At 45.3% G+C, this 72,089-nt stretch overlaps 2 protein-coding genes across 2 annotated transcripts; both read left to right on the top strand.

Annotated features, from left to right (window-relative positions):
* Positions 1 to 16,734: 16,734 nt before the first annotated feature.
* Positions 16,735 to 35,792, top strand: ATP6V0E1 (ATPase H+ transporting V0 subunit e1). Its single transcript, XM_066591279.1, has 4 exons — positions 16,735 to 16,909; positions 22,124 to 22,171; positions 32,784 to 32,896; positions 33,868 to 35,792. The coding sequence occupies exons 1-3, from the start codon at positions 16,806 to 16,808 to the stop codon at positions 32,875 to 32,877; spliced, it is 246 nt and encodes an 81-aa protein (XP_066447376.1). The 5' UTR covers positions 16,735 to 16,805; the 3' UTR covers positions 32,878 to 32,896; positions 33,868 to 35,792.
* Positions 35,793 to 43,000: 7,208 nt separating this feature from the next.
* CREBRF (CREB3 regulatory factor) lies at positions 43,001 to 70,493 on the top strand. Its single transcript, XM_066591278.1, has 10 exons — positions 43,001 to 43,294; positions 54,258 to 54,443; positions 55,386 to 55,511; positions 56,573 to 57,677; positions 59,903 to 60,097; positions 61,348 to 61,537; positions 65,300 to 65,373; positions 65,487 to 65,609; positions 67,936 to 68,045; positions 68,413 to 70,493. The coding sequence occupies exons 2-10, from the start codon at positions 54,336 to 54,338 to the stop codon at positions 68,431 to 68,433; spliced, it is 2,052 nt and encodes a 683-aa protein (XP_066447375.1). The 5' UTR covers positions 43,001 to 43,294; positions 54,258 to 54,335; the 3' UTR covers positions 68,434 to 70,493.
* The last annotated feature ends 1,596 nt before the right edge of the window (positions 70,494 to 72,089 follow it).

Here is a 72,089-nt window from a genome sequence, read left to right as displayed (position 1 = left end):
TAGCAGGTCAGAGTAGCTGGGCTACACAACGGACACTGAAAAGCACCACAAAGTACAGGACCAACGCTCAGCAGGTCAGAGCCACTAGACTACTCAAAGGACACTGCAAACTGAACAACACTGAACAATAATCGGTCACTCCCAGGCAGCATGAGCTGGATCATATAGGGAGGCCGGAGGAGCCGGTAGGTAGATAGACCTGTCAATCACCAGCACACTACTCAGACACATAGCAGGGTAATTAACCTGACTGAAAGGCACAGGAGCCATTATCCCTGGCTCGTCTGGACAGAACAAGGTGTGCTGGCAAAATCAACTATGAGCTGACAGGCGTAACATGCTTTGCCACAAACTGATTTGGCTTACGACTAAATCTGGAGGCTGCACTTAGGATACCCCGGTTTTCACCTCTTGCACCTCAAAGTGGCATTTGGTCTTCGCTGCAGGGTCCCCAAGCCGCTACTCGCAAAAGTAGTCTCAGTTGTGTGGCAGCTGACACTAACATAAGATCAAGGGGTAAAACCTATTAATGCTATACTCACCTCAGATGAAGCCTGTTGCAAAAAAAAGGATTACATTGTGAGCCAGTACTATGCTGCCTAACAGCAACGTGCATTATAATCACGTAAAATTGTAACTTTTATCTACTGGCCAACTATACAAAGTTTCTGACAAGACCTTCAATTATAATTCTCGATCTATACTGCTGATCTGCTCATGAGTCTCCTCACTATCCCACAACCCCAAACGACTTTTTGATACATTCCACTCCCTCCTCAGCCCCAAAGATCAGGCCCCCGTGACGGATCTCAGTGCTGGAGAGCTAGCCGCACATTTCAAAGAAAAAAATCAAAAACATCCGAAAAAAAATCTCTGAAATCTGCACAGCGACTCACGATCCCGGTCTCTCTAGCAATGAATCTATAACTCACTATATATACTAGAAGCTACCACAGAGGAAGAAGTCTCCAGACTGCTTTTACCTACTTGCTCAACCACCTACGCTAGCGATCCTCTTCTTTCACACCTCCTCTTCGAGGAAGCATACCAAATCTCCTAATCCAATCCCCCAGCCCACACACCCCCATAACATGCCCCCATCCCTATGGCTCCCCACACCTTCCACTTTGCCTATCATATACATCTCCTGCCCCTGTACCTCCTGAATCACCCTCACCCCATCTTACTCCAAGTAATTGTATACCACATGTAATTGTCATTTTGTTTTGTGTTCCTCTGTGCTTTAAATGCGCTGCAGAAGAAGGTGGTGCTACACAAATAAAGATTATTATTTTATTATTATGGAAGGATCCCTACGGTCTAAAGTCCGAAGTAAGATGGCATACTTTCCAACCACTACAGTTACTTGGCCCTACACTTTGTAGCTATTGTTCCTAGATTACCAGCAAACAGATGAAAACACACCTAGCAAAAAAATTGAATTAAAACGCATAGGCCTCCTCCATAACCCCTCTAGCCCACCTTTCCATCTCCAAACGTGGTGTGCTTTCTACCATTAAAGGTAGGTAGAAAAAAAAGGTTCACTCAATCTGCTGATTATCTAGGAGAAATAGAAGGACCATCTAGTATAGCTCCTCAATATTGCATACGCAGACCGGCCTAGTTTACTATTTTAGCCAAATCCTAAATGTAATTTTACATTTTGAAAAAAAAACAGCAAATGCTTAACCGTTCAGAAGTAAAGGCTCACATTAATGTGGTCGGTGCCTAAAAACTGCACCAAACCTAGAACTGGGCACCGTTACGTCAGCAAGCGGATGTGGACCCGCTTTGTTACGGTACTAGTAGGGTGCTTAGGTATGCACGGCATGGGGCTCCCTGATCTACACCCACGCCACTGTCCCTTCCTGGAGATAGCCCTGATGGTGGACACATCCAGGCCGCCAACTCTGACCCTACGCTTACTAGGGGGGACAGGCAGGGACCGCTGTACCTATGGAAGAAACTACTACCCACTAGCGACAACAGGAAAGGCAGAACAAGAACCAACATGAAACAATATAAACAGAACAGAGGCAGATGGTAAAGCCTGGCTGACAACAGCGAGGTCTAGCAGACAAGCTGACAGAAACAGGATACAACCAGAGGCAGAATTGAACCCCTGGCTGAAAACAGAAAGGAAAGCAGACAATAACAAGGTCAAACGGACAAGCTGCATGAAGCAGGATACAAACGAGGCATACAGGAAAACCCCGGCTGATAACAGTGAGGGCTAGCGGACAAGCTGACAGAAGCAGGATAAAAACAAAGGCAGACTGGCTAGCACACTGAGGGAAAGGCACAAGGTACCAGGGCCAGACTAACAGCAGGTCAGAGTAGCTGGGCTACACAGCGGACACTGAAAAGCATCACAAAGTACAGGAGCAACGCTCAGCAGGTCAGAGCCACTAGACTACTCAAAGGACACTGCAAACTGAACAACACTGAACAATAATCGGCCACTCCCAGGCAGCATGAGCTGGATCTTACAGGGAGGCAGGAGGAGCCGATAGGTAGATAGACCTGTCAATCACCAGCACACTACTCAGACACATAGCAGGGTAATTAACCTGACTGAAAGGCACAGGAGCTGTTAACCCTGGCTCGTCTGGACAGAACAAGGTGTGCTGGCAAAATTAACTATGAGCTGACAGGCGTAACATGCTTTGCCACAAACTGATTTGGCTTTGGGCTAAATCTGGAGGCTGCACTTAGGATACCCCGGTTTTCACCTCTTGCACCTCAAAGTGGCATTTGGTCTTCGCTGCGGGGTCCCCAAGCCGCTACTCGCAAAAGTAGTCTCAGTTGTGTGGCAGCTGACACTAACATAAGACCAAGGTGCAAAACCTATTAACGCTATACTCACCTCAGATGAAGCCTGTTGCAAAAAAAGGATTACATTGTGAGCCAGTACTATGCTGCCCAACAGCAATGTGCATTACAATTACGTAAAATTGTAACTTTTATCTACTGGCCAACTATACAAAGTTTCTGACTGGGCCTTCAATTATAATTCTCGATCTATACTGCTGATCTGCTCATGAGTCTCCTCACTATCCCACAACCCCAAACGACTTTTTGATACATTCCACTCCCTCCTCAGCCCCAAAGAACAGGCCCCCGTGACGGATCTCAGTGCTGGAGAGCTAGCCGCACATTTCAAAGAAAAAATCAAAAAAATCCGAAAAAAAATCTCTGAAATCTGCACAGCGACTCACGATCCCGGTCTCTCTAGCAATGAATCTATAACTCACTCACTATATATACTAGAAGCTACCACAGAGGAAGAAGTCTCCAGACTGCTTTTACCTACTTGCTCAACCACTTGCGCTAGCGATCCTCTTCTTTCACACCTCCTCTTCGAGGAGGCATACCAAATCTCCTAATCCAATCCCCCAGCCCACACATCCTCATAACATGCTCCCTGCCCCCCTCCCTATGGCTCCCCACACCTTCCACTTTGCCTATCATATACATCTCCTGCCCCTATACCTCCTGATTCACCCCTACCCCATCTCACTCCAAATAATTGTATACCACATGTAATTATCATCTTGTTTTGTGTTCCTCTGCGCTTTGAAAGCGCTGCAGAAGTAGGTGGTGCTACACAAATAAAGATTATTAGTATTTTATTATTATGGAGGGATTCCTATGGTCTAAAAGCCCAAGTAAGATGGCATACTTTCCACCCACTACAGTTACTTGGCCCTACACTTTGTAGCTATTGTTCCTAGATTACCAGCAAACAGATGAAAGCACACCTAGCAAACAAATCATATTTAAAACGCATAGGCCTCCTCCATAACCCCTCTAGCCCACCTTTCCATCTCCAAACGTGGTGTGCTTTCTACCATTAAAGGTAGGTAGAAAAAAATGTTCACTCAATCTGCTGACTATCTAGGAGAAATAGAAGGACCATCTAGTATAGCTCCTCAATATTGATACGCAGACCGGCCTAGTTTACAATTTTTAGCCTAATCCTAAATGTAATTTTACATTTTGAAAAAAAACAGCAAATGCTTAACCGTTCAGAAGTAAAGGCTCACATTAATGTGGTCAGTGCCTAAAAACTGCACCAAACCTAGAACTGGGCACCGTTAGGCCAGCAAGCGGATGTGGACCCGCTTTGTTACGGTACTAGTAGGGTGCTTAGGTATGCACGGCATGGGGCTCCCTGATCTACACCCACGCCACTGTCCCTTCCTGGAGATAGCCCTGATGGTGGACACGTCCAGGCCGCCAACTCTGACCCTACGCTTACTAGGGGGGACAGGCAGGGACCGCTGTACCTATGGAAGAAACTACTACCCACTAGCGCTGACAGGAAAGGCAGAACAAGAACCAACACGAAACAATACAAACAGAACAGAGGCAGATGGTAAAGTCTGGCTGACAAGAGCGAGGTCTAGCAGACAAGCTGACAGAAATAGGATACAACCAAAGGCAGACTTGAACCCCTGGCTGAAAACCCCTGGCAGACTGGCTAGCACACTGAGGGAAAGCCACAAGGTACGAGGGCCAGACTAACAGCAGGTCAGAATAGCTGCACTACACAGCGGACACTGAAAAGCACCACAAAGTACAGGACCGACACTCAGCAAGTCAGCGCCACTAGACTACTCAGAGGACACTGCAAACTGAAGAACACTGAACTATAATCAGCCATTCCCAGGCAGCATGAGCTGGATCTTACAGGGAAGCGGGAGGAGCTGATAGGTAGATAGACCTGTCAATCAGCAGCACACTACTCAGACACATAGCAGGGAAATTAACCTGACTGAAAGGCACAGGAGCTGTTAACCCTGGCTCGTCTGGACAGAACAAGGTGTGCTGGCAAAATTACTTATGAGCTGACAGGCCTAACATGCTTTGCCATAAACTGATTTGGCTTTGGGCTAAATCTGGAGGCTGCACTTAGGATACCCCGGTTTTCACCTCTTGCACCTCAAAGTGGCATTTGGTCTTCGCTGCGGGGTCCCCAAGCCGCTACTCGCAAAAGTAGTCTCAGTTGTGTGGCAGCTGACACTAACATAAGACCGAGGTGCAAGACCTACTAACGCTATACTCACCTCAGATGAAGCCTGTTGCAAAAAAAGATTACATTGTGAGCCAGTACTATGCTGCCTAACAGCAGCGTGTAATATAATTACGTAAGATTGTAACTTTTATCTACTGGCCAACTATACAAAGTTTCTGACAAGACCTTCAATTACAATTCTCGATCTATACTGCTGATCTGCTCATAAGTCTCCTCACTATCCCACAACCCCAAACGACTTTTCGATACATTCCACTCCCTCCTCAGCCCCAAAGATAAGGCCCCCGTGACGGATCTCAGTGCTGGAGAGCTAGCCGCACATTTCAAAGAAAAAAATCAAAAACATCCGAAAAAAACTCTCTGAAATTTGCAAGGCGACTCACGATCCCGGTCTCTTTAGCAATGAATCTATAACTCACTCACTATATATACTAGGAGCTACCACAGAGGAAGAAGTCTCCAGACTGCTTTTTCCAACTCGCTCCACGACCTGCGTTTGCGATCCTCTTCTCTCACACCTCCTCTTCGAGGAGGCATACCAAAGCTCCTAATCCAATCCCCCAGCCCACACACCCCTATAACATGCCCCGTGCCCCTTCCTATGGTTCCCCACACCCTCAACCTTGCCTATCATATACATATTCTGCCCCTGTACCTCCTTATAAACCCCAACCCCGTTCTGTTTTCTTATAATTAAATACCATATGTAATTTTCGCACTGTTTTGTGCTCCTCCGTGCCTCGTCTCCTGCCCCTGTACCTCCTGAATCACCCCCACCCCATCTCCCTCCAAATAATTGTATGCCGCATGTAATTGTCATCTGGTTTTGTGTTCCCCCGTGCTTTGAAAGCGCTGCGAAAGAAGGTGGCGCTACACAAATAAAGATTATTATTATTTTATTATTATTATAGAGGGATCCCTAACGTCTAAAGGCCCAAGTAAGATCCCATACTCTCCCCCCACTACAGTTACACCTTTGGCCCTACACTTTGTAGCTATTTTTCCTAGATTACCAGCAAACAGATGAAAGCACACCTAGCAAAAAATTAGAATTAAAACGCATAGGCCTCCTCCATAACTCCTCTAGCCCACCTGTCCATCACCAAACGTGGTGTGCTTTCTACCATTAAAGGTAGGTAGAAAAAAATGTTCACTCAATCTGCTGACTATCTAGGAGAAATAGAAGGACCATCTAGTATATCTCCTCAATATTGCATACACTGGCCTAGTTTACAATTTTTAGCCTAATCCTAAATGTAATTTTACATTTAGAAAAAAAACAGCAAATGCTTCACCGTTCAGAAGTAAAGGCTCACATTAATGTGGTCGGTGCCTAAAAACTGCACCAAACCTAGAACTGGGCACCATTAGGTCAGCAAGCGGGTGCTTAGGTACGCACGGCGCAGGGCTCCCTGATCTACACCCACGCCGCTGTCCCTTGCTGGAGATAGCCCTGATGGTGGACACGTCCAGGCCGCCACCTCTGACCCTATGCTTACTAGGGGGGACAGGCAGGGACCGCTGTACTTATGCAAGAAACTAATACCCACTAGCGCCGACAGGAAAGGCAGAACAACAACCAACACGAAACAATACAAACAGAACAGAGGCAGATGGTAAAGCCTGGCTGACAACAGCGAGGTCTAGCAGACAAGCTGACAGAAACAGGATACAACCAGAGGCAAACTGGAACCCCTGGCTGAAAACAGAAAGTAAAGCAGATAATCCCAGATAATTCCCTCTATCATCAGAGATTTTCCGCTGGATGTGCGCCGGAGACTCCTAACGAAGCCTCTAATGCAGATGTGAATGGGGCTGTACAGAGGAGCATACAACACTAAAATGATCCTTACGTGCCACACAGGGGGCGCTTTTCCTGCAGAGCCATCCAGGATCAGTGCTTGAAGCTCTTCCATGACGTATACTGAGAAGATGCTGGTCTTGTGGGCTGAGAATTCTCTGATGGAATGTAGACCGCTGTCACAAATGAGCCACCGACTTAAAGCAGACACACTTCACTGTACACCAAATAACACTAGTAGGGCCCACTATATATTAATTATCTAATTAACTAATTAACATAGGACTAAAATATAACCTTCATTGATTTCATATACTTACCGTATATCAGTTGTCGTTTTTGTAACATGTTAGGCCTCATGTCCACTTGAACTCATGAATTTCACTGCTGAATCCCGCAGTAAAATCCATGCGTGCCGCAGCCATGGAGGGGGAAAATACAATATACTTACCTCTCTGGACGCTGCGGGGCTCTCCTCAGTACAGGCTGGATCTTCTTTCTTCCGGTCGGCGGATGTGCTCGGCAAGCTGGCAGCATGCCGCACGCATGCACTGTGCACAGACTTTCTTTTTTTCAAACTCCTGTTCTCCCGCCTTTCTGCGACACAGCACAAAAACAGCTGCGGATACGGATGGCTTCCATAGGCTTCAATGGAAGCCATGGGAGCCGTCCGTATGGGAGACCCGTGCAAAATGCAGCATGCTGCGATTTCTTCCCATGCGTGTGACCCGCATGCCTGGAAGAAATCCCATCCGAATGCTTTTAGCTGCCCTACGGATGCTAATGTATCCCTATCAGCAGCAAGACACACGGGTCCCCCGTGCGGGGGCCATGCGTGACTTTATAAATAAAATCTGCACGTGGACATTGGGCCTTAGTCAGTGATTCATCCGCCAACAGAAGGGAGAAGCCTGAGAGTAGTAGAGCTGAGCAAGAACAGTTCATCACTGAGAGCGCTCTTAAAGCAGGCCATTATATTTCTTAAATGTGAAGAAATGTACATTTTAGGGCAGTTCAATTGATCAAAACAGTCTAAAACAAAAAACTGACCTTCTTGTCCATAGCCACCAATCAGAACTCAGCTTTCATTTTGTAACCTTAGTGCCATCTATATGGTGCTGGAAACTGGTAATTAGCACCTTGCAACATACATTTATGGCACTAGATTACAGGCATGATTGCCAGTTTACTGCCATGTTCTACATAGTAAAGGCGCCCACCCACTGGCGTTTGCGATTTCCATGCGTGAAAAACGCAGCGTTTTCCGCGCGTTTTCCGCACGTTTTTCGCGGCATTTTCACGGCTTTTTCGCGCCTTTTCCGTTAATTTCCATTGACATTCATGGGTGCATTAAGAGAAAAATAAGGACACATATGCAACTGACAGTTCCTATGTTAAAAATTGCAACGGACCGAAAAAAAAACCGCCAGTGGACAGGAGTACATTCAATACTAATTGCTCTTGAGAAAAAACGCAAAGGAAAAAAAATCGCCAGTGGGTGGGCGCCCTTATACAGTAATGCAGCATTGCCTTAGGCCAGACTCACACAGGCATTTGTAAAAATGATTTACAGTGTTTTAGTATGGCGATTGTAAACACATTTAACAACGTTTTTAACGCAACCCATAATGGCAATGGGTGACGTGGTGCGTTAAAAAGCCCCGCAACACACTAAAATAGAACATAAAGCTGAGAAGCCCCATTGAAATCAATGAAGGCTCAGTAGAGCATTTTTAGCGGGCATTTGAAGTACCCGCTAAAACGCTGTAAAAAACTTATAGATAACGTTCATAATCTTCTATATATATAAAAACAGATTTATGTCTGTCTGTCTGTTTGTCTTTTATGCATTACTACACCATTCATCCGATTGCCATGAAACTTTGGGAAGTTGTTGAGTACACTTCTGCAAAGGTTTCTGGCATAGTACATCTATCCTAAGATAGGTGGCGCGCGTGTGTGGTGACTTTCGACAAACTCTGCCAGTTATACCACGTTGAACACCCACTGATGAACTTAAAGGGGTTGTCCCGCGGCAGCAAGTGGGTCTATACACTTCTGTATGGCCATATTAATGCACTTTGTAATGTACATTGTGCATTAATTATGAGCCATACAGAAGTTATAAGAAGTTTTTCACTTACCTGCTCCGTTGCTAGCGTCCTCGTTTCCATGGAGCCGACTAATTTTCGCCGTCTAATGGCCAAATTAGCCGCGCTTGCGCAGTCCGGGTCTTCTTCTTATCTCAATGGGGCTCCGTGTAGCTCCGCCCCGTCACGTGCTGATTCCAGCCAATCAGGAGGCTGGAATCGGCAATGGACCGCACAGAAGCCCTGCGGTCCACCGAGGGAGAAGATGCCGGCGGCCATCTTCAGCCGGTAAGTAAGAAGTCACCGGAGCGCGGGGATTCAGGTAAGCGCTGTGCGGATTTTTCTTTAGGTCCCTGCATCGGGGTTGTCTCGCGCCGAACGGGGGGGGGGGGTTGAAAAAAAAAAACCCGTTTCGGCGCAGGACAACCCCTTTAATGCATGTCTCAAATCATCAGTTCTTTGGCGACATGTAAAGAAATTGACTTTGAAAACCAATAGGCGTGTTCAACTACACAATTGCTGGATATTGGGAATGGGAAGATGGCAATCGACAGATCTACACAATGTATCACATTGCCAACAAACTTTGGTAAGATGACATCAACCAAAGACAAATTGATCCAAAAGGTGTTCCCAAATATTGCGCGGAATTACAAAAATCATCAGTGGCTCAGCGCACGGGCTATATTGGCAGCTACCAACAACGATGTCAATGCCATCAATGTCAGCATTTAAAACGGAATACCAGGCAAAGCGACAACGTATAAGTCCATCGATACTGTGATGAATCAAGATGAAGCTGTCAATTACCCAACGGAATTCTTGAATTCACTCGATTTTCCAGGTATGCTACCGCACATTTTACCGTGAAAATTGGCGTGCCTATCATTCCTCTCCGAAACATCCATCCACCACGACTTTTTAGCGGTACAAGACTTTCAGTGAAAAAGATGATGAACAATGTCATTGAAGCTACAATTTTAAATTGGAAATTCAAGGGGAAGATGTGCTGTTGCCACGGATTCCAATTACCCCAACAGATATGCCATTTGAATTCAAACGTTTACAGTTTCCGGTGCGACTCGCTTTTGGAATAACCATCAACAGAGCACAAGGACAATCACTGCAAGTGTGTGGGCTAGATTTGGAGAATCCGTGCTTCTCACATGGACAACTGTATGTGGTTTATTTCTGTACACACCAGACAGAAAAACAAAAAAATATATCGTCTATCCACAAGCACTCCATAGTAACATAGTATGTAAGGCCGAATCAAGACAATGCCCATCTAGTCCAGTCAGTTTATCCTCCTGTGTTGTTGATCCAGAGGAAGGCAAAAAACCCCAAGAGGCAGGAGCCAATTAGCCCTTTTGGGGGAAAATTCCTTCCCGACTCCGTAATGGCATTCAGAATAATCCCTGATTAAAAACGACACTTTGAAATGTTTTCCATATGAAAATGAATAAGTTTAAAAAGGACACAATGTAAATTCAATGTTATCATAACGAGTTTCCTTGAATTTCCTTTCTTCTGAGATCGCACCAACGCGCGACAGGTAAGCTAGTAAATATATATATATATATATATATATATATATACGCAAATATCCTGTTACGTGCAATGACAAGTATTAGGGGGGTTGTAGTTGTCAGTTTGTGACACCACCATTCCACACATCGGCAATCATACATGGTGGATTAATAACATTGGACGAGTTTATAGAACCTCGGGTCCTCCGGAATGCTGAAGGCCCGGTAAAAACTTTACTAGTGACTCTTCAAACACAATACAACAAACTTCAGCAGGCAGAGTTTACAGTGCAGAAAAAACTTAGTAAATATTCAGCAATACTTGACATGAAAGTCAATGGCCACAGAATGGCAATAATGATCACCCCGCTCTCATAGACTTCAGCACGCGTGGGTGTCAGTTAAAGGTATACCACTATATGGTGATCTATGCTTCAGACGGCCGCATAGGAATCATAAAACATACTTAGAATTATCTTCAACGATTTGGTAGACTTCTGCACTGATCTTATTGTAGGGAAACATATTGTCACTAGACGAGGTAATTACTTACAATGGCTTTCTTGTGATAGGACCTTTGGGACGGGACATTTAGGCTCACTCACTCCCATGCGCTTCACATACGGTTGGTTAGTCTTTCCTTCTCCTCCATCTTCAGCAACAGAAGGGCTGATGGTGCCCTCATGTGCCTCTGTTGTAGAAACCCTGAGATGGTAGATGGGCGCTCCTCAGCAGCAAAGACAGAACTCTTCTCTGGAACTCAATCACTCATACTTATACATTCATTTACACCATGTCGCATGACACCGTAAGACAGATACATCAAACATGCAGCCAAGCTCACAGGTAATGATTTTAAGGTAGTTAACCCTTCAGGATCTGCAACTGTGCAACACACATACAGAAAATAAAGATGACAGCTTTACACAGTGCATCTACATGACAAACATGTATAACAATAATGGAGGGGTCCGGAATGTTGTTCTGGGACACTACACATACAGCACCTCACTATATAGTATCCTAACATCTAGCTGCACAGTATACAGCAACTGCCTACATAATATATAGCACTTATGTATAGGTGCTATATAGTATGTATAGCACTTATACATAGTATATAGCACCTTCCTATACAGTACAGAGCACCAGCCAACTGGGATTGCCAATTGTGCCTTGTTTTTTTAAACAATTTAGGGCTCTTTCATAGGTTTTGCGCACTTAAGACGTGGTAATAAACGTTAATGGATGCTTCTCACACACTGAGTGTGAAATGCACGTGCAAAAAAGAACGCTACATGCCCTATCTTGGCGCTTATTGTGCACGCATACTCGCCAAGATAGTGTATGAGCATTTGTCGGCACGCAGCAGTACACAATGTATTGGAGATATGCCTGCAGAAGATGTTCATATGAGGGAGCCCTTTGTTTACAGGCAAATCTAAAAGTTAACAGAAGTTCAAAAATAATGTAAACTACAGACTAAGGGCTCATGCCCACGCCCGTGACGGACTCCGCCAGTGGAATATCGCAGCGGAGTCCGCCACGGCGCCCCCTAAAACCCCCTTACTTACCACTCCAAATCCACCGTACATGTCCCGCATGGAGGGCCGGCGCACATGCACAGTACAATGCATGCCGTGCCAGCAGTGACAGATGATGCAGCCGGCGGTGGACAGGGCCGCGTATTCACGCAATACTTCTGCTGTGCTACAGCGGAAGTGTAGGGTGAGGGACGGCTTCTATTGGCTACAATGGAAGACGGCCGCGCTTATTCATATGGCATTTAGAACATGCCATGGTTTATTTCACGCTGCGGAAGTTCGGCCATTGGCATTAGCCCTAAAATTCTAATAATCTGGCATCTGAGGGAAATATATAAGCAATGGATGTAATTACCTATTGAGACCTCATACAAGAGCCTATATTAACTACCATAGACATTCCTATGGCTGCTCTATTCTCAGCCACCGATGCTCTCCTGCGGATGCTTATGCTATCCCGGGTCTGATCACACTGCTGTTAGTTGCACACATGCGGACTTCCAGTTCCTAGAGCTCTTTTACGCGGGTGTTTTTGCAAACACAAAATTTGCATGCACAATATAAAGCAGAGAATAGAAGCCATAGATTTCATGTTACATGTGTCTTATGTAGAATGTGTGTGTATGTGTATATATATATATGAGTTGGGGTCCCACAGCACTGTTACAGACACTTTATGATAATTGTGTGTGTATGCCTTTAAGTGGTCAATAATGTGTTAAATGTGTGTGTTCATGCAATTTAATTCTTCATGACTTGGCAAAATACATCCTAACCTGCTCTCACATCGGTCCCATTTACACGCAACAATTATTGCTCAAAATTCACTCAAACGATGTCTTTTGGGCGATAATCATTGCGTGTAAATGCTATCATCATTTACTTTTTGTCCGATGATTTTTAGTCGAGTTTAAAATCCATAGTTCGGCCGGGCAGCAGATAGCAGTGATGCGATTCTCTTAAGGGGAGCGCTGATGATATTGTATTCAGCTGCAGTTTCAGCAGAACAAAGGGGCTGGGTGCAGATAACAGACCACCTGCTGTTCTCTGCATACAGTGCATGGAGGCTCATTAACAGGCAAATAAGGCTAGTAAGCTACTCAATCTATCATTCAAGCTATCTTTGGAACAATGTTTGAGCTATCATCTTTGCATGTAAATGAGCCTTTATTTCCTACGGATGTCACTTTTATTAGACACACTGTATAAAAAAGATAATTTTTCTTATAAAATTAATGTTTGGTGTTTTGGAAAAGTCAGACTCTTCATTTTCTTTACTTGGTTGGACAGAAGAATGTAGTATAAGGCTGCCTGTCCACGGCCGTGACAGAATATCGCTAGCAATATTCCGCCGCGGGGGAGGGGCACTGACAGGTCTCCGAGATGAGCCTATTTAAGAGATAGGCTCACTGCAAAGAATCGCAGCATGCTGCGTTTTTAATCCTGCGAGCGGAGAATCGCTATGATTCTCTGCTTGTGGACGTCGGGTTGCACTTTCCATAGTTAGCCTATGGAAAGATTTTCATAACGTGATCCGTGGGCGATTTATAGCAAGAGGATCATTGTCCGTGGACAGGCAGCCTTAACCCTTTCCAATCCAATTTGTATCCTGGTTTTCCCAGGGGGCTTACTCTCTTTCTGCCGTTATACAACGGCGCTATATGCTGGCTAAAGCCAGTTCTGCATGAGGTGACATGTTGGATAGGCTCCGACAGCAGAGCGGCTGGCAATATACAGTAAGAGAACCCCGACGGATGTCTTCCAACATCGGAGCTGTACAGCCTTAAATCATAATGTCTTCAGAGGTCAGACAGTGGATTGGAAAGGGTCAAGGTCTTCCTCTAAGAACAATCAGTCGGCATATGCAAGTCTTTTCCGGCTGCAGACATTATGAAGAGGATCTGTCAGCTCTCCAGACGTGTGTTTTAATGCTGCGTTCCCCCTGCAATGCTGCAGCAGTTGAGGGGTGAGGGAGTACCCAGCAAAAACTCAAAAAAAACTGAAAATGTGACATAAAATGGATACTATTAATTATCTTGTGTCAATGGCATATGTCAAGGGGAGGAATACACCAGGCAACAACTAAACAGTCAGTTATGATGGTTTAGGGTGCGGGACAATACGGGCAAGTTTGAAGATCGCAGTGACACGGCTCACACTGAGATGGTTAAACAATGGGATCAGGGCTTCTCCAAAACTGGAGCTTTTCTGGGGTGTTTCCAATATAATGAAACAGGAAATGGAAGTTTGCAGTAAACAACTCCCTCCATTATAGATTCACTAATATAAACTGGAATGGATGACAAATATTGGATGGGGGATCCTGCACCGGAATCCCACCCTGTGCCCGGCCGGTGATCCCGCATACCTGTCTTCTTTCTCTGTGCTTCATATGCTCTGGACGACACTGCGTCGGACAAGCAAAGTACCGTTTTCTGTTTTTTTCCTAAACCGCTACTTTTCCCACATTATTGCTAGGCACAGAAGGCCCGCGGGTTGGACACCTTCATTGAGTTCAATAGAAGCCGTCCGTGTGGAATCCGCTCAAAAATAGAGCATTCTGCGATTTTTCCTCCACGAGCTGAAAATTTCTGCTCGTGTGCAGAAAAAAGCGTTTTCCATAGCATGCTATGGGTGGTGTTTGCTGCAGAACCTGGAGGCGGATGCCCTCTCTGGATTATGCAATACAAATCCGGTCGTGTGCAGGCAGCCGAAGATTGTAATAAGCTGCTAATTAACACTAACAACAAAAACCCTGCTGATGTACTGCGCATATCCGACGGCGAGTCGAACGGACCATCCGCATACAGATTAAGTACAGGTACGTGCGGATGCCTGTGGGCACAGGGTGGGATTCCTCTGCTGGCTCCCACATGCGGAATCTGAGCCGTTTGTGTGCAGGCGAACGTAAGGGTTTGCTTTCCACTGCTGGTTTTGTTTTACCTAGGCCAGTACTTTTGGAAGTAGTCTCAGCTGTATGGCAACTGATGCTAACATGGAAGCATAGCATGGGCGTGAAGCCCATCACGAAAAAATCTAATGCGTGCGTACGTACATACGTGGTGAAAACACGGCCATGGGCATGAGCCTTAAAGGGGTTGTCTCGCGGCAGCAAGTGGGGTTATACACTTCTGTATGGCCATATTAATGCACTTTGTAATGTACATCGTGCATTAAATATGAGCCATACAGAAGTTATTCACTTACCTGCTCCGTTGCTGGCGTCCTCGTCTCCATGGTGCCGTCTAACGCTGTCTTCTCCTTCCATTTAGACGCGCTTGCGCTGTGCGGTCTTCTGCTGTTTCAATGGAGCCGCTCCGGCGTGCTCGCACCGCACATGTCTTCTGCGCATGCGCAGACCAGCTCTCCGGCACGAGCACGCCGGAGCGGCTCCATTGAAACAGCAGAAGACCGCACAGCGCAAGCGTGTCTAATGGAAGGAGAAGGCAGCGTTAGACAGCACCATGGAGACGAGGACGCTAGCAACGGAGCAGGTAAGTGAATAACTTCTGTATGGCTCATATTTAATGCACAATGTACATTACAAAGTGCATTAATATGGCCATACAGAAGTGTATAACCCCACTTGCTGCCGCGAGACAACCCCTTTAAAGGGGTTGTCCCGCGCCGAAACGGGTTTTTTCTTTTTTCACCCCCCCCCCCCCCGTTCGGCGCGAGACAACCCCGATGCAGGGACGTAAAGAAAGCTTACCGGAGCGCTTACCTTAATCCCCGCGCTCCGGTGACTTCTATACTTACCGGTGAAGATGGCCGCCGGGATCCTCTTCCTCCGTGGACCGCAGCTCTTCTGTGCGGTCCATTGCCGATTCCAGCCTCCTGATTGGCTGGAATCGGCACGTGACGGGGCGGAGCTACACGGAGTCGGCATCCTGCACGAGAGGCTCCATAGAAGAAAGCAGAAGACCCGGACTGCGCAAGCGCGGCTAATTTGGCCATCAGAGGCCGAAAATTAGTCGGCACCATGGAGACGAGGACGCTAGCAACGGAGCAGGTAAGTATAAAACTTTTTATAACTTCTGTATGGCTCATAATTAATGCACAATGTACATTACAAAGTGCATTAATATGGCCATACAGAAGTGTATAGACCCACTTGCTGCCGCGGGACAACCCCTTTAAGTTCGAGAAACCATACCCTTAAAAACCTGCATCTGATAGAGTCACATGGTTTGCTCTATGATGCCAGGGATTACTCTGGGAGTAATCCAAGAATGTAAAGCCGAATATAAAAGCTGCTGGCAGAGCTTCCTAGGAGGTAATAAATCGTAGTTTCTCCATTACTGAACTGCCAGGACCCTCTCAGCCTCTCTTTAATCCTGCCCACGTATAAGCCCACAGGACAGACTTTGCCAATTAGCTACAGTGTGACTAGTCTGCTTATTAACATTTTCTGCAATACCTCTGCCCTATTCAGCAATTCCACCAACCAGATTGGTTGCTTGGGTTGGCTGATTCAACCTGATTGGTTGTTTGGGTTAGCCGATTCAACCTGATTGGTTGTTTGAGTTGGCTGATTCAACCTGATTGGTTGTTAGGGCAGAGGTGCTGCAGAAATTGTTACTATGCCTATCTGCATCCAGAAGCTTTAGTTATTCTCTACATGATATAATACGTTTAACATTGGTCTCCGGAAAAATGTCTGCCACAGCTACAGTTTGTCCTCTAGGGCCAAGTGTTTCCTCCCACAGGCGTGGCTGGGCCGCCTGTCACATGACGGTGTAGGTGTGGTCACATGACTGGCAGTGCTTCCAGCAGTAGTCGGTGGTGTTGTGAGGTGACGACATGGCGTACCCCGGGCTGCTCATCCCTATCATCGTCATGACCGTATTCTGGGGCGTTGTGGGCGCCGTGCTGCCGTGGTTCGTCCCCAAAGGACCAAATAGAGGGTGAGTGTGACGAGTGCTGAGACGTGTTAGTGCCGTCATAACTGCCGGCCGGCGGAGGCGCCACACGCCGCAGTGGTGTCCGGCATTGCTGCAGAGGGGACGTTTAGGGAGATACTCATTGAAGGTTACATTTATGGCCATAATGTTTAGAGTCTGGGGCAGCTAGAGGGCGCTGGTGAGGCGTGTGCCATGGTGGTGGGGGGCATGTGACATGGGGGGCGCCACTCTGCCTTGGTCAGGGGGTTTAGATATGGGGATTCAGCCCTGTAGTCTGTCTTGGTGAGGTCCCTGCGGCGTCCTATAGGGTGTCGGCGATGGAATATGTGTCCACCACTTCCCCATAGCCCTTTCTTATGAGTCAGGTTTTCTTCCACTGAGGATCCACCACGGACGCCCGCCCGCGTGATACAGGACGCCCGCCCGCGTGATACAGGACGCCCGCCTGTGTTATATAGGATGCTCCCATGCATTATATAGGATGCTCGCACTATATAGGACATCTGCGCACATTTGGATTATCGTTCAAACTAGCGAAAATGAGCGCTAATCGCACAGTGTGAACGCAGCCGGTGATTATTGTTCGCTTCTCATTCGCCGCCCAGTTTCTGCCGGCATGAAGATCATCGGCGGCTCGGTTACTTGTACGGCCCATGTGACCGGCTGACCCGTCCTGGTATTGATCTGTCTGCACTGTTTCCCCAATACACATGTGGTAAAAAAAAACATTTATTTTTTAAACTTTTTTTTATTTCTCCAAACCATAACTATTATTATTTTGGGGGGATGAAGGAGCCATCGATGTATCTGTGGTATACACATGGTTCAATTTGCCGCCCGCGAGTGGAGAATCGCTATGGTTCTCCACTCGTGGACAGGGGGGGGGCTGCGCTTTCCATAGCATCACTATGGCAAGCGTGCACTTTGCTCCCCGCAGCCGGATTATCGCCGCAGGGAACGCAATGAATATTCGCCCGTGGACAGGCAGCCTGCGGCCGCTCCCACAGAGGTGTTTGCAAAACGCTGCGTTGGAAATCATGGCGTTTTACAGCGAATTTTTTTTTTTTTTTTTTTTTTTTTAACGCACCCTATTATTGGGATGAGATATGTTAAAAAGCGCTAAAATGCTTGAGAACAGAGCAGATGGCGCTCAAAAATCATGGCGTTCGAACACCAGTCTGTGAGGCACCATGGAATGCTGTGAAGAGCGCCCCCTATATGTAACCCCGGCCTATTTCTATAGAGTTCTATTTCTACTATTGAAACAATGATTTTTCTTCTTTTTAATGCGTGTGATAATGTCGCGGTGCGGTGACGCCGTATGGTTCTCGCAAAGCCCATCACATTTGCATGAAAAAAATGGCATGTTTACAAGTGCGATATATCAGTCTGAGTTTCTCGGACTGATATCGCACTCTCCCAAGTAAATGCGTCCTAAGGGGTATTTCTGTCTTGGACATTTATGGTATAAATACCTGGTAGATCCATTTCCCACCTCTGGAACTCATAACTATGTCAGAACGGGTCCGTCATCCCTGTCCCACCTGATTAAAGGGCTTCTCCAGGACTCTCATTTCCATGACCGTCTTTTCATTGCTTATTATGCTTGTGATGCACGGTCGCGTGATATGTGGTGAATGGACTGTCATTGATACATGTGTGTGAAGACCCTGCGTATCGATGCACATGAGAAACGGATGGCAGCGTGCTCTACATCTCCTCTGTGTACCGCGCAGCGTGTGATCCGCTGTCCATACACAATACATTGTGGACAGGCAGCCCTTACATCTGTAGCCCAGCTATGAAACAGAGTAGAAAATTAAATGCCCATGTGCGTGTGATATGTGGGCATGCGCCATGCACCTGCAGACATAGGCTCTGCCATAAGAGGTGGCATATGTTTACAAAATGGTAAAACGCTGTGGGAAGATTGGCAGCGTTTAACGTGTACCCCCGGAGACAGAAGCCCTTACCAATGGTGGCCTGTTTTCAGACTAGCTCATCGGTAGTTGACTGGCAGGGGTCAGCTGCTCGGGTCCCCCTCTGATCAGCTATTCGCTGGGCTGTGGTAAGCATGGACATCACTGTCTACATTGTAGCAGCCATGTGTGGTCTTGCAGGCATTGAATCCAGTGGGAGTTGTACCTGTAGTACCAGATGAGCTGTGGGATCAGTAGAGATGTACCAACTCGGACTCAGGGGTTCATGTCACGGGTTTTTGTTTACCGCGTATTAAGTGTGCGTTGCATGGAGGCTTGATAAGCGGTGAATGCAGTCAGTGGGCTTTCATTCTTCCATGACACTGTGTATCCATACACAAGGAAATAAATCGCAGCATGCTCTATTTTTCTGTGTATAATACGCTGCCTGTACAGACAGCATTTCGATACACATCCCTGCTCTGAATTAAAAAAAAGTGTGTGTGTGTGTATATATATATATATATACACACACACACATATATTAAAATCACATCACACTACAGATGTCCGTGACGTCAGATTCTCGGGCATGTGCAGTGCCATACTCGGACTGGGCTCAGGACGCCCTCGACAGACCACCAGTAAGGAGGATTGGTAGTCTGACTGTCCGACAAGCTCCAACCGCATCTTTCCCGCCATCTATAGACAGGTGGCGCCATCGTTACACCCATGTCTGTCGGAACTATTTCCAGGCACTTGGCTGAAGGACATTTGGTCTCACAGCACCCATTACATGTACTGACTGACACCCACTGTCGCCTCCAGTTTCAATGTAGTCCCATGACTTTTACATGTCCCCCATGGGCACCGGGTATACCAGTGTGTATATTTTTGGCTGGGGTCTGGCCATCTTTAGATGGGCTCACAGACCTTGAGCTTTCATGTCTATGGCAGATGGCCCCTGTCAGCAGCTCACTGGATATGTTTCCCATCACAGCAGCTCCTCTGACAATGCTTGTAAGCACAGGAGTCCATCATCACCTCTACACCAGTCTGAGAGCGGTGGTAAGCCTTCCTCTGCCCGCATGTTTGGGCATACAGACACTGGCAACAGGCTGCTTACAACTAGATGCATCAAGATGCTTTCAGGTTAGACCGGTCAGGTCATGTAGACACATAAGAAAGCCAAACACCATTATATAGACTACACAATGGGATGTGAAGCTTTATTTGCTTGTTCAACTTTGATGCATCTAAAGGTACCTTTAAAACAGGACAACTCTGCAAGTAATGGCTCTAACCTTAGTTCTTCAGTGTAAACATGGCCACCTCCAGCGTGCTGAGTGATAAGTCTTTTATTTCAGCTCACCAAAAGACAAGTTGATTAAAAGTCACCTGGAGTCAGTCGTTTGTATTTTAACGACTTGCACAGAGTCCCCCCCCCCCCTTGAAGTATATGTTGGGAAACAAGTAACAAACAATGAGCGCTCTGTGTAAAAGCAAAGGAACTGTTTGTAAACTTCAACAACTTTTTCGGAGCAGCTGTCTGAAGGATCGTAGTTCTCTGTAATGTACCCCATCATGCACTATGCAAACAGATGGCACATGTGTCCTGGACGTACCTGGTAGGGTATCATGGCCTACTGTTTAATACCGCCAAGACTATCTGAGCTGAACAGCTGGGCCTCTTCACACTGGCGATTGTGAGATCACTGCACCAAAATCGTAGCTTAGTTCAGACGATTTTTGAGAGTTAGCGATTCTTTTTCTTATGAAATAATGCATTGCATCGATTAGTGTTTCTAATCAAGGTAAAACGTTTTTCTAATGTTAAAAACACATCGCACGAAAATCCCAAGTTCATGCGTTATGATGCGATAAAAAGGAGGCTCCAGAAGAAAACATAGACTAGAAAAACCCGCAAAACACAGAAAGATAAGACGTGCCACGATTTTTTTTGCCACATCGCACGAGTGAAAACAACTTTGGTTTCATCATGCCGCACTTTCACTCACTCTCGCATCGTGCAAAAATAGCACAATTTTATCGCCAGTGTGAAGGCACCCTAAAACCACCCTCACACTTTGCAAAATTGATGCAGGTGTTCCGCAAGAGAATACGCATAGCATTTAGTTGTGGGAAGGCGCAGAGTAGTTGCGCAACTGAAATGTACGTATTCATTTGTGGTTTTTGGGGGGTTTTATCGCGTACATAAATGCATTATGATCACTGTGTATTTACACACTAAAAGAAAACCGCAAGAAGGTGCAGAAGACTTCTCCTTCCTTCCTGTATATATCTTGCGTATTCACTGCATATCTTTAACGCTTCCATAGACTTCCATGGGCGATTTTTGGTCCATAATACAGACCAAAATGGAAGATGCTGCAATTTCCTCCCCGCGCACGTAAAATCCCCACCTATGGAAACTCCACTGCAAGTCTATGCTAGCCATAAAATGGGCATATAAAATATTTGCGTAATACAGACCACAAATATGCCCACGTGAGCCCATGGCATTTAGGTGCAGATTTAGCCACTAATTGTGGATCTGTTGCAGCATTTAACCCTTCCAGAGCTTGAATTCTGCTGCAGAAATAGAATTTTTAAAAATGCCTTCTATTCATTGCAGAAAAAATCTGCAGCGTGTGAAAGATTTCTGAAGTCTCCTCTACATGGTCTGTTCTGTAAACGGCACAGAACTACAGCAGCTATCCTGCGGCATTTACGGCCCCTGTGAAGCCGGCCTCAGGCTGCAAGTTCTGGCCCCACGTTGCATCTGATAGCTGACAGCATGAGCGATCCCTACGATCCTGACTGTTATGTGACTTAATACCAGCACGCAACTAGGCCCATGTTATATTTGTGTTAGGATGTTCTCCAATCATGACCTGTTGGGGGGCTACTTGAGGACTGGCATTGGGAAGCATTGCATTAGATGGCAGGGCTGTGAAGGTGGTAGAAATATCCTGACTCTGGCTTCACACTAGAAATGTTATATATTAGGCCTGATGTTACCATTTTACTACAGAAAATGTTGCGTTTTATACTTGAGCCATTTACAAAGGCGTTTGGCTCAGGGGCTTATAAACTCCACAGCCTTGGTTTAGGGGTCCGGGGCGATGGGTGATTGGTGTGTATGAGCACTGTCCCGTATTCTGCTGCTCTAGTCTTACTCTCTACAGAAGTGACAAAGTGTCCTCCTTTTAATGGAACTATGTAACTTGTGTTTAATAAGCGTCGTCTGCGAAGCATCAGTTGGTTATATGACCGCTAATTCCTGCTTCTCTTCCAGAGTCATCAATACCATGCTGGTGACGTGCGCCGTCTGCTGCTACCTGTTGTGAGTATAAACAGTGGTGTTTTGTGTCCCTACGCCATGACTTTCATACGTCCTTCTAGCCTCTCCCATGTGCCTGACTGATAACTCTTGTTGGCCAACAAACTAGCTGTACATAGGAGCCATTCTGTCTACTAAACATAGTCCTGGTGAAAGGATCATCCGGGCAGCCGAATATCTGCCTAAGGCCTCATGTCCACGGGCAAAAGAAGAATTAAAATCCGCAGCGGATTTTAACTCTTCTCCTGCCCGCGGATCCGCACCCCATAGGGATGCATTGACCACCCGCGGGTAGATAAATACCCGCGGATCGTCAATAAAAGTGATTAATAAAAAAAATGGAGCATGAAAAAATCTGGACCATGCTCCATTTTCGTTCGGGTCTCCCGCGGGGACGGCTCCCGCAGGCTTCTATTGAAGCCTATGGAAGCTGTCTGGATCCGCGGGAGACAAAATTCGGAATTTACTCATCCGCTCCGGTTCTTCCCTTCGCCGCGGCTCCATCTTTTCTCCGTTGCGTCCGGATCTTTTTTCTTCGGGCCGGCGCATGCGCGGGGCACGTCACCGACGTGCCCTGCGCATCCGCCAGGCCGAAGAAAGAAGATCCGGCTGCGACACAGAGAAGATGACGCCGTGGCGAAGGGAAGATCCGGAGCGGGCGAGAGGTAAGTTTATTCTTATTTTTATGCCTCATGTCAGCGGGGCAGGAGGGACCCGCTACGGATTCTACATGGAGAATCCGTAGCGGGCCTGATTTTTTTTTTCCCCGTGGACATGAGGCCTTATTGACAATAACATAGCAAGTATGTGCAGAATTATATATTGAGCAGTTTGTATAAACCTTAGAGGACCCCATTAATCCATAAGGCGCCTATGTAATATACACATTGTAAATCGCCTTGTTGACCCGTCCCTCAGCTCCCCAACAAGCATTTAGTGCTGTTATAATGTATCGCGCACATTACTAGATCCTCAATACTACTGTATATTATAGTATCACTAGTTAATGCTGGTAGAGTTCTATAACGTTGGCTGGCACAGCTTGACATCTGTGGAAGGGGTGTTCATGCTCACATGGTTTTAAGAGGTCAAAGGCGTCTATTTCATACATTCCTTATATTTTCATCACCTATAGATTTATAAGCATATTAAAGGGATATTATGGTCATAGGTCATTTTTATTTATTTTTGAAGGTTTAGTCCATCCACCATCTCTATCTGCCCCATTGAAATGAATTGAGTGGCGCTACTCCACTCATTTCAATAGCTGAGCACAACACGGTGTCTGCGCCATTGTGTGGAATGGAGCTGCTGCTGCGCTTGTGCGACCAATGGCTCCATTCCCCACAACACTATGGAAATGGGATCTTGCATCTAGAACTGTAAAATTGGGGGGGGGGGGGGAACACTGGTCCTCCATACTCTGGATTAGTGGGCTCCCAATAGTCGGACTCCCACGATTTATCAGTCTTTACTAGAGATGAGCGAGTATACCCGCTAAGGCACTTTACTCGAGCGAGTAGTGCCTTAGCCGAGTATCTCCCCGCTTGTCTATAAAGATTCGGGGGCAGCCGCGGGTGACAGGTGAGTTGCAGGGGGGAGAGAGGGAGAGAGAGATCTCCCCTCTGTTCCTCTCCCCCACCCCCTACCGGCCCCCGAATCTTTAGAGGCGAGCGGGGAGATACTCAGCTAAGGCACTACTCGCTCGAGTAATGTGCCTTAGCGGGTATACTCGCTCATCTCTAGTCTTTACCCATCTAGTGGATGGGTCAAAGCTTGAAAAAACTACCTCCATCGGAATATCCCTTTAAGGCCTCACACACTAGTATCTGAACCCACGGATTACAGCAAGGTCTGGCCACTCAACTTTCCCTCAACAGATGTTGCGGAAAACGAGGTTTGGGACCGTTTAATTTGAAAGCCTGTTCCTTTTGTTTCGGGTGTATGAGGGAGTAGGTGGGGAACAGCTGTTGGTGGAACAAACATTTAGCTGATAGTTAGTTATAGATGGTGTATGGGCAACTTTAGGCTACATTCACACGGGCGAGCGCAATATTGGGCTTTGAAACTCTGCAGGGTATCACGCTTGTCAATGTGTGTTTTACCCATGAATGCAAGGCGTTTTTCTATGCAAAAATGCCACATATCACATGAAATTCCGATCCTCAGGCACTTGTTTTACACACAATAGAGGATCACAAGTGGTTCCCATTGATTTCATTGGGAAACTTTGCATCACACGACATGTGAGTGTCATACAAGGTCTTTAAGGTCACATTGAAAATAATAGGACATGCAGCAATTTTATTTTATTTTTTTAATCGCTCCATTCAAAAGAATGGCGTTCATATTCAGCTTCTCGCAATGCACAAAATTCGAGTGAGTATAGCCTTAGGGCTCATGTCCACGGGGAAAATAAGAATTAAAATCCGCAGCGGATTTTAACTCTTCTCCCGCGCGCGGATCCGCACCCCATAGGGATGCATTGACCACCCGCGGGTAGATAAATACCCGCGGATCGTCAATAAAAGTGATTTAAAAAAAAAAACGGAGCATGAAAAAATCTGGACCATGCTCCATTTTCATGCGGGTCTCCCGCGGGGACGGCTCCCGCAGGCTTCTATTGAAGCCTATGGAAGCCGTCCGGATCCGCGGGACACAAAAATCATATTTTACTTACACGCTCCGGTTCTTCTCTTCGGCGCCGCGCCATCTTCTCTCAGTCGCGGCCGGATCATTTTGCTTCGGCCCGGCGCATGCGCGGGGCACGTCACCGACGTCATCATGCACATCCGCCGAGCCGAAGAATGAAGATCCGGCCGCGACGAGAGAAGATGACGCCGCCGCGAAGAGAAGAAACGGAGCGGATGGGAGGTAAGTTTATTCTCATTTATTGTTATTTTCAGCGCTCATGTCCGCGGGGCAGGAGGGACCCGCTGCAGATTCTACATGTAGAATCCGTAGCGGGCCCGATTTTCCCCGTGGACATGAGGCCTTAGAGAAACTTGAACACACACGTGAACTATAGATATAGAGCAAATGCATCATTAAAGGGCTTTGTCATTTAAAAAAAAAAAATCAATACTATTCCTCCCCAGGCCATCTTCTTACCGCATCTTCTCTCTGATCTCCTCCAGCCCTCTGGGTCACTTAACCTCCAGCCGTCTGGATCCTCTTCTTGTTATGATATGTCCACTCTCAGCAGTCTCCTTATGGCAGGTCAGTGTACATTACGTCACTAGTGACGTAATGTTCACTGCCTAGGAAGTAAGCCGATCTATTGCCGAGACTGCGCATACGCGCTGTCTTTCTGCAATAGTATATGAACTCTCACGGCGAGACAGCACGCATGAGCAGTCTCGGCAATAGATCGGCACAGCCTGCTAGGCTATGATCACTACGTCACTAGTGCAGGAAGGAGACTGCAGAGAATGGACGCTTTGTCACCAGAAGAAGAATCGGCCTGCTAAGGGGTGAGGTGACCCGGAGGACATCGGGAGACAGGAGAAGATCGGTAGGGAGGAGATACAATAAGACTGACAGGGGAAGAATAGGTAAGTATAGAATTTTTCTTTTCTCATAACACAAGGGTGCCTTCACAATGGCGTGAAAACCGCGCAAGATTTGTATGTTGCGTAACGCACAAATATGGACCCAATTCTTTTGATTGGGGTCAAACAGCGGTGTTTTCCTACATGGCATTGTGATGCAAGGCTATGCAGGAAACAAATCGCAGCATGTCCCATCTTGCTGTGTGATCTCACATCGCAGCGCCCATTGTTTTCAATGGGGCTGGTGGCGGCGGCAGCAGCAGCTCCATTGAAAGCACTGGGAGAACTTTGCGATCCTCTGCTTCGGCTGTGGCAGCGAATTCCCTTAATTCCTACAGTGATGCAAGGCTGTTTTCACGTGAAAACCCCTTGTATCCACGGGAATTTCACATGGTGCAGAGTGCTATATTCACGGCCCCATATCGCACTCCCAAGTGTGAAGTTAGCCTTCCAGTAATGTATTTAGGGCGCCCATACACACTGCAGTTATACACTCACGGCTTCTGGACGTAAACATCAAGTATAAGGTGATCTGCATGCAGCGACTAGTAGATCAACCACAGCGTGTACAGATACCCTTACCCATGCATGTAGGGTGTATTCAGACGGTGCCCGTAACACTGCTTCTCAATGCTGCTGTGGTCTTTCCCACATCCAAATCCATGATAAAACCTTGTGTGCTTTTTGTTGGTCTTTGAAAAGCACCCTTCCAAGCTTTCCATGTAATTTCTATGGCCTGTGACCAAAAAGGTTTTAGGCTGTATTCATACTGGGTGGTTTGGGTGCGATTAAAAGCACACGCTTTTAGTGATGTTATTGCATCAAACGGTAAGTGTCAAAACAGCGCATGATTTTGTTTTTACCCCTCCTAAACATATTGTGTGAATGTAGCCTGATGGGGAAGGGGGTCGCCAGATCAATATTGCAGATGGAAAACTGTATGTGGTTTTACTGCAGTTTGACACAATCCCTTTAGCACTTCAGTATTGAAAACTGTATCAGGATCACAAGTTATCCCCTACCCACAGGATAGGAGATCACTTGCTGATCAGTGGGGGCTCATCACCCCACTAACCCTAAAACCGAGGGTTCAATGTCCCACTCTGTCACTGCAGGGTTGCTTCGCCCCCCAAAGTGAAATTGGAACGAACGTAGCGCTGGCCAAGCATGCATGGCTGCCTTGCCGCTCCATTCACTTCCATTGGGATGACAAATACCCAAGCTCTAGCAGTCCAACTGAAAGTGAATGGAGCAGCACACACTTGCATTCAGTCTCACTGCTGGCGGTGCAGTAAGCCCAGAGGGGGGACGACTGGGGGCACAGTACTCCCCTTCTCAGGATTGGTGGGGTCTCAACGGTGACACCCGCACCCATCAGCAGGTTATCCCCCATCTCCTGGAATACTTGTGATCCTGGATCCTCCTTTTATACTGCAACTATATTAAAAAAAAACAGCAATTACAGTGTAAAAAAAAATAAGTTGCTGCAAAATCGCATGCAGTTTCTCCGGTGCGGTTTTTGATGCAGTTTTAATTGTTGGAAGCGGAGGACGGGACCTGCAAGATGCAGCTAGGTCCACCGTCTTCTAGATTTTCCTGTGGCTCAAAAGCTAATTTGCATTTAGGCTTTTTTAAGAAGCGAACCGCTAAATCGGCTAGCATGTATAGGAACATGGGGTGAGATCCCATTAACATTGGGCCGTGTGTACATCTAACATCACCCTGTCTTCCTCTCGGGTGATCGTGCCCACAAGCTGGCAGCTCCTGAGATTTCCATGGGAATATGATCTGTAAGGAGCTGCAGGAAGCTACTGGACTTTTCCGCCCATCTACATAAAGGCTAGTAGTAATACTGCAGCCTATGGCCTCTGATAGTCTCTGTAGATGTGAAGGTGTCCGCGTCGGTGGAATGCTTCTCTGCCCTGATAATAAGCAGGCCTGCAGGTTGTCATGAGATTAATGGAGTCCAGACTCCTGGCCGGCTCCCAGTTTCCAGCCCACGTGCTCCGGCTAAAGGTTCCCGTTAACTCCTGCTTGTTTCTGGCTTTGTCTAACAAGTGCCTGTTTAAGACCGCAGCGGGCTGATCTTTGTTGGGAACATCGTGTTGTGTGACCTGATGTGTTGATCGCTTGGGTACACGGCACAAGTCATTCCCTAGTGACGGCCGTTTACGTAAGAGCCGATTACATGCAGGTCCCAATCATTAGATTGCTGTGGAGTTGGCCTGCCGTCGTAGGACAGTAGCGTGAAACGACTGGGCACGGCATGCCTTGAAGCCTAGAACTTTGGGTAGGTGGCAGTGTAAATACGCTGGCTTCTGTAGGTGTACTGTACAACTTGTATTTTTTTCTGCCCACCATCAGTCTAGGAGGACCCGACAGCGGAAAAACTAAAGCATTTTGGTGATTTCCCCCCCCCCCCCCCCCCCTATATTTCAAAACTTTACTTATTCTGTTGAGATATTAAAATGCAGTTCAGCCCTGTGATACAGCAATATGGGAGCGTTGGACTTATGACTGCAGAATAGGCAGACCTAGTTCAGGGGTTTGGGAAAGCTGGATGGATATTTTTTTTTTCTTTTTTTTTGCCCTTGGCAAAACGTGTGTTTCAATTATCCAACTCATCCATCATGTGCCAATAGCTTTACTACTATAGATTCCCAGGTAATGGTATCTTACCATGGTTACATGCAAATTGAAATATGGAACAGTATCTCTACAGCACCACCTATTGGAAGGCAGCATTCCTGCAAGTCAATGTCAGACTTTTTAATAAGCTTTGTAACAGTGACTGGGAATTGTGAGCCAAAGGAAGCATTTTCTCCAGAAGTAGATAACAAGACACAGAAAGCTACGTCGGGGTGATTGACCCACGTCTATAAGCCTCCCAACTAGCCAAGCCAAAACCCTGCTGCACACTGATGAAGGGTAGTCTCCCCCAAAAGAGCTGTCTTTGCATGGTTGTCGTCGTCTTCTGGAGATAATGCTGGCTTTAGCTCACAATTCCCAGTCATTGTTAGAAGGCTTGTTTAAAAAAAAAAAAACGCCTGACATTGACTTGCAGGAATGTTGCCTTCCAGTAGGTGGTGCTGTAGAGGTATAGTTCCACCTTTTCATTTGCATGTATTTCCCAGAGGAGCATGGATGGCATTGTGTCTCCTCACCCCTTCTAGGCGCTCTCCTTAAGGAGAAACTAGACCTTTCCTGGACCGATGTTACATGTAGTGTATTTCCATGAATGATCTGAATTGGCTGGTTTTCCATCAAATTAATTTAAAGGGGAAATCCAACCACAAAAAACCCTATTTGTGTGTGTGGGTTGTTTTTTTTTTTTTTTTTTTTTTAAACAACCAAGTCATAAGAGATGGTGTAGGCAGGGAAGGTGGGCTGTGGGTTTACCTAAACAGGTGGAGGTACCAGGGTACTTACCACTTGTGCCAGCCCTATAATCCTCAGTAAAGACTTAAAGCCCGACCCTCTGGTGTGTTGTTCCATTGTGACCTTATCTGCAGTATAATCAATATTTTTTCCATTTGATGCCATAGTGACCTGTATCGCCCAATTATATAGTTGGGGGATAACATGGCACCTGTGATTTTAGTATGTGGTATCTGTTTTAATTGAGACAATAAAAGTTATATTTTAGAGTATAGAAACCTTTAAACCCTGTATTCAGAGCAAAGCGCTGTTGATTTGGATATTATATATTTTTTTGCTTAGAATGAAATAAATCTCTACCAAATGTGTTGGTTTGTATGCCTTTTTAGGCCTGCTGTCCAAGGGCGATATTTCACTGCGTTACCCCCGGCGATAATCTGCATGCGGGTAACGCAGTGAATGCTTTCCATAGGATAACTATGGAAAGCGCAGCCCAATGTACACAAGTGCAAAATCGCTCGTGTTCCAAAACCACAGCTTGCTGCGATGAACCTATCATTAAGATGTGTCCATTGTGGAAAATCACACAGAGTGCCCCCCGGGGGCAGAAATCCGCGGCGGTATATCGCACCGCCCGTGGACAGGCAGCCTTAGAGGATGGGCTCACAAACTCTACCAATCCTCTGAGAGGGGCGTGGCGATCAGCGTCGCACAGCTGACAGACTGTAGTGAATCTGCGGTAATTTTATATTTTCAGCTAATTATTTAAGGAATTGCACATAATGCACTATTTCCCTGACGTCTAAGAAATTGCCTAAAATACACCTTTGGTTTGTAATTGCAAAGGCTTAAAGGGGTTCTCAAACCTTAACCACAGGATAGGTCATCATTAGTGATGAGTGAGCATACTCGCTAAGGGCAATTGCTCGATTGCGCCCCCCCCCCCTTGCTGACTGCTGCAACTCACCTGTCACCCGCGCCGGCAGCCGAACCTTTTCTCCCGAGCGGGGAGATGCTCGCTAAGGGCAATGCTCGATCGAGCAATTGTCCTTAGCGAGTATGCACGCTGATCTCTAGTCGTCGTCCTCATTAGTTGATCAGTTGAGATCCACTGCTCAGGATTTCCACCGATCGGCTGATTTGAAATGACAGCGATACTTGGGTGAGCACTGCTGTCATTACCAGGCACAGCATCGTGCATTGCATAGTGGCTGTGCCTGGTATTGCAGTTCGGTCCTATTCACTGAGCTGCTCTTAGGCCATGTGACTGATGTAAAGCCCCAGTGCTCACCCAAGCACCGCGGCCTCTTCTGTCAGTTAATCGGCTTGGATCCCGAGCAGTGGATCCCACAACTCTATGACCTATTCTGAGGATATGTCATTAATACTACAGTCCCGAAAACCCCCTTTGATGTATTCCAATTTGATCCAACACATGAAGGTGACACCGTATTTCTACAATATATGTGTACGGTTCTATCGGAACGCGATGATGCATTAGATGTATTTCTCCTCTGTTACACTGTGGCACATCAGTAGTCACACTCGTGATATTGTAATGTTTCATCGCATTGCCTCCGCACAAGTCCATAACAGAAAAACAACCCTTTATCACTCATCAGCGGTGAACTGAACCAAGGGATCCATCTCAAGTAGCTGCTGGAATTTCTGGGGCAGCGTTACATAACCACGCTCTATCCAGGAGCTCTGCAATCTCTGCCTGGCTTGCTGTGTTTTTCTTTCTTTTTTTTTTTTTTCCCTAAACCCTGCAATGCAACAAACAAGGCTGAAAAATGCGGAGTATAAACCTCACGAGGACGCGGCTCTGACAACATTAGCAGTTTACTTTCCAGCTGCAGAGTAGCTGCACAATGTGGCTTACTGTTTAATCTCATTGCTTCATAGCTTGACGTACTGCCATATATGTGATGCGAGGAATGCACCGTATAGCGTAGAACGGTTTTCGGTGGCTGCATGCTTTTTGCTCTGAACACGTCAATCTGTCAGCAGTAATGTGTTCCTATTGATGCGTACAGTACACTTGTACATGAGGGTAATCCTAGTTTTACAATGCCCTAACCCTATGCATTGCAGAAGGGGAGTTGCAATCTTTGGGGCACTCTCCGTGCAATGGTTGCAAATGCAAATTTTCGCAAAGCCCAAAGAGCGTATTGCAGCGCTGCTTGGTTGTTAACCCCATTCTGAGAATGGCGTCTCCCTTATATTTGCAACGATGCTGTTTGTGTCTATAGGCTGCGTTCACAGGGGGTCTTTTGCATCCCATTCTGTTCATTGGGAATGCACCCTGTAGCTGTGGATTGGCATATCTATTCTATTATTGATTCAGAATCCGTCATGAAATCTGCATGTGAATGAGCTTCATACAATGCGGACAATCCATGTGTGGTGCCTTTAACATCTTCGAATAGCCAATAGCGAGTTGCACCCGAGATTCTCGTGCACCGCTTGCACAGCACATGGACCCCTCATCTGTGTGCACAGTGGGAGACCGCCAATTTGTATGAAATATTCTTGTGCGAGACTCGAAAATAGGGCATGCTGTGGTTTTTAAATTCTTTTTCGTCCCACTGTGAGAAAGTATCTCCCATGTAAGTAGACCCATTGCAAAGAATGTGCATCTTGTAACGCACAAAACTTGCATGACAATACGGCCGTCTAAGTACAGCCTAAGGCTACCTACACACTGGCGAACGCTCACCAACGTGCGTTTTCACGCGGCTGCAAGGCATTTTCCTGGCAAAAGCTCCTCCCATCACTTCTGGTATGGCTTTCAGGCGTGTTAGAGGATCGCCAAGTGTTTCCCATAGTTTTCAATAGGGAAACCTCCCATCACACAGCGTGCAATGTGTTTCACTGTCCCATTGAAAACAATGGGTGATGCGTTTAAGGGAACACGAAAAGATAGGACCTACCACATCGCGCATGTATATGACTCCACTCAAAAGAATGGAGTTCATATTCAGGCACTTTTTGTGCCCCTCACAACACACCAAACGCGCACGAGATTCCCGGCCGTGTGAAATTGACCTAATGCTAATTTGCAGTAGAAATCTGAGTCTCCGCCATAGGTTTCTGCTGTAGATATGAGGCGGATATCAAACGTGGATTTTGAACTTGTGAATGAGACCCTAGAGTTCTTGGCAAAACTCTCTGGTTTTCATTATATTAATGTTAGCCCACAAATTGTTTATTATCCCTCCACAGGATAGATAAATGATTGCTGGCGATCCGACTGCTGGGACTCTCCACCTATCCACTGATGCCAAGAGAGCTGAGTACAGTGCTATGTCCATCAGCCCCACGGAAGTTAATGGGGTGGTGGTCACACATGCGTAGCACTGCTCCATTCTGCCGGCAGTGTGCTGTTCTCTGTGGTCAGACCACCCCATATCACTCATTTTGTGGGATAACCCCTTAAGGGTACTTGCTTCAGTTCTATTCACACATTCTAATGCCAATCCATACTCAATCAAAAGTTAAGCAACAAATCTCAAAATAGCACAAATTTGCTGCTCGTCAGAATTGGGATAGAGGTTTGCTACAAATCTATATTTGATAAGAACTTATATGACCTTTATTCACTATTACTTCCAATAATAGAAGTGTGCTTGTCTGGTCATGGTTTCTTGCATCTAATATGTCCATTTTCTGGTTCTCTCCTACAGCTGGCTCATTGCAATACTGGCCCAGTTAAATCCTTTATTTGGACCTCAGCTAAGTCCGGACGTGATCTATTACCTTAAATACCATTGGCCTTAAACCATTTCACCTTACCAAGGTAAGATATAAAGCCATCCAAGAACACGTACATGAGATAGCGGTGTAATAATGGAGGCAGCAGTTTGCAAGGCTTCCAATAATTCGTCATGTTCAACCATCGTGTTTAAGATGCTATGGTGCTCATGACATGCAATTCGACCGGTTTGCTAGGGACTTGTACAGTGTGTTAGCACCGAAAAATCATATCATTAATTTTTTGAGGTGAAGTAGGGGCCATATTGGTTGTCACCAAGAGATGGATTTAACTAAAAATTGGCTGCAAAGGAATTGTAACTACTTTTAAAGGAGTTGTTCTTTGTTGGACATCATACAGCGGGCTTCCCTGCTTGGCAGCCACACTAAGTGAGCAGCTCCTGTTCTGCCGGACTCGAGCTATCATGATCATTTGAATGGCTGTCATGCAATACATTTCCTCTGCAACAACTGCTTCAGGGGGAACACATGGCTGGGTGCTGCTTCACTAGCAGTAGGACCTGTGTGTGTGCTAGGAGCAGCACCCTCGGCTATCGGCTTATCACCCCAGCGCTCACATTTTGAAGAGGTTGTCTGATAAGGCAAACCCCTGAGGATGAATGGAACTTGCATTTATTGGTGCATCTTTGATTCTCCCCCTTACCCACCCACCCAGCCCCTCGCCCAGTAATGATGGCACTACTGAAGCTCACATAGTATTTGAGATGCTGTTATGATGGACACTGAATTAACGGCAGGGCATAATTCCTGTAGTCCACGTTGTCCAGTCAGGACAGCACCACAAATACGATGTGAAATTCAGTAGTGCGGTCATAATGGTCTCGTCAAAACAGAATTATTGGTAGGTGGTACATATATTTTTTTTACATTACAATAAGCCATGTTTTATATAAAACCGAGAATTTTGAGTAATGTTTTTTCTCCGAATTGATTTTCAGTTACGTTGTATCAGTATTATTGGTCTATAACTCTTTTTTGCTCTCCCTTGCCTTTCAGGAGAATGACCCGATGAAGACTTGCCTTAATGTTTTCCAGTACCTAAAATGCCTTTAGTATTTGTATTACTTGAATCTTCACATTTAATGCCTTCCTAACACTTATACCTCTTGTTTGCTTTCTCCAATCTACATTTTACTAGTTCACTCCGTGAGAGTGACATTTTATGAAATTTTATTTCAGATCCCAAATTAGGTAATTCTGTTAAACGGTTTATCTGGGACTTGGAAGGTTTTCAACACTGGGAACCTGAGACATGGGTAAAAGGAAGCAGTGTAATATCCCATGGCCACTTGACTGGCGCCCCAATGGCTCTAGCAGTATATGAACTCCACTAGAGCCATTGGGTGACAATGCCAGCTGATGGTAGGACATTACTGCTCTATGGATAAGGCATTACTTTGCTTTACTCATATGACAGGTCTATTGGTTACAAGCAGCAGAGGCACATATACATTTCAACCAAATGCATGGCCGGCCCATCATCATTGATGTAGCATGCTGACCTAGACAGCCGACTGCAAAGGCTCATGAGTTGCGTACATGACATAAGTGGAAGTCCGGTGATTTTGATCAAGCTCAGGACCAGCTAAACGGCACACATTAAGGCCTCCTTCCCACGAACGGATTTACGCCGCGTAAATCCGCTGCGTTGCCCCCTGCTATTAGGTTCTATTGAACCTAATAGCACAATGCTCACGATGCGTAATTCCACCGCGGAATTACGCACCGTGAAATCCCCCGTCCTCACCCGCAGCATGTTCTATTTGCCGCGGGTGTACGCGCTGACGGCTTCCATTGCAGTCAATGGAAGCCGTCCGTTCACACTATCTCCCGCTGCAACCAGCGGAAGATAGCGTGAAAAAACGCTTCCCCGCCTACCGCCGCGCGTCATATGACGCGGCCGGCGCGTCACGTGACACGGCCGGCCGCGTCATGTGATGCGGTGGGCGTGTCACATGACGCGACGGCGGTGGGCGGGGAAGCGTTTTCACGCTATCTTCCGCTGGTAAGTATGGGGTCTCTGGGGGGTGCCGTGACGGGCTTCACTGCGGAATATTACGCGGCGGAGCCCGTCACGCTCGTGGGAAGGAGGCCTTAAGCCTGATTCACATGAGCTTATTTGTGCGCGCATTTACACATGAAGGTTTTGTGCACACAATACGCAGAAAATAGAACCCATTGATTTTTAATGGGTTCATTCACAAGCGTGTATTTTCTCTGCACATTTCAGTCACACAAAAAAATCCGTAGCATGCTCTATTTTCCTGTGCATTTGCGCAGGAAACTAAGACATCGTGAACGCAAACTAAATGGTCAACATCGGTGCATGCTCTTTTTGCGTGCACAAAAAGTACAGTAAAATACGCTGACATGCACGCAAAAATGCTACAAGCATTCTGCAGACGCACCGCACAAATGTGCTTTTGAATGTGTGACTGATCTTGCCATAGTCAGATGATCACAGGGCCGCTCAGTGCTGCATAAATGGATGATTCGAGATTACTTGGGTCTCTGATAACCCCTTTTACAGTATAGTTTTACTCCTATTTTAAATTGCCTGAGGTTCCCTACAATTGTTTAAAACATTCCCCCTCCCCAAGTCCCAGACAACCCTCTGTCACAAAATGATTTTAGACCACCCGATCCCCCGACAAACCGCTGCAGTTGGTGGGTAGGGGAATCTTCTGTATTTTATAAATTATTGGACGCTAATGCAGGAGAAAATGTGTTCCGTGTCTCTTCCTCTTCGTTATTGAATGGTTTCCAAATATGCCTGCCCTATTTATGTATTTTCTTCATCTTTTCTACGAAGTACATTCTGTTCCCGGTGATCGTCATCGCCACAACTCACTGTGTGCCTTTAGTCAGATTCCTGGAATTTTGTGTTTTTAAGAGAATTAAAAAAAATACTTGTATGGAAATGGTGAGCTCTGTGCGTCCTACGGTTCTTGCCACAATGGAATTTTGCTAATTGATATTCTGAAGAGATGGTTTTTCTAATGAAATTTGCAAAATTGACAGTTGGAGGGCGCCTTTTAATGTGATCCTATAACATGCTACAAAATAGTAAAAATAATGCTTTTATTACCTGTTTATGGAGCCGGCTATGTAGGTCTTGTACAATGGCTGTACGCCGTCTAATAGGGGAACACACACATCCTTGGAGGGTACAAATGCTTCCTAGAGAGCCACAGACGTAGGAGCTTTGTAATGTGTGGGCCGAGCATGCATGTGACTCAAGTCCTGGACAAACAAAGATGGCCGCCCCGCTTCTAGTATTAGTATGCATTGGTAGTCTAATACACTCCATGCTGCTCTGATTGGCCAGCACTGGTCAATCAAAGCAGTTGGGGGCATGAGAATCGGCTCGTCTAAAACAAGCGAGTGACGTAACCGCTAAGTCGTTCACACTCGTGCAGCCTGTTTGAACAGGCAGATACATGGTTGGCTCATTCAAACCAGAGTCATTCAGTCCCTTTATAAGCGAATCGGAGGGACTGAACGATCGCTGTTTAAACCCAACAATGGTTTTTATGCACCCGGGCGATGGATGCTCCCGGAGGTGTCTGACATGCGCACCCCGCTTGCTCTAGTATAATAACACATATGTTTGCCCGTGCCACAAGTGCATGGTATAAGAGCAGTCTCGTCTGCTACACATCACTTGACAGCTATCTAATGTATGACCGCCATAGGACAGTCTAGTTTCTATGGAGTGACAGTGCTATTTAATAGTAGTGTATGGTCTGAGGATTCGCAGCAAACCTATCTGCCTCCAATGACTCAGCTCTTTCAGTCAAAGTTGATTTGTCATGCAGCAGAGAACGGAAATGCAGCTTGGCATCTGCTGTTTTCCATCTGGTTTTACATTATTAATCGGATTTTTCTAAAAATAGAGGTGGAAAATATTGCTTAAAGAGACTGTCACCATCATTTTGCACCCTTTTCTGAGAGCAGCATAATGTACTGACGGTCACACGGATTACAGTAATATGGATCTGTGCAGTAGTTTTTGAGAAACTTGCCTTTTATCAGTTGCAGCACATGCACAGAGGACTAGCTACACCCACCCCACCTCCAGCCAAGGATTGACCGCTGTTTGGCAGGTCTCTATACACAGTAATAAGCAATCATTGGCTGGAGACAAGTGGGTGTGGCTAGGCTGCAGCTCATGAATATGCAGGACTACTTCTGTGTCTGTTTTTTATTATTAAAATATAAGTTTCACCAAAACTACTGCTCAGATCCACACAGCAAACCTATCACTGCAAACAGTGCGACGGGCGCTACCTTTATGGTGGTTTCAGGGAGAGCTACAAAAAAGATGGTGACCATCTCTTTAACATATTAAAATTATAATTGGTGAGAAGTCCTTTTCCCCCCCCCTCCTATGGATTACCTATTCTCAGGATAGGTAATCAATACATGAATGGTGGAGGTCTGCTGCTCAGGCTCCCCACCCATCAGATTTCCGGTGCCACTCTCAGCGTGGTCAGCACTGGAAGCAGATGAGCGCTAACAACACTGAAGTGGCCCAGTTTGGTACTGTAGGCACTAAATTCAATGGGAGCTGTGCCCGCAATGCCAACCCTGGCTGCTGCATTATGAATAGTGCAATCTGCTTTGTTTGCTAGCGGTGAGGATCCTGAGTTTGCAGACCTCCCGCTGATCATCTAGTGATCTATCCTGAGGAAAGTTCACCAATATTAAAAAGGCCAAAAGTCCCAGACAACCCCTTTAAGTACTGAGATCAAAGGCTGAAATAAAAGGCTGTATTATGGATCATCTGCCTATAATTTTATAGGGATTCTATGTAAAATAAAAAGTGACAACCTCCACCTCATGATGTATTTATGGCGTATCGTCCCCTAGCAGTGTTTCTTGAGAAAAGTATGGTGCCTAACATGGAGTTATTACAGGTCCATAATGAAGGTTTGTAGGAACCTGTGTGCAACCATACAAGGTCTGTGCACATAGCTCTGCTTAGTGCATGAACCCCAACTTCCTCATCACGGTGATCGTTTTGGAAGAATAGTTGCCAGACCTTTCCAATGCCACTCATTACCGAATGTGCATGCTGCACTCTCCGAAGCCTGCCACAAGTGGCACTGGAAGAAGTGGTGGGTAAGATGGCATGGAGCAAGAAACTTCTGCTTGCTTTGGAGTACGGGGCTTCTGGTAAGGGTAGGACTATGGGAGACCACCAGTAGTGGACAAGACTCAGTTCCACAATACATATTTCCTTTGTAAGGTTTTCCCGGACTGTAATGTCGATGGCCTAATCAGTTGTGGCCCAATGCCAGAACCCCTACTGTCAGCTAAATTAAAACTGGCTGTGGAGAGTTGCAACCCCTTAATTAAGCCGAGTTGTAGTCAGATAGTAACTTAAAACGCCAAGCCTGGAGAAACAAATATGGCCACACCAGCTTCTCGGACTACCTGCTGCACACTGTACATCATTAAGGCTCTTCCACACCGGCAATGAATTTTCCTGCAATGCAAGACTGAGTGAAAGTGCATGATTTTGAAACAAAGGATTTTCAATGGTTTCGTTCTCATTTGCGATTTAAAAAAAAAAAAAATCTGCGAGATCGCCCATTGTTTTAATAGGGCTAGTGGCAGCAGTCTCGGCCCCATTGAAATCAAGGGGAGAAGATCGCACAAGAGCGTTAGAATCCCCCATAGTGAGAAGGGGGCAGAGCTACAGGGGATCTCTTACGTAGCTCTCCATATTAGGAGAGAGAGGGGGCAGGGCTAGAGGGCTTTCCAGAGAGTGGGGGTGAGGCTAGAGGGTGGATCCCTCTAGCGCTGCACCTCTCTGGGTTAGATAAGTCACTGAGAATCCCTCTATCCCTGCTCTTGGGGAAGCCCTCTATCTCCAAATATGGGGAGATATGTAAAACATCCCCTGTAGCTCCACCCCCTCTCTCCTCACTATGGGGGATTCCAAAGCTCTTTTGCAATCTTCTCCCATTGATTTCAATGCTGCTGTCGGCCCTATTGAAAACAATGGGTCATATCGCAGATTTTTTTTATCGCAACTTGAAGTGAAAACATAAATTAGAATGAAACCATTGAAAATCATTGGTTTCAAAATCATGTGTTTTCACTCACTCTTGCATTGTTTAACCAGTGCTGCCAGTCAGATCAGCATATTGTATCTTGGACTACTGATGTATTTTATGTACAGTGTGCATCAGATTGGCAGAGAAGTGGTTCAGCCATCTTTGTTTCTCCAGGTCCGGAGGGTCGCTTTAAGTTTACTTTTAGAAGGGACGATTATGGCTCCCGTGCTTTCACATTGGAGGGCTGTTCAGTTTATGGAGGTGAAGCGCATCAGAGATCTCTTCCGGCTGCCCACCTCCATTCACGGTGAACAGTCAGTTCAGGATGAATGACTGCCTGTTTCCAATTGAGCGAGAAATCACTCATTAGATGCTTTGTTTCAGTGAGCTGAAATAAAATGACTAGCAACTAATGAGTGATTTCTCGCTCGGTACCCTGTAGGGTCCTGCGTTTAAGTAGAAAGGTGAAGAAAACAAAAAGAGGGGTGGGGCTACCTAAATGGGTGAGTGACTTGGAAAAATTATAGGTAGAGGAACGTGCAGAAGATGTGATTCTTCATTAGGATGGTGGGTCATGGAAAAGACCAAGTCAGACCAGGGTCCTGCTTTAACACAAGGTCAGAAGTTTCAGAAAACCTCTTAAAGGGGAAAGGGACTTGTTATTTGTATAGCGCTAACTTATTCTGCAGCGCTTTCAGATAATTTATTACACACCCCCCCCCCCCCCCTCCTTCCCGCTTATTGGGTCCACCCCTCTGCTCAGTGCAGGATTTACTAAATCATCCCAGACAGATGTCTGTCCAGCCTTTGAACACTTCCATTGAAGGAGAACTCGCCACCTCCCGTGGCAACCTGTTCCAAACTGGAAACTGAAGAAAGTGGTAGAGCACATATAATAAAAAATAATAAACTTTATTTGTATAGCGCCAACATATTCCGCAGCGCTTACATAGACAGGGGAAATACAGAAAGACAAAAGTACAAACATTACAGAACCACGGTTACATATAGTAATCAGCTGATGGAAACAATAGGGGTGAGGGTCCTGCTCCAACGAGATGAAACGTTGCATCTGAAAGATCATGAAAAGCATTCCCTAAAAGTTTGTCCTAGGCCCAATGTCCTGAACATACATGGAGCAGTCATCATAGACTGAAAGATGTAAGGCTGTGTTAGTAAAACAAACATTTATTCAGCAACCTCCTATCTAGTGCATATGGCCACCTTTTATACCTTACCCTAGCTCTTCAATTGAAGGCCTTATGCTGTTCACCACAAAGAGTGGCAGTCTCTGCAGTCACAGGATGTAAAATGATGGCTGTCGCAATCAGGAGGGTAAATCATATTCCATTGACTTTCTCTTGCTGCATCTACTTTTGCAAAGGAGAAACCTTTTACATGAAGTGACCAATGTTGACTGCAGCATGTAAGGGGTTAACAGCGGGGATCGTTGTTCAAAACTATTCCCGCTGTTACAGCAGGAGGTCTGCTGGCAGTCACAGCTGACCCCCGCTGCGGCAGCTGGCATGGACTCAGCTCCCGAGTCCACACCATCCATAGGACGTAAGTTTATGTCTATTCGCAGTAGCCCCTTCCCAGCCAGTATATAAACTTACAGGAAGGGGTTAAAGGGGTTGTCCCGCGCCGAAATGGGTTTTTTTTTTTTTTTTTCAAACAAACCCGATGCAGGGACCTAAAAAAAAATCCGCACAGCGCTTACCTGAATCCCCGCGCTCCGGTGACTTCTTACTTACCTGGTGAAGATGGCCGCCGGGATCTTCTCCCTCGGTGGACCGCAGCTCTTCTGTGCGGTCCATTGCCGATTCCAGCCTCCTGATTGGCTGGAATCGGCACGTGACGGGGCGGAGCTACACAGAGCCGCTCTCCGGCACGAGCAGCCCCATTGAGAAAAGCAGAAGACCGGACTGCGCAAGCGCGGCTAATCTGGCGATTAGACGCTGAAAATTAGACGGCACCATGGAGATGAGGACGCCAGCAACGGAGCAGGTAAGTGAATAACTTCTGTATGGCTCATAATTAATGCACGATGTACATTACAAAGTGCATTAATATGGCCATACAGAAGTGTATAACCCCACTTGCTGCCGCGAGACAACCCCTTTAAGCGCCAACTGCATACAGTTACACACTGAACTCCATGATGAAACAATATGCATAAGGTTAGAACAGCATCACACTGCGTCTACTGAAGAGCTGTGTCTAGTTCATCTTCAGAAATGCCCCACGGTGGTGGCACCTACTCCGTCCTGCCTGTCAATAAATGTAAGTATAACAAAGGGTTAGAATTGTTTTCTGCTGTTGTCTTCCAGTTGGCCTAAACTGCGTATATAATATATCAAATACTGATAGAAGAGCTATTTTCTATTCTCTACGAATGCGATACGTTTTGCAAGGAAAACGCAACACTGCGCGTGTGAGTGAGAAAGATTGCATGTGACTCCAGTACTTCTAGTAGTAAAGAGCGCAGCGCATTCGCACATGACAGGACGTTGTTTGTCTCCCATAGGAAATAATGGGTGATTTCAAATAAAAGTAGGACATGCTGCAAGGTTTCATCCCACAGCATCGCTGCGAGAGAAAAGTCACATGTAAATACACGCACTGCAAATAATGGCTTCTATTTCTGTGCGTCTCACAAGACAAACATTTCCTGTATTGATACAGCCTAAGGGCTCCTTCACACTGGCGATCGCGATACCCCCGCGAGAAATCACAGCAAAAAAAAATAAAAAATTGCATTTTGGTTCTGAGATGTTTGAGCGGCAGCAATGCTTTCACTGACAGGTAAGCTCGCATCGCTGCTGGGGGTGGGGATTTTCACGCGCAATAGACATTAGCAGTTTAATATAAAAACCACATTGCAAGTTTGTGCGATACGATAAAATAGAGGCTCCATAGGGAAACATGGGCGATTAAAAAAAAAAAAAAAAAAACGTAAAGATACGGCAGTGATTTTCAAATCTCGCAACATCACGAGAGAAAACATCGCAGGTGTGAATGACGTCATTGAAAAGCGTGGGTTTCATAATTCTGCATTTTCACATTTTTGCATCACACAAAAACCACGTGATTTTCTCGCAAGCGTGAAGGCAGCCTAAGGGGCCTCTCACAGAGGATGGAGGAGACGGCACAAAGCACCGCAAGCTGCGCTAAATTCTGCATCGAAATCCACAGCTAGAGCTCCTTGCAATCGGGGGTTCTGCTGTTCCGTTTGGGGAGCAGGAGAGGGAAATCCCCACGACCAGACGGTTACGCCTCTGGATGGACCCTGCTGACTATAACGGGGTCCATTCAGTTTCCGCTCAGCTGACCAATTTTTGAACAGCGCTGCATGCTTTTTCTTCCGTGTTTTGAGCCGCATCTGCGGCTGGCTGATATTCCAACGCAGCTACACAACCAGCCTTAGACCCGCGGATTTTGGAGTGGAGCTCCGCAGCTGTGGATTTGGTTCCTGAAGCAGTTATCCCCACAGCATTGGTGATGAATGACTGATCGCTGCTGCATCCACCCCGTGAACACAAGGGGCGCCCTTCTTGCTATCCCTGGGGGTCCCAGCGGTCAACCACTGGCGATCTATCGTTTATCACATGACTTTGGTGGATACCCCCTTACTAGTAGTCTCCAGTAGTTACTAAGCTGCTGTGCAGCCCCTCATACATCCTCCTCCCCAACTGCTGCCTAACTAGAATACTCCTATCGGCCCGATTATAGACTGCGATTAGATAATCGATTTCCCATTAATGTTGTTAAAATCGCCCAAACCAGATGTTAACCCCTGTGAGCCGCAGGCAGCGCTCCGAGAGGACTCCCCCTTCTGGAGGCTGCAGCCCCCTCCTCGCTATGTAAATGAATGAATGCTGACCCCTCCCACCGAGGGATTCCCCGCTCCACACACAGCGAGGACACGTATGGCGGGGCCGTCATGCTGCAGGATGTCACCCGGCACATGACGTGTAGCCACGCGGCCGCCCGTCCTCCCCTCTCCGTGCAGCGGACTAGGAGGGGCGGCTGCTGGGACCTGCCACTACTCGGGGCTCCGCTGCCCTCTCTTCCTGCTCAGGACTCATCTCCACTTACCCGCCTCCTCCCCCTCCTTATATTTCCACCCCGACAGCCGGACCGCTGATTGGTCAGACTTGGGTACCAAGCAGCCAGGATTGGCTAGCTGTCTGGTCACGTGGGCGGGGAGTCACGCGCTTTCCGGGAACCCGTCAGGAAGGAAATAAACAAAACAAAGCAGAAAGCATGGAGACCGTCCGGAGGGATGAGCGGCGACAGCGGCGGCAGAGGGGCGGCTGACACGGCACGGAACACGGCCTGAGCGACCTTGGTGACGGGTGAGGACACGGGGGGCGAAGGAGGGTGGTGCCAGTTCCCTGCACGGTGGCACCAGCGCCCACTTGTTAGTGTGCAGGGCATGTGGCAGCGGAGTGCCCTGGCTCATACCTGGAGCAGGGCTGCATGCAGGCAGGTGTAGGGGGCGTGGTGCACCATTCACAGAAAGCCGTGCGTCCCCCCCATTCAGGGCTGTGATGACCTCCACACTGGGGGACGGTGTACATGGGATCGCGGACGGGCACCGACGGCTCCCGGCGGGCCTGTTGTTGACGGGCTGGCAGCGCAGGGGGTGTGTTGCTGGGTAAAGGGCTCTGCATGTCCAGGGGGTGTGCGCGCAGGGCGGGGCCTGCCTTTACATAACTGTCTACCTCCGCTGCTCCTGCTCCCGGCCTCACGTTACTGTGATGTGGGGGAGGAGGCGGCACAGCGGCGTCCCCGCTCCCTCCGCCCCCCACATTGAATGGAGCAGGAGATTGTTTATGTGTCGGCGCACAGCAGCTTTGCTGTAAGGAAGAGGGCGGGAGCGAGAGTGAGTGACGCTGCTTCTGACCATTCACAGCCTGAGCTACAAAGCTGCTGGCCAATCAGCTGCGGCGTTGTGTCTGACGCTGGGTTAGGCTGTGTGTTAGTGGAGCTGAGGCCATGTTGGCTGTGTACACCAGAAAGGGGTGTGTATGCAGGCTGCTTGTTATGTTGTGTCCTGTGCAGCAGTCATGTGCACTGCTTCTCTTCACCCTCACTGCCCACTCCTCGTGTATTATGTGCCCAGTCCGCACTGCCAAACTTCTCTAATGGGCATCCTGAGTCACACTGTGTGCTACTTGCCATTTTCAGGGTAAGGGCACGTCCACATATGCGGGAAGCGCACACGAAAAACGTGTGTTACTAAATCCTATGCGCAGTATGTTTTTGATATGAAAAAACCTATTTTTCACTGTAAACTTTTTTTTTTTTTTCTTAAAGGGGTATTCCAGACAAAATACTGTCCTCAGGATAGGTCATCAATAGTTGATTGGCTGGGGTCTGCCACTCGGTGTGCCTGCTGTCAGTGCTGCTACACAGGGGTCAGAGTGGGAGCAGCTGCTGCGACCCCCTCTGTAGTGGCCGGCACTTGCAGCTCCCATTTCTACTGGTAAGTCCCCAGCCTGCAGTTACAATCACTGGCCACTGCACAGGTCGGAGCAGCGTCTTCCGCTCAGACCCCTGTGTGTAGCGGTGCTCCTGCTCAGCTGATTGGCTGGGATCCCAGGCGGAGGACTCGGATCAATCAACCTATCCTGAGAAAACACTGTTAATAAAGTTTTAAAGTTCAATGCTTTTTTTTTTTTCCCATTAAGGAATTTGATCCCAAAAACGTATAGGAACTTGCAGCCATACGCCTTCCATCCCACATAAAACCACACAAACACAGACGTCTCCTTTGTAAACTTAGTCATGTGTTGTTTTTGTTTCCTCCACTTGTGGTATACGCAGTTCGTCTCCGTGATGTGAGTGATAAAGCGTAAGTACATGCCTGCGTTTTGCCGTGGACACCAATTCCGCAATTGGTATCCTCCCGTGTGAGCTTGGCCTTTCACGTGTGACGGTGTGGATGGGCCCTGGAAGACGAGGCTGCTGCCAGCTGGCGTCACTAGTTGCCAGTAACATTGTAACTTCTCGGCCTTTATATTTTGGATAAATATTTTGCTTTAACTTACTATTTATTTTTTTGTTGTGGGACAAGCCTCTTCAGGCCCGGTGTCCACGGGCAGAACTGAATTGCAGAATCCGCAGCTTAAGCTGCCAGTAGAGAAACATGACATCCGCACTGGAATTAAAGCATGCAGATTTGTTTTGCGGACCTTTTGGTCTGGAAGACAAATGGCAGCATGCTCCACTTCAGTGCAGATCCTGCACGGACGGCTTACATTGAAGTCAATGGAAGTCGAATGATCCGCGGCCCGTCTGCAATTCAATTGCGGACAGGCCTTGGATTCTGCAGGAAAGCAGGAGTTAAAAAAAAAAAAAATTGTACTGCGCTGGCGTGTCAGCACGCATCCGCACATCAGAAAAGAGTAGACCCCCGGATAGGACGCAGAAGATCCAGGCAGGTAACGCAGGGTCCTCAGCCGCGGGCAGAGTCAGATTCCGCTTCAGGCTCCTGCATGTAGAATGCGATCAGCCCGTGGACATGAGGCCGCAGGCCGCTCTCAGACGGAGTAAGTTGCCGCACGTAAGCATGTAGCAAGTAAGCAATGACGTGTACTTATAATGTGCCGATACACTATCTGATGTGTGTGTGCGCAGAATATGCACCTTGATAGTGCATACTGTATTTTTTGCGCATGTATTTCCTACGCTGTGTTAGGCACAGTTAGTCTGTGGGAGATTGGTACTATGTATTACGCGTGCAATACGCAGTACCCGTGCGCTCGTGTGAGAGAGGCCTTGGGGTAAATACTAGAATGAGTGTAATAAATGTGGTTTTTATTTTACATTTTGACCATTCTTGAACCAAATTGAAAACTATCGTGCTGGGAAAATGTGTACATGTGCAGCCCCTATAGTGGGTAAGAATGGTTCTCATAGTATATAGGGTTAGTCTCAATGCCAAGGCTACATTCACACAAGCGGGAATCTTGTGCGTTTGAATGGAATTGTACACAAGTGGGTTTTTTTTTCTCTGTAAGGCCTCACAGCCGTGCTGTATGGTAAATAAATCGCTGCATATCCTATTTTTTTGCATCCCTTGAAACGCACCGCCATTGTTTTCAGTGGGTCATTCAAACACGTGCCATGCCGAGCGGTTTTGCATGGAAAAAAACACCTCCCATCCACGGGTAAAACGCCCGTTGGCGAGCGTGATCTGGAGCTGGCCTGTGTGGATGTAGCTTAGGAAGCGTGATTATATCGTGCATGGGCCCTGGTAGCTGTCCAAGCTGTATATACAGAGCCTGTATGGACTGACTTGTAGGCCATCGCTGTGCCTTTGTGAGGCGCAGTAGTCTCTCCTAAAAACGATGGCCTCATTTGTCCTGTCTAGCACTAAGACAGTTCTTGTTGCCCATAGCAACCAATCAGAGGACAACATTCATTTTTCAAACTGCCGTGGTAAAATGAAAGCTGCGCTGTGGTTGGTTGCTATAGGCAACAGGCCCAGCCTTACTGCTAGGCCCTTCGGATAAATGAGGCCCAGCGCTTCTAGAGATTCATGGTGGACCACGGTTAGTTTAAAGAGGTTGTCTGAGGTAAAATCTTTACAAATGGGTCCCCCATGGCAGAATATAACAAAGGAGCTGATCCTCAATGCTGCCTGCATGTCCCTCACCGATGGCGCCAGGTCTCCACATTTTGTTTACAGGCTGCTGTTGGTCGGTGATGTCATGTAAACCTGTCGCCAGTGGCAGAGCCCAGCCTGTGTATGAGATGGCTCCGGCTGACTGCAGCCTGTAAACAGCACAGCAAAGACCTGAAGCCATCGGTGGGGGACACGCAGGTGCCACGGGGACCCACGAAAAGAAGTTATATCCTATCACAGGTTGGTGGCATAACAATTGTAGGCATACGGAGGTTCAGAAAAGGCTAGTGGCCACGTGTGGCCTGCTGGACGAGGCTCGTCATGGCGCTGGCTACAATGTGGCTGCCTACGTGGGTCCTGATTTTTGAATCTTGCGGATTACAAGAGTCATTCTCTGGAAGCATTTCTCTCTGTAAAGCAAGTCTGGTAGTTGGGATATGTGTCCATGTTTGTGGACATTATACAACAAGGCCTTAGGCAGCCATACTTCACTGGGCATCCTACAGGAGTTCTGTGTACATTGCGGTATATTCTCGTATGAATGTACCTGTGCGCTGCTCTGGCCATCTTCCATGTCAGTCACATGTGCTTTTTTTTTATGTGGCATCTTTGGGGCATATTCATCATGATTCAGCCTATAGAGCAGGCTACTGCAATAATGAAGCGTGGCATCATGCCACTATGCTAATTTACATAATGCAGCTGCAATGCAAACTGAATGGTGGCAGTACACAGATAGTATAGTGGCACTTGGTGGTCTGCGCCGGAAATGTAGCATGCCACCCTCCAAGGATCTACACCTAGTAGCATGCCACCCTCTACATCTGTAGTTCACCTTTCCACCTGTCTGGAGGTTTTCGCCAAGGCTGGTGGCACACCACCTTATTTCGGCCATGTTTTTACGTTTATAATACGGACGCGTGTCCCAGCTTGACCAGGGGTGTTTTAGAGATCGTTCACCCAATCGTATTTGCGCGTGTAAATACGTAGTGATTAGAACCCATTGATCTCAATGGTTAGTTCACAGGAGTGTATTTTGTCACGTGATGTGCGAACGCATGAAAGAATACGTGGCATGACCTATCTTGGAGCGTATTTGCAAATCGACAAGAGTCCATTTAAATCAATGGTTGTGCTTAAATATGCATGACGTGCAGAAAACCGAAGTATTCGCTACACATATATGCAAAATCAATGGGATTTTTTTTTTTTTTTTTGCGCATATTTTTTCATCGTACATTTGTGCACAATGATACATGCCGGAGCTGGCAAAATACACGGTTGTAGCGGATTTTGGTTGCACATACGCACGGTGTATTTGTGCGGCCTAAATCCGCTTACGCTCGTATGAACAAGCCCTTAACCTGAACTCCAAGCATCATAGAAACTTTTGGAGGTTCGGCCAGAACATGCGGTCAAAAAAACGGTGGTGTGCTACTGGCCTAAGGATGCTTTTAATACATCTGTAACTCCTTTTTTGCGGCGCTGCTGTATTGGGTGACGGTTGCCCTCCCATTCATTTCCTCATTTATGGAGATGCAGAACTTTTCAACCCAACCAATCTGAAGCTCTACTTTGTCAGCTCTCCTGGCATAACTGTCTTGGTAAATAACTGGCATTCCCCATAAATACATTGCTGCTTTGAAATCTAGGCTGTGCGTACCTGTGTTATTTTGCTTGAAATATGTGAATAGGTGGTTTCCATTCCCTTTATCAAAGAGGCATGCTTATAGGCCTATTTACACAGAGCGATGATCGCTCAAAAAGCGCTAAAAAGTGATAGTTTGAGTGATCATCATTGCATCTAAATGTGCGCCCATCGTACACTTTTCATACACTACTAGATGATCGTTAAATTAACGCCACCCTAAAAATCGGCGTTCAGCCTTATCAGGAGTTCTCCACGGGTAATGCTGATAGTATTGTTTCCCATCTGAGAAAAAAGGAGCTGAAAGCAGCTAAGAGCCCTCCGGCTATTAACTGCATTCAGCTAAAGGCTTTATTTGCATGCTAATAAGCTATTAAGTAACTACTTAATAGTTTATGCAAAATGATCGTTCAAAGCTGTCACTCAAACTGTCGTTTGAGCGATCATCGCTCCGTGTAAATGGGCCTTAACTGACGCCGGCTAATCAGTGTGAAACTTTGTAGAAGCCAGCTTCTGACAAAAGGAATGAGAACATTCGATTGGCAATTAATTTATAGATTTCCATGAGGAATAATAGAGGAACGGCACAATGCGGAGTTCTTAGAAAAGATGTCCTAGAATTACTGTTTTAAGGCCCATTTACACGGCACGATGATCGCTCAAACAACAGTTGGAGTGACAGCTTTGAGCAATCATTTTGCATAAACTATTTTAGTAGCTACTTAATAGCTTATTAGCAGGCAAATGAAGCCTTTAGCTGAATGCAGTTAATAGCCGGAGGGCTCTAATCTGCTTTCAGCTCCTTTTGTTCTCCGACGGGAAGCAATGCTATCAGCACTACCCGTGGAAAATTCAGCGTGCGGTCCTGATAAGACTGCACAACGATTTTTAGGCTAGCTTGAATTTAACGATCCGCTAGCAGTACACGGAAAGTGTATGATGGGCGCACGCTTAGACACACCGATTATCGCTCAAACGATCGCTTTTTAGCGATTTTTGAGCGATCATCGCTCCGTGTAAATTGGCCTTAATGGGGGATGTATTTTCTGAAGCAGACATGAGGGTAGCTGATAGGTCTTTTTTAATAAAGGAAGAAAATTGAGCAACAAGGTCTTGTCTCATGACTTGAAGTTGCCTCACAAAATTGGCAGCCTAGCTCCTTAGGCCACATTCAGATGTCCGACTGAGAGTTGTGGCTAAGGTTCTCATATGCAACCCATATTGGACATCCCTTCCTTGTACCACCTGATGTGTGGGAGAATGGACATTGCATGTCCTACTCTCGTCTGTGAATAGGAAATACTGTGATTTTTCTCATTTTCCCACCTTCCCTCCCCCACCTTCTTCACGGACCATCAGTCCATGGGAAAATCACTGGTCTAAAAAGTCCCATTGATTCTAATGGGGCTGAGTTCTGTACACAGTTAAAATCTTGGACAGAACTCTGATCTTAAACCCACCCGTATGAATGGGCCTTATTCAAAAATAAATACATTTTTGTTTATCATTCAAACTTTCATTCTCCTGGGTTAAAATGTGAGGCTGGGGTCACACAGGGCGGTTTTGCTGCGGTTTTGCCGCGGATTGCCGTTGCATATCCGCACTGCGGCAAAACCGCTGCGTTTGCAGTGCAATGCAGCACAAATGAGATTTGCCAAAAAGCTGTTCTCACAGGACGGATTTTTTCCGCACAGCCACAGGGCGGAAATGCAACTGCAGCGCGGTTTTAAAAGATGCAGCATGTTCATTCTTTGGTCTTTTCCGCAGCGCTTTTTTGTCCATAGACCCCTATGGACGCAGCCTAAACCGCGACGAATACGCGGCAAAAAGCGCAGCAAAATCCGCAAGCCCAAATTAACCTTTGAAGCGGTTTTGCCGCAGAAGCAGTTCTTCTGCGGCAAAACCGCAACTGAAAAGCCGCGGCAAAACCGCAGCAAATCTGCCCTGTGTGAACCCAGCCTAAGAAGTGACCAGATTTGTTTCTATGAGGAATGCTAAAACTCAAAAAGACAACTGCTTTCGATATGCCCTATGTCAGCAGGACTGAACCTGTGGCCCACGATGCCAATAATTGTGGCCCATAACCATCAGGATTCAAACATCCTTTTCTGTGTGTGGCTGCTTGTAGTTTTCATGCTAGAGGAGAGGAATCAGGAAGGGTATCATCTTTTTACCTAGGAGGTGAGTGAGGAGACTTATAAGGCCATACAAGCTCCTCTGGGAAATATATGTAAACAAGGAAGATGGAACAATACCTCTGCAGCGCCACCTACTGAATGGCAGCATTTCTGCAAATCAAAATCTTTATAGCAATGATTGGTTTTCTGGCTTGTGGTGAATTCACATACAACTGTTTTGTGGGTAGTAGGTTTCTGGCACACAGCTTAGAGGCAGGGATGAGCAAGTACTAATGGTCACTGTGCCCATCTGTGGGTCCTCCATATATGAGGAGAATAGTGATCCTTGAACACTGTTTGGCACTACTGAAAGAAGTATATGCATTATAGAGTTGACTATCTATCCATATGTGTCCAGGAAGGGTATCGTGTTTCCTTAAGGAGAGCACCTAGAAGGTGTGAGGAGTCTCATGAGGCCATCCATGCTCCTCTGGTATATATGCAAATGAAATAGATGGAACAATACCTCTGCAGCGCCACCTATGGGAAGGCAGCATTCCTGCAAGTCATTGTTAGAATTTTTAAACAAGTCTTGTAACAATGACTGGGAATTATGAACCAAATCCAGAATAACCATACACAGCTGTTTCGGGGATTGCACATAAGTGTGCGGTAGGTTTTTGGTTTGGCTAGTGAGAGGCCTATAGACGTGGTTCAGAAAGGGTATCCTCTCTCCTGCACACTGGCGATTGCGATATCGCTGCATTTTTTAAAATTTGAATGTCAATAGGACTTTCTAATGTTAAAAGCGAATCACACAAAAATCGCAAACTTGCAATTTTTGTGCGATGCGTTTTTAACATTACGAAGTCCTATTCACACTTGCATTAAAAAAGCAGCGATATCGCGATCGCCTGTGTGCAGGAGCCCTAAAGGGAAGCTCCCACTAGTGTAATTTCATCACGTGCACGTAATATGCTGTGAATGAAGTCCATGGAAGTACATCGATTGTCATTGATCCACTCACACTAGTGCTTTATGGAGTACAATACTCGCATAAAAAAAGAATGCAGCATGTTCTATTGTAAGCATTATACACGCTAATGGAGCCCTACTGTTCTCTATGGGCATGTAATAAACGCTGTACGTACGTAATTACATTGTGTGTGCGCAGCGTTTGTACGCAACGTCGCTAAATGACAGAGTGGGGGGGGGGGGGAAGCAACAAGTCAGATTGCGCATGACACAGTTTGAGAGATACGCTGTCATGCGCAGTGATAAATCGTTGCCCCAAGCAGCAATATGCCTGCACACAGCGTATAATGCTGCGTTATATGCATACGCTTGTCTGAGCTGGCCTTAAGGAGAGTACCTAAAAGGTGTATGAGGAGACTTATAAGGCCATCCATGCTCCCCTGGGAAATATGTCATAAGATTTGTTTAAAAAGTCTAACATTGACTTGTAGGCATGCTGCCTTCCAATAGGTGGCGCTGCAGAGGTATATCCATAGTTGTGAAATGCTTGGCTGTTACTACATCACCCATAATCTACAGTGGAGAGAGCCATATTCATACATGATCTCCTCCTCTCTGGTGCTGACTGGGGAGAAGGAGACCCCATTCTCGCTGTCACTGCAGGTCTGTCTTCTAAGACTCCCATCTATCAGGCATTTATACCAAGTAGTTTCCATGCGTCATACATAACACAGAAGGTGATATCACTATACGTTTCATTGAGGGCGTGGCTTAACGTGATAACATGGCCCTTGGAGAGAAAAAAGTTTGTGCACTCCGACCCTGTTCGGACGCCTCAACTTCCCCGCTCTGGCGGGATTGGCTCAACCACTTGGTACATGGTCAGCTATTACTTTGAACGGCAAACCTGTAATCTGGCCTGATGAATCTTCCCTTGGCTCAATGTGAATTGTATCGGACAGCACATGGACACCAGTCTGTGTGCTGTCCAATTTACACAGACAGCACATTGACATGCGTTGGTGTGTCCTATTTCTCATCCCTGATATGGACAGCAATAGGTCCATTGGTCCATGGGAAAGATGTCAATGTGCACGTCCTCATAGTCCTATAATGGGACAGTGTGCTCTCTGTGGATTACCAGATCGGCTTCATTGTAGACAATAGAAAAAAAAAGTCCAAATGAAAGTCCCTTTATGAAGATTAGAAGATATGTCTGAAAAATCAATCTGCTAAACACTAAAGTTCATTGTTACCATACAGGGCTTTCTTGTAATGTGAACAAAGGTGTCAGATGCCCTTTAATCCCTTGGCAACATGCACTGTATATTCCCAGTGCCGATACTAGGTCAGGAGCAATTCACAGCAAATCTGCACCATTCAGTGCAAATTTTCTGCTGTGCATTTTCTATATTGGATCCGCAATATGTGAACTACCCTAAGAAAATAAAGCTGTGCTGGGATTTGTTGGTGTGTACAATAAAGGCAGTTTTCATTTTAGGGCATTGTGGCAAGTTGGGGGTCACTCGCCTGCAGATCGCTGACCTCTCAGACAGGAAAATGGCACACCACACATGTAGAAATGCTTCATGAGATGTGGATTCTCTTTAAGACAGCATACACAAACACAGTCCATGTGCAATCCTGGGTTCACCATCCACTGGGTCACCATCGGTACCCCACCCAGGATGTCTAGAGGTTGTCTTACAGATGTGCGACTGACCCAAAACTGGACCGCTTGGATCAGGCTCCCAGTTCCTGACACAGCATCTCCACCGCTTCCAGTGGTCCGCACTGGACCTCAGGCTTTCAGCCCTTCCAGCTCATCTGAGCTGTAACTTCCCCCTTGCTTTTGGCAGGAACTGGCTTTTATCTAGCACCAGAAGTCCTGTCTGCAGCTCTCTACAGGCCCTTCTGTGTACTGCACTGCTACAGCATATATACAAGTAGCTGGAAAATCTGTGGCAAAATTCAAAGCATTTCTGCGTTCGATACCATGTCCATGTCTGCACCATTTGTGTGGATTTGGACTAGGAATCATTTGCATATCCACAGCTAACTATAACATTGAATCTTTTGCGCTGGCAGCGCAGCCCAGCAGCCGCTAATGAGCGCACACCAATAACAGATTTTAACTAGGTTTTTGCAGCAAATTTTGGTGCGAATTTCTGCTGCAGAAAATCTGCAACATTTCCGCTACGTGTGAACGTACCCTTAAATGGGTTGGCCAGTGACCGTATAATGTGCATCGGATTCTGGTGTGGATCCTCTGCTAATTTAACCCTTTAAATAGGAGAGTTAGAGTCTGTGGATCCACACCACAATCTGCATCCAATGGTGCTGATTTTATATGTGTTTGTAACGGCAATACTGCGCATTTCGCGGCACGAATTCTGCAGCGGAGTTAGCATTTACAGTACATTTTCAGCACTGCAGGTCGGGTTTTTAGCATCATCATTTATGCTGCTCATTTTCACCACAAATTTCACTCCTTAGTCAAATCCACAGTGATTCTGCAATCAAGATCCGCATCATTTGGTACGGATGAACTGCTGTAGAAAATCGGCAGCAAATCTTCGTGCGAACACGCCCTCGGAGGGAGGGCGCAGACACGTAGCTGATTTGCTGTTTTGGTGCAGATCTGCAGCACATTTCAAGTCTTCAATTTGAAATCAACGGAAAGAGGGAAAAATGTATCACAGATCCGCTCTAACATCTGACAAAATCCACACCAAATCAGCTACGTGTGAAAACCCCCTCTAACTTGTTTTGATGTTTACGTGTTTCGACTGATGCATGTTTTGGTGTTATGGTGTTACTAAGAACAATATTACATAAGCTATATATATATATAATTTATTTATTTATTTAAGTACTTTCGAGTCTCACCGCACCAAAGAATGTCTCCGAGTTGAAATAGTTACCTTGGTCATTTTGTGTCTCAGGATCTGCGTGTGAAGCGGGCTCTGCATGAAGTGCCTGTGATCCCTCATCCTCTCTCGGAAATAGCAACTCTTCAATGTATGTATACTTTTCTTGAAACTAAAAAGGAGAAGCCGGTTAGAAGGTCACCGGAGAAGAACACACATTTAGGACTGTGCCTGGAGGATCTTGACTTTGAAATGCCTCAGGTGAGTTTTTATTGCTTTATACACTTGTAAGAAGTTTGGCAATACTTCAAGTGCAATCGTCTTGTAAGTCGGAGTCTGTAAAGTTGTTTCTCTGCTGATCATGTGTTGGGGTTGTATTCATGTTTGAACTGTGACATTTTCTGAAAATCACAGCAAAAAGTGACAACTGCAATATCTAAAGACAAAGGAAGCTGTGAGCATAGACTGTTTATGTTTATTGAGGAAGGAAACATGACAGCCTGGTTTAATGAATTATTAATTATATCGGACAATAAATAACTAGGTTGCGATTACTTTTCCACTCTGGATGCAGTTATTATTTTTTCAAATCTATGCAGTTTCATCATACAAGGAAGTTCTGGGTACTGAAATAATGACTCTGTAGAGGGCACAATGCCAAAAAAATCTCACAATGACATCACATGACCCAACTGACAATAAGGAAGCCAGGACTTTTCAGATAGAAATGAATAACCAACAAAGTTTAATATTAGAGGTACCCAATGTTGAAGGGCCACTCTAGTTAGAAAGAGAAAGGAAAAAATAAATAAATAAAATAAAAAAAAAATATATATATATATATATTTTTTATTTATTTGTCTAACTAGAAAGAAAATATATATATTCTTTCTAACCAGAGTGGCCCTTCAACATTGGGTAACTGCACCAGATAAGGCAGGGTGCTATTGACCTCCTATTAGAGTAGTGTAGAATAGGATATTTAGTTATATAATTTGCCTCTCCCGTAGTTTGTCACATTTTATCAGAACCCCTGGAGCAGTGCTATGCATTGCATGTGACAGCAGCTGCTCTGAGTTGAAGCTCAACTCTCTGGAAAATGAAACATTTGTAGCACTCTGTTTTGTTGTTTGTACTTTTGTATTTTTTGTTGTTTTTTGCTTGTATTATTGACCCTGCGTATTCCTTATATTTCTCTTTTAGCCAAGTGTTAGTGGAATGGATCCTCCTTTTGGGGACGCTTTTCACAGTCCATTGTTTGCTGAGCAGAGTTTAATGAGCACAGAACTTCTGGCCAGTAGTTCAGACCCAGACTTCATGTATGAATTGGTAAGCTAGTCACCATGAATTCAGTCTTTTGAGTATGAAAGCAATCTTAGATATGCAGAGTTAGGCCTCCGGCATACTAGCATAATTTGTTAATTCACTGGCAGCAGTCTATGAGGCTATGTAGATTAATGTATTTTCCATCGGTCTGCACGAAAAGAGTCAACAACACATGTTCTATTCCTGTCTGTACCATGGACAAGAAATAGGACATACAAATGCATGTCTCTGCGCTGTGTCTGTGTGAACTGGAAAGTGCACAGACGTGTCCAGGTGCTCTTCGATACAAGTTGTGCCAGAGCCTCTTGGTGCAACTCGCACATACGGTAAGTGTGCAGCCAGCCTAGATGTGTAAATTAAATTTCCTCTACATAACAAAGATGATTGAATTACATTTAGTTTGCATTTATGGAGTTTGCATAGGCATCATCAGTGGACCAATTATTCCTGTTCCTTAGACCTCCTTCCCACGGACAGATTTCCGCCGCGTAATTCGTGGCGGAAATCCGCTGCGTTGCCCGCAGCTATTAGGTTCTATTGAACCTAATAGCTCAGTGCTCACAGTGCGGAATTCCGCACCGTGAAATCTCCCGTCCTCACCCGCGGCATGCTCTATTTGCTGCGGGTGTACGCGCGGACGGCTTCCATTGCAGTCTGTGGAAGCCGTCCGTTCACGCTATCTTCTGCTGTAGCACAGCAGAAGATAGCGTGAAATCGCCTCTCCGCCTACCGCCGGCGTGTCACGTGGAAGCGTCATGCGGGACCCAGGACGCCGGATCCGCAGGTAAGTATGGGGTCTCTGGGGGGCACTGTGACGGGCTCCGCCGCGGAATTTCCGCGGCGGAGCCCGTCACGGCTGTGTGCAGCCGGTCTCAAAGTATTGGATCACCGTTAAGTGACCTGACCTTGTCTGTTATAGACCGGCAGAACTTGTAGGGAGATGTAGTTTTATAACATATGGTGTGCTACAGCTTGCTTACTACTAGTTTAGAAAGCTTTTATTTAGAAATACTCCACTGGATCAACCATATTCTTGTAAATTGATTTCTAATGTTTTTCCGCAGGATCGAGAGTTGGGGTACCAGCAAAGCCCAACAGATAACTTTCTAATGCTGGAAGACTGCAAAGATTTGGAATCCTTGGACACTTTTGCTGACATCCTGGGAAATAGTTCATCCATATCTTCTCACTGGGAGCAGTGGGACACCTATTGTGAGGATCTAACCAAGTATACAAAGCTTACAAGTTATGATATATGGGGCACCAAGGAGGTAGATTATCTTGGGTTGGATGACTTTTCAAGTCCCTATCAGGATGAGGAGGTTATCAGTAAAACACCTACACTTGCTCAGCTTAACAGTGAGGATTCCCAGTCGGTGGTCGACTCCCTTTGTTACACAGAAGGTCTGTTAGGAGCTAAAGCTACATTTCTTTCTGGAAAGAAACTCTCATCAGGAAGGGTTACTGCTCCAGTCAGCGCATCCAAGACTCTCCCAACTGATGTGTCATCCGCTGACTGCTCCCTAAAAGCTGCCAAGGCAGCTGCAAGTACTCAGATGGCGGCAAAGACTAATATGTCCTGTGAGGAGAAGATCAATATTCATGTTGAATGCAAGGACTATGTGAAAAAAGCCAAGGTAAAGATCAGCACGGTACTTCCTTCCCGACCGTCAAGCACAGTGGTTGCACTAGACGCAGCCAAAGAGAACACATGTTTTTGTGGAGCTATGGCCATAAAGCAGGAAAGGACAATTGGTGAGACTTCATTAGGCCGGAAAAGCTGTGCCATCTTGCCTTTCAGAGAGACTCAAAAGCTATTTTGCCCACCTCAGAATGTGGTGACAGTTGGTGCCGTGGAAGGGAATGTTACTGTATTAGCTTCTGTGTCTGACCCCTCACAAAAGAAGGAAGAGCACAACTACTCGCTTTTTGTCTCTGAGGGACTTACAGAATCTGTTAAGAGTGAACCAGATGAAGAAGAGGAAGAGGAGGAGGAGGTTGATTTGGATGAAGAAGATCATGATGAGGGTTTTGGTAGTGAGCATGAGCTGTCTGAAAATGAAGAAGAAGAAGAGGAGGAGGAGGAGGAAGAGGAGGAAGAAGAGGAGGAGGAGGAAGAAGACTTTGAGGATGATAAAGATGATATTAGTGACACCTTTTCTGAACCAGGTAATAGTTTGAATACATAAAAATGGAGTGTTCTATTTGACTAATAAGATTTCTGCTGCAAAATTAAAGGTCATGCCATGTACAGATTTTGAAGGACAATTTACTTATTTTGTTTATTTAAATGCATGTATCTTGGGCTGACGATCATTTTTATAATAGAGTTGAATTTAAAATCTTGCGGCTTCTACCGATCGCTATATGTGGACAAGACTAAGTTAGTGTGATTCTTTATTTGATGCTCACTACCTTTTAGTATTGAACATCGTACAAAATTCTTACAAATTATTTAATGGCCATTACCAACTGTTAAATATCCTGGAAACCAGGTGAGTAGCTGTAGGAGATGTAGGGGTGGCAGTCGCACCTTACATTGGTGCCTGAGGGGGCCATGGGAAAAGAAAGCAGTCTGATTCAAGGAGTTGTCTGGAACATTTCTTTTTGTTTTTTGTTTTTTTATCCAATTTGTTTTATATAAATTTTTTTTGACTGGCAAATCATACATTAGGTAGCAGGAATATGGCAGTAACACCTAGTATTTGACAATATCACCAAAACGGAGTACAGCGTGTTATATTCTTGAATGCTTGCATTGTCCATTTGTCTGTAACATGGAACATTTTTAATTTTTAAACTTTTTTAAAATTTTTATTAGATAATCAGGGGGGTCTACCAGTCAGCACCATTCTCAACATGGAGAGTGCAGAAAGCGCATCTCGCTGAGCATTATGCAGCATCCCGGGTTGGTATTGCAAGCGCAGCTCAGTGAGAGCTGCACTGCAGTACCAACCCGGGCCGTTGCGTTATGGTCAGTACTTTCTGATGACTGCTGTGATAGCAGCCCCGGGGTTCCGAGCGGCGGGTTCTCACCGATCTATAGGTGATCAATCAGTGATCAACAGAAAAATGTTTAAAAAGCCCTGGAATACTGCTTTAAGCAATAATGTAGCAGCATGGTTTCCTTTATCCCAGCTCAGTTGCATTATTGGCAGCGGTCATGTGACCCCAGTCTGACTACCCGTACAGAGCTTGCTCTCCTGTGTAGACAGAATGTCATTCTCTCCTGCGTGTGGAGGAATGTCTGAACTTCAGGATTACAACAGCATCTATCAGACCCTTTCCCACCAAGTTCTGCCCTTTCTGTTCCTCTGTATATCCCCTTTCTATTCTATCTATTTTTACATGGGCTATTAGCTGAAAAGATTATTATTATTTATGAGTGAGAAATCACTCATTAATCGTTTCAATTCAGCTTACTGAAACGGGGCAACTAATCCGTGACTTCTCACTCAGTATAAACAGGCACTCATTCCCCTTTTGAGCAACTGCCTGTTCACTGTGAATGGAGACAGGCAGCTAAAAGAGATCTCTGGCGCACTCCGCCTCCATCTACTGATTGACTATCGCTCCTGTGTGAAAACACAGGAGCGCTAATCATCCTATGTAACCGTACCCTAAAGGACCAGTAGAGCAGTGATATAGTAGTCTTGTCCCTACAATGACTAGCTGCAGACTTGTACCATTCTTCTGACTTCCTGCCTATACTATCTGTGTGTGCAGAATCCACTGTTCTTCTATGAGGTCTCCCTGCCTCCTGATTGTAAGAACAGGGTGAAGCTGCATCACATATAATACACTGGAGACGCCGCAGTTTAAGTAAGGGAAGTTTTATAAAGAACGCAAGTGTTAATAATCTATCACTTGCTGCCTTTAACAGGAATCGGTAGAACAAGTGCAGTGTGATGCGACTCCATCCTCTCTGGCTCTGAAAAGCCTTTTTTAATGTTAAAAATTCGAATTTTGTTTTTCTCTTTTTTTTTTTTTTAAACAATTCTGCAATTTTCCTTCACCCCCTTCAGAGGGTTTCTGGGTGCCGTAAACGATGCCTGCGATCTCCTTCTGGTCGGGTCTGTCCAGTGACAGAGGAAGCCGCCTCCCTCTATCAGGCCACTTAAATGCCACTGTAAGAACTGACAGCAGTAAATGAAGTGGTAACTGCCAGGATCCGAGTTCTCTCTGATCCCAGCAGTTGTGAACTGCTGTCAGCTGTCAGACTGCTGTCACCTGCCGCATATAGAGTGGGCTCTGCTCAATACAGTGACACTCGGCATCCGCCACATACAGCGGACATGGAGAATGGGTTCACTGTGCCTGTGAGAGGTGACCACTAACCGTTACCTGCTGTTTGGGTGCATTTCCTACTTGTAACATAGTTTCTTTTATTTTAGGCTACGAAAATGATTCAGTCGACGATTTAAAAGGGATAACCGCTGTGTCGTCAAGAAAGCGAGGAAAGCGGCGGTACTTTTGGGAATACAGTGAACAGCTAATGCCGTCTCAACAAGAAGGAATGCTGAGACCATCGGAGTGGAATAGAGACACTCTGCCCAGTAATATGTATCAGAAAAATGGCTTGCATCATGGTAGGTCATTTGTTTTTCAGTAGTTCATGAATTCAACTTTCAGCTCTAGTTTAGCCGTAACATGCTGGGTTATGCTGGTGGAATTTGCTTCCAAAGCCAGATTTTCAAACTCTTCATCAAGGAGTGATTTTCTGACAGTAGTGACAACTTTGGAGGAAAGATTTATTCTTTACTTTGAACTGGAAAAATTTGTGGGGGTTCCAAAAATTGTCGCATAATCACTGTTGAAACGAATGAATCTCCCTCAAATCCCTAAAGAGGTATTCTCATTTTTAGACCTTTATGGCATTTTCTGTAAATAGGTGGGAATTCGAGCACGCTCGTTTAAGGCTGATTCTCTCTCTCTCTCTGTCTCTGTCTCAGTCTCTCTCGAAATTAGCAGTAAGAATTTCTAGCCATAATTTGGTCATTTATTTCTTTGTAAGTAAAAAAGACATTAATTTTTCTGTTTTGTTGCGTGGGCCATTTTTGCAAGTGGATGATTTGTCATATTAGATGTCACCTAGAGATATGCTGGCAGTGTCTCTGCTGAGGCAGCCCTTTTAAAGGCCCATTTATACCAGCAGATGATTGCTAAAAGATCGCTCAAACAACAGTTTGACTGACGACTTCGAGCGATCATTTTGCATAAACTATTAAGTAGCTACTCAGCTACTTAAGAGCAATTAACCCTTTCCAATCCACTGTCTGACCTCTGAAGACATTATGATTTAAGGCTGTACAGCTCCGATGTTGGAAGACGTCCGTCGGGGTTCTCTTACTGTATATTGCCAGCCTCTCTGCTGTCAGAGCCTATCCAACGTGTCGCCTCATGCAGTACTGGCTTTAGCCAGCAGATAGCGCCGTTGCATAACAGCAGAAAAAGGGTAAGCCCCCTAGGAAAACCAGGATACAAATTGGTTTGGAAAGGGTTAAGTGTGGAAATGAAGCCTTCCTTGAATGCAGTTAATAGTTGGAGGGATCTTATCTGCACTCGAATCCTCCACGGGGAAACAATACTATCAGCGCACCCCCCCCCCCCATGAAGAACTACTGATAAGGCTGAAGGACGATTTTTAGGTTGGCCTGAATTTAAAGATCAGCTAGCAGTGCCCGAAAAGTGGACGATGGGCACCCATTTAGACACAACAACTATTGCTAAAACGACCTGCTAATTACTGAATCAGATTTTATTTGTGTTCTTTGTTTATGTTACTTATTTATTGACTAGTACGCTAGCATTGAAGTGATCTTGTCTGTGGTGTTTATAGGCAAATACACTGTGAAGAAGTCTCGCAGAACAGATGTAGAAGACTTAACTCCCAATCCCAAAAAACTTCTACAGATTGGAGGAGAGTTGCGTAAACTGAACAAAGTGATCAGTGACCTGACGCCTGTATCTGAGCTTCCTGTAAATGCCAGGCCTCGCTCTCGGAAAGAAAAAAACAAACTGGCTTCCAGGTAACTTACCCCATATTGTACGGTGACTGATTGCTTCAAATTAAGAAATGCCTCATAAGAAACCATTCTGACGATACAAAGCTAATATAAGTGCAAAGGTAAAGTTTTAAAAAACATTGAGGGAAATTTATTAACGCCGACATTCAAACGCTGGTCTTAATATTTCTCCCGGCACACAATACACCTAATGCGTGTGGTTACCTTTTCATACAAGTGATGTTAAAAAACACTTAAAAATGTAATTGCTCAAACCAACAGAAAAAATATGACACATGAGTGTATATTACAGATAAGTGACTTCCCTGATGAAGCGGCATCTTTAGCGGCGATGCACATGGGGATCCTCTCCTGCACTGGGTTATGTATTACTATTTCAGCTTCTTGCTGAGAAGTGCCTGTGCTTTTATAGTCCAGAGGCAGGGGGAAATCTGACAGTTCCAGACACCCCTGACCGCTGCCTTAATGATCCGTTAGTGCGCTGATAATGCGCGCTGCCTGATCATTGGGAGAGCTTTGCAGCCATACATTACTGAGGCTGCTCAGTACTCCCTCTCCTTGCCCGGTCAGTGCAGGACAGGAGCAAGTCCTGTCCAGCAGATAAGGCTATAATGGATCACTCACATCTCCCCTGGGGTGCAGATCCTTCTTTTCTGTGGGTACATGGGGACAGGAAAAAGATCAAAGGTCTTGCTGTAGCAACAGGACCTTTTGATGTTGTCATAACGATGGGACCAGGAAGAAGTTACTGGGGGTAATGTATTACTACTACACTTATATGTGGGGATATTAATGTTAATTAAATCAGTATTTAGCAGGATAGCTGCAGGTGTGCCTGTGTGTGCGCGCATGCAGCAGTGCTGTGTATGTGCACAGTGTGAACTTATGTGCTTGTGCCATTGTTTGAACAGACACACTGGGTTTTATTGGAGCTGATTGTTAACTATTAACTCCCTTTTCTATACTAGAACACCAAAGTGAATGATGGTAGCCCTTCCACTTCATTAGGCTCCCGTAGGGCATAATTCATTTAGCAAATCTGCAGATCAATTTTCCCATAGGAAATCATTGACTATCCGGGGTTAATTTAAAAGCCACGGATGTGATCTATTTCTATTTCCAGTTTCCATGCGGGGGGGAAAAAAAACGCAGCATGCTCCATTTTAACGTGGATCACACGCAGATGGGCCCATTGATCTCTATGGGTGCTGGACATCCGCAGTGCATCTGCGTGTGAAAATCTGCGCTCTCCCGCAAATCAAGAAAATACAATTTAAAGATCTTCTGCTACGGAAATCCGCATTAAATATCCGCGCAGGCCGTATTCTGCCTGTGGACATGAGGCCATAGACCTTTAACTCCTTGACTACACAGGATGTAAGTTTACATCCTGGATGCACAGTACTTAATGCAGTAGGCCTTAAACTTGCATCCTGTGCATGGATGCAAAATCCTTCTTTTATTTTTATTTGTCACATTCCAGGAGCCATAACTTTTCTATTTCTCTGTCGACGTAACAATTAGGGGGTTTGTTTTTGTGGCATAAAGGCCCATTTAGACACAACGATTATCGCTCAAAAGATGTCTTTTGAGCGATAATTGTGTCATTTACAGCGCAAGGTGGTCGCTTAAACGTTGAGCGATCAACTTGCGCTCTGAGCAGAGGATGCAGCAGACAAGCAGGGCCGCTTGCCTTCTGCATCCAGCTGTTCCCAGTTCGGAGTGCCTGGCTGTTATACAGCCGAGCGCTGTGAGCAGAGGATGCAGGAAAATAGCGGGGTGTCCCCGCTTCTCTCCTGCATTCAGGTGTTTCCTGCTCCGAGCACCCCGGCTGTTATACAGCCTGACGCTCAGAGGGGAGGATGCAGAAGACAAGCAGGGCGTCCCTGCTTGTCTTCTGCATCCACCTGTTCCCCGCTCAGAGCACTCAGCTGCTATACAGCCGAGCTCTCCGAGCGGAGAATGCAGAAGACAAGCGGAGTGGCCCCGCTTGTCTTCTGCATCCAGCTGTTCTCTGCTTGGAGCGCCCTTATGTTATACAGCTTAGCACTCTGAGCAGGGTATGGAGAACAGAGCTGGACAGCTCTGTTCTTCATACCCCGCCTGTTATCAGGGACGGAATACAGCTGAAACAATAGTATTAGCTGTATCCTGCTGTAAATTCCTGATGACGCTCATCGTTATCCTTCAGCACGAGCGACAGCATAACGAAAACTGCACAAGGTCAGGGCAGTTACACACAACGATTATCGCTCAAAAGACGGCTTTTGAGCGATAATCATTGTGTCTAAATGGGCCTTAAGTTTTTTTCAATGGCCCCGATTTGACAGTAGTGTATCTTTTTAACTTTCAACTCTTTCTATGAGGGAATGGGGAGAAAAACTAGCAGTTTGCATTATACATTTTGCACCATTCACAGAGAATCTTGTGTTCTCTGTTTTAGTATGATTACAGTAATACCAAATGTGAATATACTTCTATATTGCAGTAGATTATGCCTGTCAGCCGAATGCAGACAGCTAGCCATGACAATTCATTAATATGTCCCAATTCTATTGCATAGCTCTGATGGGGGGTGACAGTACCTTTGTCGAACCTCTTAGGTGCCAGTTTCAGCTAGCTCCTGTAGTGGTCGTGGGGGCACAGATCCTTTGCCCGTGCCATCACTCTGTACACGTATAGCATTGTGCAGCCCAAAGTTAGGATTTAGTTATAATTTATATGATTTAGTGTTGAGGGGTTAATGACATAGTGACCGATTCCCTCTTCATCTAACAAAATGACTTCACTGCATTATGGCAGCTTAGCTATGATCAGCAACTAGGGATGTGTCAGTCAATCAACTTTGTTGACTGTTTCCAACGATAACCATCAGAAATCTAAGCGTACTGTGCATCACCATACAGGCTACAATTAAGGATCCGTGCAAGATCAAGTTACTCTGCTTTTTATATAAACTGTAAAATAGTGTTTAAGGGGGATTGTATTCTTTGGTTTAAGAGTTTAGGCGTTTTATCCAGAAAAGACCTTTACCACGTACCCCACAGGATAGGTGATGGGGGACCCCACTAATCACTAGGACAGGGACCCAGCGTCCCCTGCTCCTCCTCGCTGGGTGATTGAGCGTGCCTGCTTTTCTGTTCGTAGTCTGTAGAACTGACGCAAACAGCCGAGTGGTACTGTGGTGAGGAGCAGCGAGGGACCTCAGGGACCCATTTCTAATGACTTGAGGTAGACCCCATTGGCCATTCATTTCTTACCTATTAAGTAGATAGGTGATGAATGTGCCGTTTTTTGTTTTTTTTTTGTGAAAACTTCTTTAAGAGCAATTACGGGCAACTGTTATCCCCTGTAAATACAGGATCCAACAGCGCAAGTGAGGGAGAATTGCCCACTTGTTAGTCACTTGGTTTTTACATAGTCACTTGGTCTTTAGATGAGCGATTGGCCCGTGTCACTCATCTTTGAACGCACGCCTGTTTACTCTGAATGGAGGCCGGAAGAGATCTTCGTCATGCTCTGCCTGCATTCATTGTGTGAAAGTACAGGAACAATAATCCTTGGGACGTCTGTCGATGACATCAGTCTTTGTAGCGCCACCCTTTGTAAGCTTTACTAGGGCGGTGTGCTTGTATCTGTCTTCTTGAATGTACGCTATGCTGGGATAGTGCAGACCATTCTTCTCTCACATCTCTTATCCCTTGAATGAATTTGTGATAAGACTGGAGAATTTTCTTGACAGATTTGCTTATCTCTATAATGCAGAGCCTGCCGACTAAAGAAAAAGGCACAATACGAAGCTAATAAAGTAAAGCTGTGGGGCCTGAATACAGAATACGGTAAGTTCTTAATAGTGTTGTATGGCATATTGAGATTGTGAATAATCTGTGCTGATGTTGATAACACAATCGGTACTCTCTCACATAATATTTCAATATACTCCATTTTACAGATAATTTGCTGTTTGTGATTAATTCAATCAAGCAGGAGATTATGACTCGTATGCAAATACCATGGGAGGAATGGTCAGCAAGTATGGAGCAGAAACTGGATAACCTTATTAAGGATACACTTGGTATGTGTCTGTTTTTACATTTCGCCCAGTAGTCATTGGTCCAGTTGGCACAAAACACATGCATTGACTCCAACATCACAGCCCCAGGATAGATGGAGGAGGACACAATAAGTGAGTGTAGAAGTGCTCATATGGTAGTGTAGTGGTAGGTGGTTTATTGCAGATTGGAGACTTTTCTGAAGAGGTGGCTTTCAGGTTGGTTCCAAAAGTTTCAAAGAATCTTACAGTAGAGAATTTAAGAGGCACTCGAGATGTAGTTGAGACGATTATGTGAAGCCCAGACAAGAAGAGCCAAGGAGGAGGTATTGTGAGGACTGGAGAGTACTTGTTGGGACGTATCAGGAGATGAGGTCAGAGGTATAGAGGGGGACAGGTTGTAGACAGCCTTGTATGTAATTAGTATCTTGAACTGAATTCTCTGAATATTGGGTAGCCATTGAAGGAATGGGGAGAGGCAGAAGAGTAATGAGGGAAAGGTAGATTATTCAGGCAGCTGAGTTGGGAATGGATTGGAGGGGCGCAAGAGTCTTATATGGTAGGCCGCAGAGAAGGTTGTTGAAATAGTGTAGAAAGGACATGAGGGTGTTCACTAGCATTAAAGTTGACTTCCTCTCAGAACTTCCACCTAATGTGTCCATTGCTGGTGGTCACATCCGCAGTAGCTCAGTCCCAGTGTCTGGATCCTCTTGAACACAGACGGCGAAGTGATTCCTGTTATTATGTAGGCTAGACAGTAATAGATCTGCAAACTAGAAGCTGCTGCTTCTTACCAGCACTGGACACATTAGGAGAAGGTTCTGAGAAGGGAATAAAAGGGACACCAGGGAAACCCATAACAGCAATGGAGCATTTACTAAAATTTTATTCCAGTGTAAAAATTGTTTTCCGTGATTGGACGCTGAAATGTAGTATTTAATCGTAGAGCAACCCCTTTAACCCCTTCAGTGGCAGGTTTATTATTACCATGTCATGCCTCACAGGGCAGTTTCTTTTAAATGAGTCAACAATGCAATTTAACCACTTAAGTGACGCATTTTTAAGTTATTTACAAGTCATTGTTTTATTAGCAACTTAAATTCTATGTTTTTTTCCGAACTTGGGAGTGTAATGTTTTAAAAAATATTTAGTATAGTTTAGGAGATATGTTGCTACAACCGCCAGCCCTATTGAAAGCAATGGGATGCAGGCAACCCCAGCAGGGATTTTTTTTTGGGGGAAGAGCTTAAAATATAAGCCCTTCCCTGAAAATCATCCTTAGCTTGTGTAAAAATTATATATACTCACTGCCGGGGTCCAGTGGGTCTTGCTGCTTGGCTTTCCCAGCTAGCTTATGTAAAAAAAAAAAAATGTATACTCACCTCTCCAAATGGTACCCCCACAAATCCTCCCTAAAAAGTGTAAAAATATAAAAATGTGTTTAAAAAAAAATTATATATTATACATACATACATACACTCCCCTCTCTGTCACTGTCTGGGTCCAGCGGGTCTTGCCGCTTATCTCCCTGCACTGCTCTGAAGATCTTTCAGCCAGCAGGGATTTAAAATCCCCGCTTGCTGAAAGCGCTGTGTCTGATTGGCTGAGCCCTCAGCCAATCACATGCAGCGCTCGGACATTCATTGAGTACAGAGCCAGTATGCAAAGAGGCAAGGCCCACCGGACGCTGACAGCGGTAGAAAGGTGAGTGTGTATATATATTTTTTTTTTATACATGTTTGGGATGATTTTCGGGGAAGGGCTTATATTTCAAGTCGTCGTCCCCCCCCCCCCCCCTCCCCCCTCCACACTGAAAATCATCACTGCTGGGAGTCTCCTCATCACTGAACTCTGTGACAGCACTGTCAGTGTTCAGCGATGAGGGAACTCTACGCGGGGGTAAAGGAATCCTCTGCAGTGGATAACTCATCGCCGATTGATTTCAATGGGGCCCGAGCCGCTCTCGCGCGTCGCATGGCATGCATTGGAGACATATTTAAATTGTTTTTTCCCGAATGCATGCCTAACGACCGAGTCAGGCAAGGGGTTAATCGCACAGGTATTTGAAAGCACTGTACTACTTTGACAGTTGGTATTATGGCAGGGAAATCTCCGGGGCTTGCTGCGCTGAGTATGCAGTAAAAACCCCGGAAGATTTCAGATGACAGCTCAGTGCTCTGCACATTTTAGCACTAGAGCTGTCCGCGGAAATCTTCCAGGGTTTAACTGCACAGTCAGTGCAGCAAGCCCTGGAGATTTTCCGCTCGTGCCACTAAAGGGGTTAAGCAACCATAATAGGTTTTATAATAAAACTCCATGTAATATTAAAATGATTTTTCAACTTTTTCAGGTTCATCAGTAGCAGGCCAGACATCTGAATTTGTAAATCAGGTTTTGGAAAAAACTTCAGAAGGAGATCCCACTGGTGGCTTAGTGGGACTCCGTATACCCACTTCAAAGGTGTGACGCCCTCTCTCCACAAGCAGTGCTGATGCGTCATTATCCCACGTCTTCTCCCAAGTCTGCACTAAAACGCCATTCAATTTTGCATGTATATCCTCTCATCATCTGTTAGGATTCTATTTAGCAGGTTTGTTGGGTGGAATAAGCAAACTGACATGCTGACAAGTGCGAGTACCCATTGCATGGAACTCTGTGTTATCACAATGTCTGGTTGTTAGTGGCTATTTGTTCATAGAGTACTATTGGCAGCAATTCTATCATTGCCATAGAGTTTATATATTCAATTTAAATGTGCAAAAACAAATAGGCAACATGTATTTGTAGTGTTTGTCTTAGTCAGAAACAGAATTTTCTTTCATTCTAGGTTCACATAGTTTTGAGCTAATGCCAAAATTAGCTGGAATAAGCTTCAGACACAAGTGATAACAAGCCACTATCTGAAATGGGAGTTAAAGACCCGATTCCTGTTCTAAATGTAGAACTTGGATACAGGTTCACTGCACGAAATGATGCAGTAGAAGTGCAAACGTCAAAAAGTGGCTTTCTATAAAATGTGTATTTGCTGATAAAATAACATTGCGATAGCTGATAGTTTGTCGCAAGTGGAACTATGATCTTAAAAGACTTATCTTTGTGCCTTGTTATTTGCGGAGTGAAAAAGACTCTTCTACAGCTTAAAGCCGTTAAGGATTTTTTGTATGCTTTAAAAGTTATAAGATATTTTAAACCTTGTAGTGTAGTGGCCTAAGATGCATAGTTTGGTGCGTATTTATCGGGTTAAGCCTAAATGTTAAAGAAAAAAAAATCCTTGTGACTTCCTCTTTTTTTTTCCGAATGTACATAGGAACATGTTGAAAATGTAGATATGTGCCACAGAGTCTGTGAATTGTAATAGAAACATAAAAAAAGGTTAAAAAAACAAAAAAATAAAAAGCAACAAAAGAGTAAAAAAAAAAAAAACTGAAAAGGGTGGCTCTTGAACTTAAAGCCGCACTTTTTTTTTTTCCTTAATTGTTCTTTTTCTTCTCTTTGGTACTTCTACTTGGAAAAGAGAGAAACAAAAAATTGCACATTACTTTGATTGTTTTCTTTTTGTTTTGTACCAAAGAAAAACACATTGAGGTGGCAGACTGCCAGTCAAAGTAAAGATTTGCACAGCTTATAAGATACTGTAATGAATGTAAAAAAAAAATAAAAATATAAATATATATAAATATAAAACTGAGGTCAGCGGAATTCTGGGATAGGTAGGGAATTTATTAAACTGTGAATTTTTTTTTTATTTTTTTTTTTCGTAGTGGTCCAATTTTACAAGTATCAAAACCTATATTTGGAGGGTGCATTCACAGTCTTGTGTCTACATTCAAGAGATTTCCCTTTGTAGATAAACAAAGACTATTATTTTTTATGAAGATACTGAATTTTCAGATTTTTTGGGAGGATAGGTGGAGCTGCTACATTTCATTTATCTAGTTCAACTTCCAGAATCTGATCTTTCCCATCCTAGCCAGGTGGAATGAAACTTGTAGGCCCATTGGCATTGTAAAACAAAATAAATATATATATAGAATATAAATATATCTATTTTTGCTATTGTAACTCGCACCTGAATATATATTAATCTTCAGACCTGAAAGGTAAAGAGAGAGAGAGAAATTTAGATATTGTAATATTTGCCAATATTTTCTTCTTAATGTTCCTGATCGTTCAGAGCATGACCTGAAATGACAGATTAAAACGTTTTAAGATGTTAAAAAAATAAAAAATATAAAAAAATAGATTTTATATTTTTGTACTAGTACTGCAGGAATTGCTTCTTTGGATGTTTAGGGACTTGAATTTCTTTCATGTTTGTAAATGTGTATTTTTGTTTTCTCCTGCATGTAGTAGTTCTGCAGATGCATGGAGTGTAGTCATGCTCCTTCCTTGCTCTAGAAAGTTACAGCAAGGGGAATGGTTCATTAAACATTGTAAAACAAGAAACCCCTTGAAGTCAGTGAGTTTAAGTGGAGGTGCGTTGTGGCTCCGCCATGATCCGTCTGTAGTTGGCTCGCTAGCTTTTAGCAGATTTCTTCATTTTGGATCAATCTCTGCTCTTTTATGGAAGAGGCAGTGCTTGCGTCTCCATTTCCAATCCATGTTCTCAATAGTGTTGTTGAATGCTGTTCCCGTTGATCCATACACCTTGTTGAAGTTTATGCCATAAAGGTTGAATTTAATGATTGTTGTGGATTATGCTTTTGTTTTCTTTTACGTGATGTCCTGTGGTAGTTGTAATGCCAAAAAAAAAGAGAGATGGCTCCCTAAGATGTGCCTTACGTATTTTGTAAAATTGGGGGTTGATTCTGTTTAAGGTCTAAACAAAAGTCTTAAGCACTTAACAAGATGTGTGATGCAGAAGGATTCGTTACATTTTTCCTTTTTAATTTCATTCACCTTGCAAACACCAAGGCTATAGAATACAGGTGTGATATGACAACACTAGTATCGATACGGTAAAACTGTAGTATTAGGGTACATATGGATTATTGGTTGTTTATCGCATTGGTTTGTGTTCAGTAAATGTGGAGTTTGGTAGTTTTAGGCCTTACTAGAGTGATATCTCGATCGGTGCAAAGTTTTGTGCAGCTGAACTTTAGCCATACCAATCTGTATTTAGGGTTAGGTGGTCTGTTGTGAGACTTGTGTTCACTTAGAACTTTACATGGTCATTCTATCATTTTTAGTTCTACTTTAGGCCTATTTTATACAGCAATATTTTTGGTCTGTGTTCGCTACAGTAAACCCCACATCTGAGAAAAGCTTAGGGCCTATTAGATCTAAGGATCTTTCTACCCAACAGCAGTCCCAACGATTATCGTTCTTGTGCTTTCACAAAGGAGCGAGGATCACTCAGTGAATGGAGATGGAGCAGGTCGGAGATCGTTCCATCATCTGCCTCCATTTACAGTAAACATACGGTCTGATCGGCGTTTGCCTGCAGAAACTGAACAACTAACGAATTATCGCTGAGTCGCTGCTGGCATTTAAACTGAACAATTACCGTGCAGATTCCCCGGATCCAGTGAGAATCTGAATAATAGTCGTTCGGTGCAAAAGAGTCCGAAGACCTTGACATGTATATCCAAATCATTCATTGATATAGGTTGGTTTTAAAAAAAAGTCTAAAAAAATGTTTATTTACCACTAGGGTGAATATATATATATATATATATATATATATATATATATATATATATATATATATATATATATATATATATATAATATTTTTTATTTTTTTTTCATTTCTTCTGTAGTTTTAATCCCAGAAAACAGAGGTATGAAAATGCTGTTCACAACACAGACTGAAAATAAGGCAGTGTAAAAAGCCCTTAAACTAAGTTCATGCTTTGCCCAGCATGTATACCATTGGCAAGTACAAGCACTTTTATGGGACAAACCCAGCCGAAGCCTTATGTCATGTTTCTTGGATACATGTGAGAACCGCCATTGATTTTCAGAATGAAAGGACTCTACAGAACTATTAAACCTTTTGGCATCGGCCCAAGATTTGTATTAAACACACACCATGAAGAAAATTCCATTGATTGGTCACAGCATGCTTACAAGCTTGTTCTAGAATCCTATCATTCTGGATATTAATGGTAGTTCGAGATCACAGGGTTCATCAAGATAGTGATCTTGCATATTCCCTACAGCTGGATTTTGTCTTTAAAGTAGCACTCCAGCAATTTTTTTTTTGGCATATGTGATTCTAAGCGAACAGCAGTATTCTAACACTGTAGTTTGTTTAACGCAAGTTGAATTGCATTGATACATTATGGCTCTGTGTGTCATGTGATTCTCAGTCTGACCAATCAAGAGCTTGCTTTCCGCTGTAGACAGGAGGTCAGTCTCCGCAGTTTGTGCACAACTTGATGAACTACAGGGCTATCCAATGTCCCTACTGGCTATGAGATCCCATCCTACCAGGCTCTGCCCTTATTGTTCCTCTGTGACCCCCCCCCCCCCTCATGTATAGAGTATAGCTGAAGATAT

Source organism: Eleutherodactylus coqui, chromosome 2, assembly GCF_035609145.1.
Source record: "Eleutherodactylus coqui strain aEleCoq1 chromosome 2, aEleCoq1.hap1, whole genome shotgun sequence".
NCBI classification, from domain to species: Eukaryota; Metazoa; Chordata; class Amphibia; order Anura; family Eleutherodactylidae; genus Eleutherodactylus; species Eleutherodactylus coqui.
The sequence above is the reverse complement of the archived record's forward strand: the minus strand, read 5'-3'. Positions and strand labels throughout refer to the sequence as shown.

Coding starts and splice junctions, on each gene's coding strand:
- ATP6V0E1 (XM_066591279.1), top strand. CDS start 16,806: ATGGCGTACCCCGGGCTGCTCATCCCTATCATCGTCATGACCGTATTC. Junction 16,910..22,123: donor CCCAAAGGACCAAATAGAGG/GTGAGTGTGACG, acceptor CTTCTCTTCCAG/AGTCATCAATACCATGCTGG. Junction 22,172..32,783: donor GCCGTCTGCTGCTACCTGTT/GTGAGTATAAAC, acceptor TCTCTCCTACAG/CTGGCTCATTGCAATACTGG.
- CREBRF (XM_066591278.1), top strand. CDS start 54,336: ATGTATACTTTTCTTGAAACTAAAAAGGAGAAGCCGGTTAGAAGGTCA. Junction 54,444..55,385: donor TTGACTTTGAAATGCCTCAG/GTGAGTTTTTAT, acceptor TTTCTCTTTTAG/CCAAGTGTTAGTGGAATGGA. Junction 68,046..68,412: donor TCCGTATACCCACTTCAAAG/GTGTGACGCCCT, acceptor CTTTCATTCTAG/GTTCACATAGTTTTGAGCTA.